Consider the following 72,089-nt stretch of genomic DNA (forward strand, 5'->3'; position numbering starts at 1 on the left):
TGTATTGACTCGTTCCATGACCATGGAGACTTCTCCTTAATTTGGTCCCACGGAACAATAAACAAATAAATAAATAAATAAATACACTGTTTGCTGTTGTGCCCCTTTCACCATAATGTTCCAGTACTGGACCTTTTGCGCCCCAAAAAACAGTAAGCATCAGTTTTCCTATGGACGGTTGGTTCTTGACCTTTTTCTTCCACGGTGAATTTGTATGTCTCCATTCCATACTCTGCCGTTTGCTCTCCGGCTCGTAATGATGGATCCATGTCTCGTCACCAGTAATGATCCTGTCTAAGAAGTTGTCCCCTTTGTTACCATAGCGATCCAAATGTTTTTTTACAGATGTCCAAGCACGTTTGTTTATGTAACTGTGTGAGTTTGTTATGGGACCCATCTTGCACAAACTTTATGAAACCCATATCTGTTGTGGATGATTTCCTAGGCAGAACCGCGACTGATTTGTAGACGATGTGCCACTTCGTCAATATTTAATCGTCTGTCTAAGAGAATCATTTCACGTGAACGCTCAATGGCTTCTTCGTTTGTGGCGGTAAACGGTCGTCCGGCTCCTTGATCGTGCGTAACACTTATGCGACCATTTCGAAATTTTTCTATCCATTCGTAGGCACTCCGCTATGGCGAAACACTGTTCCCGTACTGTACCGATAAATTTCGGCCCCTGATACGTCTTCCGACCACAAAAAAAAAAAAAACGGATTGCTGAAGGTCGCTCTTCTTTGGTGCAAATAGACAACGGAGCAGCCATGATTAACAGCACGGCAGCGATAACGAAACTAACCTAGCAGCTTGAAAATAGCAAAGATTTAACAACAAATAAACAAAGCATGCTTCATCAACGTAAAACGACAGTACTACCAAAATAAACAAAAATATAACTAAATTGCGGATTATAATTGACTTACCCTCGTACATATATAAGATGGCAGACTGTGTGGGCTGCAATATGTGATTGTTCCCCGATGATGCTGTGGTGTACAGGAAGGTGTCGGAGATAAATGACTGTAGTTTGATACAAGATGACTTAGACAAAATTTCTAGTTGGTGTGATGAATTTCAGCTGGCTCTTAATGTAGCAAAAATGTAAATAATGCGAATGAGTAGGAAAAACAAACCGTAATGTTCGGATACTGCACCAGTAGTGTCCTGCTTGAGAAAGTCACGGCGTTTAAATATCTGAGCATATCTTTGCGAAGCGATACGAAATAGGACGAGCATGTGAGGATCGTTGGAGAATTTTAGGAAAGTGCTGTTCATATGAAAAGGAGACCGCATGCAAGGCGCTAGTGCGACCCTGGTTTTGAGTACTGCTCGAGTGTCTGGGATCCGCACCAGGCCGGACTGAAAGAAGACATCGAAGCCAGTCAGTGATGAGGTGCTATATTTGTTAGCTGTAGGTTAGATCAGTAAGCAAGCGTTAAGGAGGCGCTTCGGGAACTCAAACTGGAATTCCTGGAGGGAAGGGGACGTTGCTCACGAGGAACATTATTTAGAAATTAATCTGCCAGGAAGTTTCATATCAGCGCACACTCCGCTGCAGAGTGAAAATCTCATTCTGGAAACATCCCCCAGGCTGTGGCTAAGCCATGTCTCCGCAGTATCCTATCTCTCAGGAGTGCTAGTTCTGCAAGTTTCGCAGGAGAGCTTCTGTAAAGTTTGGAAGGTAGGAGACGAGGCACTGGCAGAAGTAAAGCTGTGAGTACCGGGCGTGAGTTGTGCTTCGGTAGCTCAGATGGTAGAGAACTTGCCCGCGAAAGGCAAAGGTCCCGAGTTCGAGTCTCGGTCGGGCACACAGTTTTAATCTGTCAGGAAGTTTCATATCAGCGCACACTCCGCTGCAGAGTGAAAATCTCATTCTTGATTATTTAGAAAGATTAGAGAACCTGCATTTGAAGCTGACTGCAGAACGATTCTACTGCCGTCAACATACGTTTCACGTACAGACCACGAAGATAAGATAAGAGAGATTAGGGCTCTTACAGAGGCACGCAGACAGTCCTTTCTCCCTCTTTACATCAGCCAGTGGAACAGGGAAGGAAACTACTAGTTGTGGTACAGGATACCCTCCGCCACGCACCGAATGTTGGCTTGCGGAGTATGTATATTGACGTAGATGAATTGTATATTATTATTCATTTACGTTTTTAAATAGCGATATATAGAAACTATTGTTAGTTCATAGAGAAACAACCGCGCAGGTCCATGTGAAAAAGGGTTAACGAATGCCTTTTGAATATTTATTATCAAAGCTATTTTAGCAAGGTTTTTATTTACTAACTTCCAATGTTTCTCTCTGCTACTTTACAAAGATTAGCCAAAATTTTATTAACAAAGCCGGGACATTCTGTAACCTAAATTAAGTTTGTATAGATGATTCTGCACAACATTATGACGTAAACTGAGGTCAGCTGCGTCCTCAGTATGAACCGAAATACTGGCATGGATAATATAATACAGGCTGTTTGTATAGGCAAGTATTAATGATGGAGGTGATGATGCTAAATCGCTATGGGACCAAACTGCCGAGGTCTTCGATCACTACTCTTACGCACTACTTGATGTTGTTGTTGTTGTCTTCAGTCCTGAGACTGGTTGGATGCAGCTCTCCATGCTATTCTATCCTGCGCAAGCTTCTTCATCTCCCAGTACCAACTGCAACCTACATCCTTCTGAATCTGCTTAGTGTATTCATCTCTTGGTCTCCCTCTACGATTTTTACCATCCGCGCTGCCCTCCAATGCTAAATTTGTGATCCCTTGATGCCTCAGAACATGTCGTACCAACCGGTTCCTTCTTCTTGTCAAGTTGTGCGACAAACTCCTCTTCTCCCCAATTCCATTCAATACCTCCTCATTAGTTATGTGATCTACCCGTCTAATCTTCAGCTTTCTTCTGTTGGACCACATTTCGAAAGCTTCTATTCTCTTCTTGTCCAAATTATTTATCGTCCATGTTTCACTTCCATACATGGCTACACTCCGTACAAATACTTTCAGAAACGACTTCCTGACGCTTAAATCTATACTCGATGTTAACAAATTTCTCTTCTTCAGAAACGCTTTCCTTGCCATTGCCAGTCTACATTTTATATCCTCTCTACTTCGACCATCATCAGTTATTTTGCTCCCCAAGTAGCAAAACTCCTTCACTACTTTAAGTGTCTCATTTCCCAATCTAATTCCCTCAGCATCACCCGATATAATTCCACTACATTCCATTATCCTCGTTTTGCTTTTGTTGATGTTCATCTTATACCCGCCTTTCAAGATACTGTCCATTGCGTTCAACTGCTCTTCCAAGTCCTTTGCTGTCTCTGACAGAATTACAATGTCATCGGCGAACCTCAAAGTTTTTATTTCTTCTCCATGGATTTTAATACCAGCTCCGAAATTTTCTTTTGCTTCCTTTACTGCTTGCTCAATATACAGATTGAATAACATCGGGGACAGGCTACAACCCTGTCTCACTCCCTTCCCAACCACTGCTTCCCTTTCATGCCCCTCCACTCATAACTGCCATCTGGTTTCTGTACAAATTGTAAATAGCCTTTCGCTCCCTGTATTTTATCCCTGCCACCTTTTTGCAGTTTCTTCAGTATTAATCTACAGTTCATAAGCAATAGATTGTGGTCAGAGTCCACATCTGCCCCTGGAAATGTCTTACAACTTAAAACCTATTTCCTAAATCTCTCTCTTACCATTATATAACATATCTGATACCTTTCAGTATCTCCAGAATTCTTCCATGTATACAACCTTCTTTTATGATTCTTGAACCAAGTGTTAACTATGATTAAGTTATGCTCTGTCCAAAATTCCACCAGAGGCCTTTCTCTTTCATTTCTTACCCCCAATCCATATTCACCTACTATGTTTCCTTCTTTCCCTTTTCTTGCTCTTGAATTCCAGTCACCCATGACTATTAAAGTTTCGTCTCCCTTCACTACCTGAATAATTTCTTTTATCTCATCATACATTTCATCAATTTCTTCATCATCTGCAGAGGTAGTTGGCATATAAACTCATATTACTGTAGTAAGCGTGGGCTTCGTGTCTATCTTGACCACAATAATGCATTCACTATGCTGTTTGTAGTAGCTTTTTAGTCATTATTAAACCTACTCCTGCATTACCCCTATTTTATTTTATATTTATAATCCTGTATTCACCTGACCAAAAGTCTTATTCCTCCTGCCACCGAATTTCACTAATTCGCACTATATCTAACTTTACGCTATCCATTTCCCTTTTTGTATTTTCTGACCTACCTGCCCGATTAAGGGATAAGACATTCCACGCTCCGATCCGTAGAACGCATATTTTCTTTCTCCTGATAACGACGTCCTCTTGAGTAGTCCCCGCCCGGAGATCCGAATGGGGATCTACTTTACCTCCAGAATATTTTACCCAAGAGGACGCCATCATCATTTAATCATTCAGTAAAGCTGCATGCCCTCGGGAAAAATTACGGCTATAGTTTCCCCTTGCTTTCAGCCGTTCGCAGTACCAGCACAGCAAGGCCATTTGGTTAGTGGTACAAGGCCAGATCAGTCAATCATCCAGAATGTTGCCCGTGCAACTACTGAAAAGGTTGCTGCCCCTCTTCAGGAACCACACGTTTGTCTGGCCTCTCAACAGATACCCCTCCGTTGTGGTTGCACCTACGGTACGGCTATCTGTATCGCTGAGGCACGCAAGCCTCCTCACCAACTCCATGGTTAATCCAACTTAAACTAACTTGCGCTAAGGACAACACAGACACCCATGTTCGCGGGGGGACTCGAACCTCCAACGGGGGAGCCGAGCGAACCGTGGCAAGGCACCGGTTATGAGTGAATTGACCTTAATATTACAGGTGCCTCATTTAGTCATCTGCTCTTTTACAAAGCTTATACAACAATAACATGTTTTGACTTATGTTGTTTCTTATTATAAGGTGTTCTTAAATTTTTCAGCACTGATGATAGCCACACAGTGCTTGAAATTTAGATCTGCAATCTGCCGCTGCATAAACATCTGCATGTGTACTCTGCACTTCACACTTGTGTGCCTGGCAGAGAGTCATCGAAGCACCTTCACAATATTTACAGGGTGTTTCAAAAATGACCGGTATATTTGAAATGGCAATAAAAACTAAACAAGCAGCGATAGAAATACACCGTTTGTTGCAATATGCTTGGGACAACAGTACATTTTCAGGCGGACAAACTTTCGAAATTACAGTAGTTACCATTTTCAACAACAGATGGCGCTGCAAGTGATGTGAAAGATATAGAAGACGACGCAGTCTGTGGGTGCGCCATTCTGTACGTCGTCTTTCTGCTGTAAGCGTGTGCTGTTCACAACGCCAAGTGTGCTGTAGACAACATGGTTTATTCCTTAGAACAGAGGATTTTTCTGGTGTTGGAATTCCACCGCCTAGAACACAGTGTTGTTGCAACAAGACGAAGTTTACAACGGAGGTTTAATGTAACCAAAGGACCGAAAAGCGATACAATAAAGGTTCTGTTTGAAAAATTTCAACGGACTGGGAACGTGACGGATGAACGTGCTGGAAAGGTAGGGCGACCGCGTACGGCAACCACAGAGGGCAACGTGCAGCTAGTGCAGCAGGTGATCCAACAGCGGCCTCGGGTTTCCGTTCGCCGTGTTGCAGCTGCGGTCCAAATAACGCCAACGTCCACGTATCGTCTCATGCGCCAGAGTTTACACCTCTATCCATACAAAATTCAAACGCGGCAACCCCTCAGCGCCGCTACCATTGCTGCACGAGAGACATTCGCTAACGATATAGTGCACAGGATTGATGACGGCGATATGCATGTGGGCAGCATTTGGTTTACTGACGAAGCTTATTTTTACATGGACGGCTTCGTCAATAAACAGAACTGGCGCATATGGGGAACCGAAAAGCCCCATGTTGCAGTCCCATCGTCCCTGCATCCTCAAAAAGTACTGGTCTGGGCCGCCATTTCTTCCAAAGGAATCATTGGCCCATTTTTCAGATCCGAAACGATTACTGCATCACGCTATCTGGACATTCTTCGTGAATTTGTGGCGGTACAAACTGCCTTAGACGACACTGCGAACACCTCGTGGTTTATGCAAGATGGTGCCCGGCCACATCGCACGACCGACGTCTTTAATTTCCTGAATGAATATTTCGATGATCGTGTGATTGCTTTGGGCTATCCGAAACATACAGGAGGTGGCGTGGATTGGCCTCCCTATTCGCCAGACGTGAACCCCTGTGACTTCTTTCTGTGGGGACACTTGAAAGACCAGGTGTACCGCCAGAATCCAGAAACAATTGAACAGATGAAGCAGTACATCTCATCTGCATGTGAAGCCATTCCGCCAGACACGTTGTCAAAGGTTTCGGGTAATTTCATTCAGAGACTACGCCATATTGTTGCTACGCATGGTGGATATGTGGAAAATATCGTACTATAGAGTTTCCCAGACCGCAGCGCCATCTGTTGTTGAAAATTGTAACTACTGCAATTTCGAAAGTTTGTCTGCCTGAAAATGTACTGTTGTCCCAAGCATATTGCAACAAACGGTGTATTTCTATCGCTGCTCGTTTAGTCTTATTGCCGTTTCAAATATACCGTTCATTTTTGAAACACCCTGTATCAACCGTGCTATTCTCTAACACCGCCCGGGAAAAAACAACACAGAAATCTTTCAGTGCGAACTCTGGTTTCCTGTACTTTATTACAATGATCATTTCTCTCTATGTAGGTGGGCGTCTACAGAATACTTTCGCATTCAGAGGAAAAAGATGCTGATTGATTTTTCGTGAAAAGGTCTCGCAGCAACGACAAACGCCGTTGTTTTAACGACTGCTACCCCCACTCGCGTATCATATCAGTGGCACTCTCTCCCCTATTTCGCGATAATACAAATCAAGCTGCCCCTCTCCGAATATTTCCTATATTTTCCATCAATCCCTTTGGTAAGTGGCCCATAATGCACAGCATAGAATGTACAAGTGTAGTGTAGGCACTGTCTTTAGTAGACCTTTAGCATCTGCCAATAAAACGCAGCCTTTGGTTTGCCTTTCCCACAACATGAACTATGTGATCAATTTAGTTTAAGTTGTTCGTAATAGTAATTCCTAGTTATTTAACTACATTAACAGCTTTCATATTTGTGCGATTTATCATTTAACCGAATTTGAACGGATTCCGTTTGGTACTCTTGTGGATGGCCTCACACTTTCCATTGTTTAGGGTCAACTACACTTTTCGCAACATACAGACGTCTGAAGCACTTTGCATTCGGTTTTGATCTTCTGATGAGTTTACTAGACGGTAAATGACAACATTATCAACAAACAATGTAAGACGGCTTCTCAGATTGTCTTCTAATTCCTTTGTACAGATAAGGAACAGCAGAGGGCCTATAACACTTTCTTGGGGAACGCCAGATATCGATTTTTTTTATTCGTCAGTTATTGCGAACAATGACCTTTCTGACAGAAAATCATGAATACTCTCGCACAATTGAGACGCTACTCCATAGACACGCAACCTTATTATAAGCCGCCTGTGATGAACTGTATTAATAACCTATGGAAATCTAGAAATGTGGATCGATTTGAGATACGCTGTCCATAGCTCTCTTTACTTAATGAGAAGAAAGAGCTAGTTGTGTTTAACAAGAACGATACTTCCTGAAACCGTGCTGTCTGTGTGTCAACAGTTCGTTTTCCTCTCGTTAAATCGTTATGTTCGAAAATCCTGCTGCAAATCAACGTTAGTGATACGGCTCTGTAATTCATCGGGTTATTCCTACTTCCTTTCCTAACTATTCGCGACTTTTGCAATTTTTCCAGTCTTAGGTACGGATCTTTTGTCGAGAGAGCTGCTGTATATTGTTGTTAAATGCGGAGCTACTATATCAGAACACTTCAAACGAAATCTAATTGGTATACAGTCTGGACTGGAGGACTTGCACATATTAAGTGATTTAAGCTCCTTTCCTGCACTAGAATATCTACTTCTAAGTGACTCATGTTGGTAGCTGTTCTTGATAAGAATTCTGGAATATTTACTTCATCTTCTTTGGTAAAGAAATTTCGGTAGGCTGTGTTTAGTAACTCTGCTTTGGCAGTACTGTCGTCGATAGTATTTCCATTGTTATCGCGCAGAGAAGGCATTGATTGTGTCTTGCCACTAGCATACTTTACATACGACTAGAATCTCTTTGCATTTTATGCCAGATTTCGAGATAGAATTTCGTTGAGGAAACTATTAAAAGAATCTCGCACTGATGTTCGCGCTAAATTTCAAGCTTCTTTAAAACATCGCCAATCTTGGGGAGTTAGCTTTATTTTAAATTTGGCGTTCTTTTTGCGTTGCTTCTGCAGTAGTGTTCTGGCCTGTTTTGCGCACCAGTGGGGTCAGTTCCGTGTGTTCTTATTTGGTATAGATCTCTCCGCTGCTGTCGGTTCTATTTCTTTGAATGTAAGCCACATGTGGTCTACACTGTCATAGTTCGAAAGGAATGGAGGATGTCCGCTAGGAAGGCGTCGAGAGAAATTTTGACTGATTTTTCAGACGGAAATATTTTGCGTTTGGCGGGTTTGGGTGTTACGGTATTCAGTCAATAGAGAGATTATTAGTGATCGATTGCTGTATTTTTTTTCAATTTTAAATAAAATAATTTAATCTTATTTAAGTTAGTCATTGTTTCATTCTTGTAAAAATTTTCATTGTCGCCGTGTACCATAGGTATCGAAATAAAAATATCGATATATCCTCATATCAGTAGAATCGAAACGTCCCTTACGTGTGAGCGATTCCAAGGAAACGGTGCAAGACTTTCCCTGCACAAGTGACATTTGCACCTCCCTCTTTCTCTCCGGGCTTGCAGTGTGTGGGTGAAAAATCACAGGCAGCTACAAGCACGCGAAATTTCTCTTCCTGGACGACCCGAATTCCCGTCCGCCCCACAGCCGGTTCGGTACTCGTTTATTTGTTTCTCGGAAGCCGGTACGTACGTTCCTCTGGAGCAACTGCCTTTGTGTGCTGCGCCTGTACGGACCTCTCAAGTGTCGCGAATCCACTCCAGACGTCCGCTCTCTTTGCGCCTCACATTAGCTGGACAGCACCGTTCCCTCTTTCTGCAGCCATAAAAATATTTTCCCGCTTTCGCGTGCTGGAAACATCGCCCGGTTCTTTTTTCTTTTAATTAAAGGCCTTCACTTCTCGTAGGACCCCGCGCGGGAGATAAATACATCTTTTTTTCCCCTGCGCTGCCTGTGAACAGGTTTGTCTTTTGCGAGAGCCTGTAAGAGGTTGTCGTATGATTTATCTGTCTCGGTCAAGTAAATTTCATGTCCGGTCGGCAGAGGGGATTAATTTTTCGCTTAATGTCGCAGTAACAAGATTAATTTACGTAGAAGGTAGATCAAATTACCAGAAAGATAATTTTTACCTTGAATGGAGCCTTATAGTATCTATGGAAATCCTAAGGGCATTTGTGGTTACGAAAGTTATGTTAGACAACATACACTTACGGGAGTGGTCAATAAGTAATGCAACACTTTTTTTTCTCGGCCAGTTTTGGTTGAAACAGTGCAGAATTTGTTGTGGGACATCGGGGAATATTCCCGCTTCAGTCCCTTTTGTTTCATTAATTTCCGACAGGTGAAGGGGCTGGATTTCCAGAAGTCTTTTGACACTGTACAACACAAGCGGCTTATAGTGGAATTGCGTGCTTATGGAATATCGTCTAAGTTATGTGACTGGATTTGTGATATTCTGTCAGAGAGGTCACAGTTCATAGTAATTGACGGAAAGTCATCAAGTAAAGCAGGAGTGATTTCTGGCGTTCCCGAAGGTAGTGTTACAGACTGTTTGCTGTTCCTTATCTATATAAACGATTTGGGAGACAATGTGAGAAGCCGTCTTCAGTTGTGTGCAGATGATGCAGTCGTTTATCGACTAATAAAGTCATCACAAGATCAAAACAAACTACAAAACGATTTAGAAAAGATATCTGAATGGTGCGAAAAGTGGCAGTTGACCCTAAATAACGAAAAGTGTGAGGTCGTCCACATGACCGCTAAAAGGAACTCGTTAAACTTCTGTTACACGATAAATCAGTCTAATCTAAAAGACGTAGATTCAATTAAATACCTAGGTATTACAATTACGAACAACTTAAATTGGAAGGAACACACAGAAAATGTTGTGTGGAAGGCTAACAAAGACTGCGTTTTATTGGCAGGACACTTAGAAAATGTAACAGATCTACTAAGGAGACTGCCAATACTACGCTCGTCCGTCCTCTATTAGAATACTGCTGCGCGGTGTGGGATCCTTACCAGATAGGGCTAACAGAGTACATCTAAAAAGTTCAAAGAAGGGCAGCACGTTGTATATACCGCGAAATATGGGAGACGGTGTCACAGAAATGATACATTAAAAGAAAGGCGGTTTTCGTTGCAACGGAATCTTCTCACGAAATTCCAATCGCCAACTTTCACCTCCCAATGCGAAAATATTTTATCGACACCTACCTACATAGGGAGAAAAGATCACCACGATAAAATAAGGGAAATCAGAGCTGGTACGGAAAGATATAGGTGTTCGTTCTTGCCACGCGCAATACGAGATTGGAATAATAGAGAATTGTGAAAGTGGTTCGATGAACCCTCTGCCAGACACTTAAATGTGATTTGCAGAGTATGCATGTAGACGTAGATATAGATACGTAGCCTTCAAAACCGCGTCTGTAACGGGGATGAGTTCCAAGCACAGAACTGCCGTTAAGTCTCTTGCAGCGTATGACCCGAGAATCTCACAAATAAAGAAATGTGTGTTTCAGCATTTTTAGTAGTTTAAACCTAAGAGGATGAAATAGGGGGTGAAACCTGTTATTTATAATATATCATTATCAAAGAACTGCTTAAGTATTTTTAAAGCTACTTCTACGAACACTGCTATCTGACTTCTCGGTTACAAATAAAAAATACGTGTTTGAGTGTTTTTTGGAAATTGAACCGCTAAGGCGGAGAGACGTTTAATGAAAATATTTCATTTTGAAACAAGTTTTAAAGCTAAATCATTGAAAACTGGTGTTTGACTTCTCGTTTGAAGATGAAAAAATAAATGTTTCACGGTTTTTGGAAATTCAACTCCTAAAGCAGTGAATTATGGTCTGATGATTCACTGACTCGTTATCGCCCAGACCAAACGGCTCAGAATAGAAACTTGAAGATTGGGCAGGGAGTGGTTCTTATACTGTCGGCTTCGCATGAGAAAGGATTCTCCAAAATTCCACTCCTAAGGGAGTGAAATAGGGGATGAAAGGCTTTTTTGAAATTACGTCGCTATTAAGGTATTCTTGAAGCTAGAATTACGAAAACTGGTATTTGGTTTCTCAATCAGAAAATAAAAAATACGCTTCTCAACATTTTTGGAAATTCAGTCACTAAGGGTGTAAAATAATAAGTCAAAAGTTTTTTGAAAATAAGTAATTACTAATGAACTGCTAAAGGATTTTTAAGGCTACATCTGTGACAATTAGTATTTGACATCTCGGTTGGAAATTAAAGAAAAAGAAATACGTGTTTCAGTATTTCTGGAAATTCAGCCCCTAAGGGTGTGCAAAACGGGATGATAATTTTTAAGAATATACACCACTGGACATTGAAATTGCTACACCACGAAGATGACGTGCTACAGACGCGAAATTTAACAGACAGGAAGAAGATGCTGTGATATGCAAATGATTAGCTTTGCAGAGTATTCACACAAGGTTCGTGCTAGTGGCGACACCTACAACTTGCTGACATGAGGAAAGTTACCAACCGATTTCTCATACACAAACAGCAGTTGACCGGCGTTGCCTGGTGAAACGTTGTTGTGATGCCTCGTGTGAGGAGGAGAAATGCGTACCATCACGTTTCCGACTTTGATAAAGGTCGGATTGTAGCCTATCGCGATTGCGGTTTATCGTATCGCGACATTGCTGCTCGAGTTGGTCGAGGTCCGATGAATGTGGAATATGGAATCGGTGCGTTCAGGAGGGTAATACGGAGCGCCGTGCTTGATCCCAAAGGCCGCGTATCACTAGCAGTCGAGATGATAGGCATCTTATCCGCATGGCTGTAACGGATCGTGCAGCCACGTCTCGATCCCTGAGTCAACACATGGGGACGTTTGCAAGACAACAACCACCTGCACGAACAGTTCGACGACGTTTGCAGCACCATGGGCTATCAGCTCGCGGACCTTGACGCTGCATCACAGACAGGAGCGCCTGCGGTGGTGTACTCAACGACGAACCTGAGTGCAGGAATGGCAAAACGTCATTTTTTCGGATGAATCCAGGTTCTGTTTCCAGCATCAGGATGGTCGCATCTGTGTTTAGCGACATCGTGGTGAACGCACATTGGAAGCGTGTATTCGTCATCGGCGTGATGGTATGGGATCCCATGGGTTACACGTCTCGGTCACCTCTTGTTCGCATTGACGGCAGTTTGAACTGTGGACGTTACATTTCAGATGTGTTACGACCCGTGGCTCTACCCTTAATTCGATCCCTGGGAAACCCTACATTTCAGCAGGATAATGCACGACCGCATGTTGCAAGTCCTGTACGGGCCTTTCTGGATATAGAAAATGTTCGACTGCTGCCCTGGCCAGTACATTCTCCAGATCTCTCACCAATTGAAACCGTCTGGTCAATGGCGGCCGAGCAACTGGCTCGTCACAGTACGCCAGTCACTACTCTTGATGAACTGTGGTATCGTGTTGAAGCTGCATGGGCAGCTGTACCTGTACACTCCATCCAAGCTCTGTTTGACTCGATGCCCAGGTGTATTAAGGCCCTTATTACGGCCAGAGGTTGTTGTTCTGGGTACTGATTTCTCAGGATCTATGCACCCAAATTGTGTGAAAATGTAATCAGATGTCAGTTCTAGTATAATGTATTTTCCCAATGAACACCCGTTTATCATCTGCATTTCTTCTTGGTGTAGCAATTTTAATGGCCAGTAGTGTACTTTGTTACACTAAAAAATTTAAAACTAAATTTGTGAAAACTGATATTTCACTTCTCAATTAGATATAAAGAAATATTTGAAAGAGGATAAAGTTGCTATGGAAATATCTCCACAAGAATGCGAAAGGTATGACTAACAATAAATTTGGACTCCAGCTACCAGAATCGCTTTTTGGTCAGAAGTACATTCGGAAAAGACCATGCTTATGGTTCAAATGGCTCTGAGCACTATGGGACTGAACATCTTAGGTCGTAAGTCCCCTAGAACTTAGAACTACTTAAACCTAACTAATCTAAGGACATCACACACACCCATGCCCGAGGCAGGATTTGAACCTGCGACCGTAGCAGTCCCGCGGTTCTGGACTGCAGCGCCAGAACCGCACGGCCACCGCGGCCGGCACCATGCTTATGTCACCTTAATTAGCGTGAATAACTTAGAGGTGTTGCAATTTGTGAACAGCATAAAACTTCAGTTAAATAGTTAAATAAAAAAAAAATCTTTGCAGGCCATAGAGTCTACACGTGCATAGCATCGGGCGCTAGGGCAGTATAATGATACATCGCCCGCCCAGCTAGCCGTGCTGTCTAACGCGCTGTCTCCCGAGCGGGAAGGCGTGCCGGTCCCCGGCACGAATCCGCCCGGCGGATTAGTGTCGAGGTCCGGAGTGCCGCTCAGCCTGTGGGTGGTTTTTAAGGCGGTTTTCCATCTGTCTCAGCGAATGCGGTCTGGTTCCCCTTATTCCGCCTCAGTTACACTATCTCTGCGATTGCTGCGTGTCCGCAGCTCGTGGGCGTGCGGTAGCGATCTCGCTTCCCGCGCCTGGTTGCCGGGTTCGATCCCCGGCAGGGTCAGGGATTTTCTCTGCCTCGTGATGACTGGGTGTTGTGTGATGTCCTTAGGTTAGTTAGGTTTAAGTATTTCTAAGTTCTAGGGGACTGATGACCATTGATGTTAGGTCCCATAGTGCTCAGAGCCATTTGGACCATTTTTTGGATTGCTGCTTAAACACTGTCTCCACGTACGCGTACGCCATCATTACGCTACGACGCAAACATTTGAGGGGTTACACCCGTCAGGTATGAGACGTTCCGGGGGGGGAGGGAGGGGGCACTGGTGGCCAAACCACACAACAATTCTGGGTTAGATTTGGGGCGGCGGTGGGGTGGGTGCTGTGACCTGTTGCGGGGTTGTGAACCACTGAGGGCTACGGCGGTGACGAAGCCTCTCCGTCGTTTCGAGGTCCCCGGTCCAATACACAACAATGACGCATCACAAAATTAAACACGGAAAGTAACAGAAAAAAGCGCAATTGCAATCACAGAGCTCCACAGAGCGCCAACCGTCGCTCTAGAAAGAGGTCGCCGCTCACACAGCGGTGATAGTCTCCACTTAATGTCGACACGTCACTCGAACCACAGAGCTCTGCTTTCTGTCGGCCGCTAAACGACTTTCCTTCACCGTCATGCGCGTGCCTCTAAATACACTGCGCTAGGGCACTGACTGCCCTCTCACGGGGCTTAGGGACTTCGTCGATCCCGCAGGTATCAAAGAAAGCGCGGCAGCTCCGGATACTCTCGCGTCCGTCGGCCGTTGTAATTTAATATATTATTATTGTTATTATGTTCATTGTTGCCGACTTACGTGGTGGGCCTTAATAAAAACGATGTTTCATTCAATTTTGATTTACGATTAAATGCTTTTGTCAAGTTCTCCTTTTTAACGATATTAATCTTAAATTATTTGTTACGTTAATGAATGTTAGAGTCGCTGAATCTTAAGACATGAGCATACAAGTTGAACAATGGAATAAACTTTTCATATTAAATTCGTCGCCTAGTCAGTTCACTTTAAAGCAAAAAGTCTTTAGTTATTAATTACAATTGCGGCCCACACACGCGTGAGAGTAATTTTTCTGACCTCCGTTAACCATTGCATTGTAGTCGGAGTCCTGGCCCTGGCTCTCGGCTGTGGAACTGAAAATAAGAATCTTAAAGGTACGTATTTTCTGCAACGTCGGGCGGCTGTGGAGAATGATGTATATTATGTTAATAGCGGGCGAGTTTTTGCTTCCGCTAAATAAGTTAATATCGTCACGTAATGGCGTCGTTGGTTGCATCGGCCGCTGCGATTGTTGAACCGTAAATTACTCGAATGCAGGTTAATTCAAAGGAAGGCGGACATGGCATCGGGATCACCTCTTACATATTAAACGTGAACGATGATATTAAATCAATATATTATCTGCTTAATTAGTGGAAATACGCTTACATTTGCCAGCACTCGCAAGATGTCCGTCTACACGCAACCAAGACAAGAGAAGAAGTGGAGACGACTAAAAAATTAACAAAAGAGCGTATCTTATCGTCTCTTTAGATCATTTTGTTATATTTATTTGCACTCGAAACTTACACAGAGAAATTATTATTTTACGGGTACATGATAAAAATATATATTATTCAATTTTTAAGTGTCTCTTCTTTATAAATACTGTTTTTCAAGTCTTTTCGTATTATTTCACTGGGGACGCTATAATACGGACTGGCGACAAGAAAGTAGAACACGCACACTTCAGAAAATTTTTGTACAGAGGCTACATTACATGACATTTATGTCTCTGGATATAAATGAGAAACATGGTCGAGTCAAAAACTTAAGAAATATGTAACATGGGCATTCAGCATTGTATTAATCGCTCAGTCAACAACAGGAGCATACAGGTACGATACAAGAGGTTAGAAAGTTAAGTCAAAGACCATACAAAGAAAGACAATAAAAGCACAGAGTAAGATGCAACAATATGTCGTAACTTAAGGGGTAGGACATTTTGTAGCCTAATATTTTTGCTGGTTTAAAATGTTCCTTAGATACTGTATTTTCAAGATTCATTCATGTATTGATTTCATAAATGTTAAAATGTTTCCGCGATTTACTGGTTGGGGGTATGGTGCATACGAGCACTCGCACGCAACCGTTGTAATACTGTAACAGCTATCGAAGGAGTAGATATCCGGTTACTTTCGGGCAGTATCATATACGGCATTAGTATCAATTTAAAATACTACTCAAAACAAGATTTCAATTCGAAACATAATTCGTTTATGTTAGTCTGAGAGCAGTTATATGTTTCGCGTCTGCTTGTTTTTCCATGCGAAGTGAAACGTGAGTGCTTGAAAATGAAATTTTAATTTCGATTTCTGGCGCTCGTTTTGAAAACTACTCTTTTGTCGAAAACATTGGCTGTCATTGTTCGCTTGTCTCCGTTTTATTATAAACCATTTTTTAAAACATTTGTGCGTACTACATTAGACGAATATCAAGTTTCAGCGGAGGTTTGATATTTTGCTCTAGATTGAAAACTGCGACGTCCACACCTCGCGAAGACCTTTCGTCGATGTTGTTTAATATCCTCCGGGTGCAAGATTTTTAACTGAAAAATTCATAATACGATAAATGAAAAGCACCAATTTGCTTTTGTTCTAAAATACTAATTTTATTGTGCTAACCCGTTTTTCGGCTTAAAAGGTCATCTTCAGACGTAAATGCCAGACACGAATGTCTGGAGATGGCCTTGCAAGCCGAAAAACGGGTTAGCACAATAAAATTAGTATTGTAGAACAAAAGCAAACTAGTGCTTTTCATTTATTATAATGTTGTTCTACCAAGAACCTACGGAAGATGCTGTTAACATAATTCGATTTTAAAGGGGTACAATAAAAGTCTAACTCAGTTTCGTACTTTGTTTTTTTTTATTGAGAAAAATCGTGAATATCAGTTCCAAAATCGAGCGTCACCCTCGTCTACCCCCTAAAGAAATACAAAACAGTGAAAAGTTGCTATGGTAAAAACAAAGATTTTATATAAATTTAGACAACTTTTTCCCGTGAACAAGCACAATGGTCGAAAGGTCGAAATGTAGCCAAGTAACATGAAAACATTGCCTACTTGTAACTGAATTACGTTCCAAATGCGCCAGGAGCAGAATGAACGGAATCAAAATTCCATACCGCGCGATAAAGAAACTACATGTAGACACTTGAATTGAAAATATACGCATAAGTCCTTAAGGGGACACGGAATCGTTTATCCCTGCAGTGTTAAACGATGCCTAATATAGGGAACAATTTCTCACAAATTACTGGAGCTAGAGAAATAAAATTTTTAGTGTATGTGCATTGATACTTTGTTACAATACTGAAACAAAAGCTTTTCGTCAAAATAATTACTTACAGAGATATTATATATTTACCTTACAGCAAATTTTTTCCTTTAATTTTCACTACATTATCACTCTAAGTCTTTTGTAAATCAAGTAATTCAAATGTCATTGTCTTAGTGTGTACAAGAAACCCATTTGAATATGTGATAAAAATTTCAGACTTCTACATTCAATAGTAGTTGAGATAATGTTCCTAGAAGAGTTACAAAGTAAATTTACGGGAAACGGAAAAAGAAGATTAAAACACTCTTGATCCAGCTCCGTTCATTCTTGATAATCAAGTGACTTGCTTTTTTCATTAATGTCTTGATTATATTGTCTGTATGCCTTGGCCTGTGCTAATCTAAAGTCAACATAGCACGTACTGTGCTGGAACCGACAACTTTTCAAGGATCAATATTTCCAAGACTGTAGATTGCCTTAGCATCATACACTCGAAAATGCAGTGTATTAATCCCAACCAACACTGTTTTTGGATGCCATATCACACAATTCAAGCCCTCGTTGTTGTTCTGAATTCTTCCATGAAGACGCTTCATCAGAAGACTTGTCAGCCAGATCTCTGAAGATGAACTTTATTTTTTCCAAAATGACTACTGGTAGACTGTGGTGATGACTGTATTTTACTTCTTATTGTATTTATACCAGCACTTTTCACCGTTGGGGCATAAACCGTGTTGGGGATGCTCATACGTGGCTGTGGTGTGGAAATACAAAGACCATATAGCTCCCGATTTCTTCTAGATTGCCTGTATTTTGCCTAATTGCTAGGCCAGAGCAGTTCTGAATGTGGTCTCTCATGGAATCAGCCACTATTCCTTTCCCATCCAAGAATTTCCCTTCATATAATTTTTTCTTCCTTCACAACTGATTTGAGCCTTCTGAGCTTGCACCCAGTCTCTTCTGCAAGCGACTTATACATTCAAGATTGCTTATGTTTACACTGTTCCCATACGGGTCACTTTCTAAAACTTCTTTGAATTCCTTAGAGTCACCATTTCCTAGATACTGGACATAGCGAACATGTACCACTCACAAGGGAATCTCCCCATCGCACCCCTCTCAGGTTTAGATATATGTTGGCACAGTGGATATGCCTTGAAAAACTGAACACAATCGAGAAAACAGGCAGAAGTTGTGTGGAACTATGAAAAAAATAAGCAAAATATACAAACTGAGTAGTCGACGTGCAAGATAGGCAAACAGTCCCTCCTCAAACAATGTCCAATGCAGTTCCGTTTTCTCTTTGTTATCACTTTCAGCATGTTCCTTTCTTCTCCATCTCTTCTTAATGGCCGGCCGGCGTGGCCGTGCGGTTCTAAGCGCGTCAGTTTGGAAGAGAATCGTTCAAGGTGACAGAATTGCAGTCCTTCCGCAAATTGCTGCAGATTTCAGTGGTGGCCCTTCAACAAATGTCAGCGTGCCGAACCATTCAACGAAACATCATCGATATGGGCTTTCGGAGCCGAAGGCGCAGTCATTTACCTTTGATGACCACGCGCCATAAAAGCTTTACACCTTGCCTGGGCGCCGGCCGAAGTGGCCGTGCGGTTAAAGGCACTACAGTCTGGAACCGCGCGACCGCTACGGTCGCAGGTTCGAATCCTGCCTCGGGCATGGATGTGTGTGATGTCCTTAGGTTAGTTAGGTTTAAGTATTTCTAAGTTCTAGGGGACTGATGACCTCAGTAGTTAAGTCCCATAGTGCTCAGAGCCATTTGAACCATTTTTTCTTCTTAATGCTTCTTCATTCCTTACTCGGTCTTCTCATTTCACTTTTTCCATTCTCCTCCGTATCGACATCTCTAGTGCCTCCAATCTACTTTCATCTTTCTTCTTCAATATCCAGCTTTCCGCACCACGCAGGGCAACACTCCAGATGTAACAGCTGGCTAGTCTTTTCATCAGATTTTCGTTTAGTTCTCCATAAAGTAATTTCTCTTTCCTCTTGAATCCTTCTTTTGCCATTGCAATTCTGTCCCTGATTTCTTTTGAGCAATACATATCATCCATTATTACACTTCCCAAGTAACTGAAGTTATTCACTTGCTCTATCTCCTATTTCTATTTGAGATGCGAATACAGGAACTCGAAGAGAGAGTTCTCCTATCCTTTCTCACCTCAATTCTCCACAATCCTACCTACACGTGGTGCTCCCGTTAAGCTGAGCGACCCATTGGAAGTTTGGGTAGCCAACCTCAGCGGGATACTGGGTCAGCGAGGCGACAGGATGTGGAGGACTGTGGAAGGCAACGGGAAACCGCCACTGGAATTACTTCCCGAGATGTTCTTCGAATGGACCTCTTTGCTATTGGTAGGGAGGTAAAAAGAAAGTGGTACTGTGGCTTAGTAGCTCCTCGTAAGCCACACATTTCCGTAGTCAGCGGTAAGCGACACATGAGGAGGTGCAAAGAACGACGACACTGGACAGTGGACCATTGGACTTAGAGTGATGAATCACGCTGTACCATGCGGCAGTTCTATGGACGGGTTTGGGCTTGAGGAATGCTTGTCGTGCCAACAGTGAAGAACTGAGCAGGTGTTGGTTTTAAGCATGGAGGTGTTTTCCTCGGTTAGCTGTGGTCCTTTTACTGTGCTTAAGAAAACGCAAAATGCGGGGGGACATGAAGACAGTTACAGAAATGTGTACTGCGTAAAGCAGGCCGTGGCTGTTTGTAACAGCATGATACTGCACGCTCTCACAAAGCAGCATCTGTGAGGAATTCATTTGTGTAATAGAACATACCTGAAATGGACTGGTCTGCCCAGGCTACCGAATGTACTCAATGGAACACCTCTTGGACGAGATGGAACGCCCCAGATCCTAACATCGAACATCAGTACCTTCTCTGGGTTCGATTCTTGAGGAAAAATGGGTTACCATTCCTCACAGAAATTCAGACACTTCGTTGAAAGTGTCGCCAGCGGAGTTCAAGCCATAGTAAAGGCGAAGGTTGGACACAGTCTCCATTAATGTCCATTAATTTTTTTCTGAGGTATAAGTCTTCTGATTCGTTTGATGCGGTCGTCCATGATTTCCTCTTTGTGCCAACCTCTTCATCTCTAGCACTTTCAACCTACGTCATCAATCGTTTGCTGAATGTATGCCAAACTCTGTCTTCCTCTACAGTTTTGGCCTTCTACAGCTCCCTCTAGTACCACGGGAGTCATTCCCTGATTCTTAATAGATGTCCTACCAGCCTGTCACTCCTCCTTGTATATTTCTTTCCACTGCGATTCTGCGCAGAACCTCTTCATTCCTCACGTTATCTGTGCTCCTTTTGCTCAACATTCGTCTGTAGCACCACAACTCAAATGCTTCGATTTTCCCAAAGCTATCATACAATGCTGTGCTCCAAACGTACATTTTCAGATATTTCCGCCTCAAATTAAGGCCTCTGTTTGATGGAAGTAGACTTCTCTTGGCCAAGGAAAGCCCTATTTGACAGTGTTAGTCTGGTTTTGATGTCCTCCTTCCACCGTCCGTCATTGGTTATTTTGCTGCCGAAGTAGCAGAGTTCTTTAATTTCATCCATTTCACGACCATCAATCCTTACATTACGTTTCTGTTGTTCTCATTCCTGATACGTCTCATTACTCTCGTCCACTAATAGCCGTCCTAACGTATACACACTTAGGGCACACGCGTGCACGCAGAAGTGTCACAACATGACGTGGCATGGACTCCACTAATGTCTGAAGTAGTGCTGGAGGGAATTGAAACCATGAAACCTACAGGTCTGTCCATAAATCCGTAACAGTACGAGGAGGTGGAGATCTCTTCTGAACAGCACGTTGCAAGGTATCCCAGATATGCTCAATGATGTTGATGATTTCTGGGGAGTTTGGTGGCCACCGGAAGCGTTTAAACTCAGAAGCGTATTGCTGGAGTCACTCTCTAGCAATTCGGGATGAGTGGATGTCGCATTGTCCTGTTGAAGTTGCCCAAGTCCGTCGGAATGCACGATAGACATGAATGGATACAGGTGATCAGACAGAATGTTTACGTACATGTCATCTGTCAGAGACGTATCTAGACGTATCAAGGGTCCCATAACACTTCGACTGACGCGCCCCACACTATTACATAGCCTACACCAGCTTGAACAGCCCGTGCTGACATACAGGGTGCGTGGATTCATGAGGTTGTCTACATGCTAGTGCACATCCTTCCGGTCGATACAACCACATGTTTCCAGTCATCAACAGTCCAATGTCGGTGTTGATGGGCCCAGGCAAGGTTCAAAAATGGTTCAAATGGCTCTGAGCACTATGGGACTCAACTGCTGAGGTCATTAGTCCCCTATAACTTAGAACTACTTAAACCTAACTAACCTAAGGACATCACAAACATCCATGCCCGAGGTAGGATTCGAACCTGCGACCGTAGCGGTCTTGCGGTTCCAGACTGCAGTGCCTTTAACCGCACGGCCACTTCGGCCGGCGCCCAGGCAAGGTGTAAAGCTTTTATGGCGCGTGGTCATCAAAGGTAAATGACTGCGCCTTCGGCTCCGAAAGCACATATCGATGATGTTTCGTTGAATGGTTCGGCACGCTGACATTTGTTGAAGGGCCACCACTGAAATCTGCAGCAATTTGCGGAAGGACTGCAATTCTGTCACCTTGAACGATTCTCTTCAGTTGTAGTTGGCCCCGTTCTTGCAAATCTTTTTCTGGCCGTGTCAGAGATTGGATGTTTTACCGGATTTCTGATATTCACGGTGCACTCGTGAAATGATCGTACGGGGAAGTCCCCACTTCATTGCTATATCGGAGACGCTGTATACCCATCGCTCGTGCGCCGACTGCAGCACCACATTCAGAATCACTTAAATCTTGATACCTGCCATTGTAGCAGCAGTAACAGTTCTAACAACTGCGCCAGACTCTTGTCGTCTTGTATAGGCGTTGCCGACCGCAGAGCCGTATTCTGCGTGTTCACATATCTCTGCATTTGAATACGCATGTCTATACCAGTTTTTTTGGTGCTTTAGTGTAAAACCATGGACATAAAAAGCTGGATTACTTTTGGTACACCTCGATGTCGTCTGATTCTAAATTCGTATTACTCAGATCAAATGTTATCGTTAGATATGCACGACGAGAATATTTCGGTAAATTTTCTCATTCATAATATGTTAATTTTTTATATTTGTAATATTACCTTCTTGATGTTTAAGGCTACCATCTTGATATTTCTACACGTATCAAAAAAGTTTTGCATCATCCCCGTTCCCAGAACTTCTGAACATAGACGTTGACTGCCGATGTTGTGTCACAGACACAGTACCTTTGACTGTTCAGAGATGTGAATAAACCCGGCCAAAGATGTAAATAGCCATGCATGAGCACGCCTGTTAGACAGAGGTGGTCCGACAGCCCATCAGTTTCCCTCATTCCACCAGGAAGGAGGTACACGGTCCGGGTTGTCTGTAGTTCAACAATGCCTAGACGGTCGATACTGAGGTTCGATCGCGTCTGCATTGTTATTTTGTGCCAGGAAGGGCTCTCAACAAGGGAAGTGTCCAGGCGTCTCGGAGTGAACCAAAGCGATGTTGTTCGGACATGGAGGAGATACAGCAACTGTCGATGACATGCCTCGCCTAGGTCGCCCAAGGGCTACTGCTGCAGTGGATGACCGCTAGCTACGGATTACGGCTCGGAGGAACCCTGGCAGCAACGCCACCATGTTGTATAATGCTTTTCTTGCAGCCACGTGACGTCGTGTTACGACTCGAACTGTGCGGAATAGCCTGCATGATGCACAACTTCAACCCGATGTCCATGGCGAGGTCCATTTTTGCAACTACGAACCCTATGCAGTGCGGTACGGACGCGCCCAGCAACATGCCGAATGGACCGCTCAGGATTGGCATCACGTTCTCTTGACGATGAGTGTCGCATATGCCTTCAACCAGACAATCGTCGGAAACTTGTTTGGAGCCAACCCGTTCAGGATGAACGCTTTAGACACACTGTCCAGCGAATGCAGGAAGGTGGAGGTTCCCTGCTGTTTTAGGGTGGCTTTACGTAGGGCCGACGTATGCTGCTGGTGGTCATGGAAGGCGCCTTAAAGGCTGTACGATACGTGAATGCCATCCTCCGACCGATAGCGCAACCATATCGTCATTATATTTATGGACGACAATTCACGCCCCCATCGTGCACATCTTGTGAATAGCTTCCTCCAGGATAACGACATCGCTCAGCTATAGTAACGGGCATGTTCTCCAGACATGAACCTTATCGAACATGCCTGGGCCGGCCGGGGTGGCCGAGCTGTTCTAGGCGCTACAATCTGGAACCGCGCGACCGCTACGGACGCAGGTTCGAATCCTGCCTCGGGCATGGGTGTGTATGATGTCCTTAGGTTGGTTAGGTTTTAGTAGTTCTACGTTCTAGGGGACTCATGACCTCAGAAGTTAAGTCCCATAGTGCTCAGAGCCATTTGAACCATTTTTTTGAACATGCCTGGGATAGATTGAAAATGGCTGTTTATGGACGACGTGACCTACCAATCACACTGGGGGCCACGACGAATCTCCGTTGAGGAGTAGGACAATCTGTACCAACATGCTTTGATGAACTTGTGGATAGTATGACAGAACGAATACAGGCACGCATCGATACAAGAGGACGTGCTACTGGGAATTAGAGGTACCGGTGTTTTACAGCAATCTGGACCACCGCCTCTGGAGGTCTCGCTGTATTTTGTTACAACATGTATTGTGTGGTTTTCATAAGCAATAAAAAGGGTGAAAATGATGTTTATATTGATCTCTACTCCAATTTTATGTACAGGTTCCGGAACCCTCGGAACCGAGGTGATGTAAAACTTTTGATTGCTGTGTGTAGTTCTACGTTCCTGATATGTCGTAAGCTCGTAGATGACAGTGCAGAGCTTATATCGAGTGCCTTTCGAAACGATTGCCTTTCGTAGGTAGAGGAAGACAGGCGTCGTTGTGTGCTGAGTTTTTTGAGTTTCGCAAGTTGGTGTTTTTTTTGGAAATCATGTTCGTTACAGAGAAGATTCGGTCTCCAAAAACATCAAAATGCTTTATCGTAAGCAGTGTTAAATTATTCTACAAGAGACTGACAGTGAAAAATTATGTTTATTTCGTGCACCTTTGAGTCGTCTCATGTAGAAAACGGGAATGGTCTGCGCTCTCTTCCGATCACTTGGTACACTTCGTCTTTCCAGCGACCTATGATAAACTTTTGCCGGAAAGGAAGCAATTTTTTTCGCATCACACACGTACGATTTTACAGGTATCCATCACGTCTGGATGTTTTTCGCCTGTATAATCGATTTCTCTTGGTTTTCTATTCCTCAGTCACTTACGTCATCACTTACCATTTTGGCTTTCTTGCAATGATTGAAAAGAGGAACCGTATAACAATCCTCCACAGAACGAATTTAGGAACATGCAATTCTGTACATTGACCTTCAGTGTCATTTTCCCTGTCAGAGCCTAAGTGAAAACTGATAGAATGTGTAAATCGATCCTTTACCGACCTCACGGAAGACAAACACTGCTTAGGGTTTTTCAACAAATTCAACAGCTATCAGTTAGTATGTTTCGTAAGGTCCGCTGCAAAATTTGCACTTTTAAATATCAGTGAACGATTCTCGCATTGGTCTTCAGTCCTTTGATTCATTTAGATCCATAATTTAGATCAACAAGATGTTTACTTCGCCCTATGTGACTGAGCTTCCTGTCCTTTGGTAAGAACTTACTACCGCTAGTAAATCGTTGCAGATCTCTTCTAACGCTCACATCCTTTCTTAGCACATACGTACGTATTTGACATTTGAAGCATACTGTACAAAGTTTTGAATTTTAGGCTGTGACACACCAGGTCTTGTTTCTTAGGTAATCTGCAAGATGCAAAACTTAATGCTCAAAGCCCTTTCGTAAACAACACTTGACCCGACATCACAACTTGAAGGAGAAACTATTCAATCAGTCGCTACGTAATTCACGTAACTACTCACTATCATGTGCGCTAATGATAACTCAGATGTGGATCCCAAAACGCGACAGTCACTCACGCGTGGTCTTTTTATTTTCTCATTGAAATGCTCGTCCTCAAAACGACTGGAAACGAGCTATTGAGATATCTTCCTCACCTTTTTCCCACAACTGTTCATCACTAAACTTCATATTTCGCAATTTTAGATTCACTTGTGATTACTGTCATCCATGACAAACTGAAACACACAAATAAACTATTTAACTCTAAGAACATTTTACACTCCTGGAAATTGAAATAAGAACACCGTGAATTTATTGTCCCAGGAAGGGGAAACTTTATTGACACATTCCTGGGGTCAGATACATCACATGATCACACTGACAGAACCACAGGCACATAGACACAGGCAACAGAGCATGCACAATGTCGGCACTAGTACAGTGTATATCCACCTTTCGCAGCAATGCAGGCTGCTATTCCCCCATGGAGACGATCGTAGAGATGCTGGATGTAGTCCTGTGGAACGGCTTGCCATGCCATTTCCACCTGGCGCCTCAGTTGGACCAGCGTTCGTGCTGGACGTGCAGACCGCGTGAGACGACGCTTCATCCAGTCCCAAACATGCTCAATGGGGGACAGATCCGGAGATCTTGCTGGCCAGGGTAGTTGACTTACACCTTCTAGAGCACGTTGGGTGGCACGGGATACATGCGGACATGCATTGTCCTGTTCGAACAGCAAGTTCCCTTGCCGGTCTAGGAATGGTAGAACGATGGGTTCGATGACGGTTTGGATGTACCGTGCACTATTCAGTGTCCCCTCGATGATCACCAGTGGTGTACGGCCAGTGTAGGAGATCGCTCCCCACACCATGATGCCAGGTGTTGGCCCTGTGTGCCTCGGTCGTATGCAGTCCTGATTGTGGCGCTCACCTGCACGGCGCCAAACACGCATACGACCATCATTGGCACCAAGGCAGAAGCGACTCTCATCGCTGAAGACGACACGTCTCCATTCGTCCCTCCATTCACGCCTGTCGCGACACCACTGGAGGCGGGCTGCACGATGTTGGGGCGTGAGCGGAAGACGGCCTAACGGTGTGCGGGACCGTAGCCCAGCTTCATGGAGACGGTTGCGAATGGTCCTCGCCGATACCCCAGGAGCAACAGTGTCCCTAATTTGCTGGGAAGTGGCGGTGCGGTCCCCTACGGCACTGCGTAGGATCCTACGGTCTTGGCGTGCATCCGTGCGTCGCTGCGGTCCGGTCCCAGGTCGACGGGCACGTGCACCTTCCGCCGACCACTGGCGACAACATCGATGTACTGTGGAGACCTCACGCCCCACGTGTTGAGCAATTCGGCGGTACGTCCACCCGGCCTCCCGCATGCCCACTATACGCCCTCGCTCAAAGTCCGTCAACTGCACATACGGTTAACGTCCACGCTGTCGCGGCATGCTACCAGTGTTAAAGACTGCGATGGAGCTCCGTATGCCACGGCAAACTGGCTGACACTGGCGGCGGCGGTGCACAAATGCTGCGCAGCTAGCGTCATTCGACGGCCAACACCGCGGTTCCTGGTGTGTCCCCTGTGCCGTGCGTGTGATCATTGCTTGTACAGCCCTCTCGCAGTGTCCGGAGCAAGTATGGTGGGTCTGATACACCGGTGTCAATGTGTTCTTTTTTCCATTTCCAGGAGTGTATATGCGTCTGACGGACGCGCGGGATTAGCCGAGCGGTTAAAGGCGGACGTTCGAGTCCTCCCTCGGACATGAGTTTGTGTGTTTGTCCTTAGGATAATTTAGGTTAAGTAGCGTGTAAGCTTAGAGACTGATAACCTCAGCAGTTAAGTCCCATGAGATTTTACACACATTTTTTTGATATTTGTAAATACTGCTCATTCACTGTTTTTGGTGCTTTAGACATTCTTTCTGCGAAGCAGCGTTTGTACTGATTTGTGGAATGCTGCAAGCTGTCCGATGACATGTAACACTCGAAACTGCGCTGCCAATATATAAAAAATAAAATTATGTTTAAAGCTGTAAGTTGAAAGGATCATGTTTAGCAATAGGTAATAGATTTTCTCCCACCGAAAAAAGGTGAAAGATGTAAAAAAATGTAAGTATTTCAATGAAATACGAAATGCTTTCCTTTTTTGTATACAAAACTGCTTTATTTAAGAAAGTGAAAGACTTTTCTCTTGTACAAAATATCACAAAACGACAATGGAGAAATGTGAATTAAGGCTCGAAGAATATGGTTGATGTTGAAATAACATGATAGTGAATGAAGTGAATATAAATTTATGAACAATATGACTTGGTGAGCAGCATCGATTCCTTGGGAATATCGTACTAGGTGGAAAGCTGCTTCCATCTCGGCGAGAGATCTGAAGCCCATTCCACACCAGCCAAAATTGGACATTGGAGAGATAGCTCAACACTTTCATCCAGAGGCATCCCCATACTGCAGCGTAGAGAACGTCTTCCTGTGTTTTGATTGGCATCGTGCTTTCTTCACTTCTTCCCTAGGGAGCGTTGTATGCTTTGGACTGGTGTCATTTGTGCCAGGTTCTAGTGCTTGTAGTAGCTCTTGTAGCCACCGCCATAACCACCTCCGTAGCTGGAGGAGAGGCTACCAGAGTACAAGCTGCCACCGCTGAGGCCTCCGGCGATGCTGGGGACGTAGGTTCCCTTCAGGACTCCTCCCGAGAGCCCCGAAGAGATCAGTCCACCAGACGAGCCACCATATCCGTAGGATCCGCCGTATCCGTACGAACCGCCGTATCCTCCGCCATACCCGCCACCGATCAGACCACCGCCCAGGGAGCCAGAGGAGATGATGCTGCCGCCTCCCAGTCCTCCTCTGAGACCTCCTCCGAGCCCTCCTCCGAGACCACCTCCAGAGATGATGCTGCCAGAGGAGATTCCACTACCGATTCCGATGCTGGAGATTCCGGTTGAGACCGGTACGGGAACGGGGTGGGGGACAGGCACACGGACCGGGTAGGGCTGGGGGACTCCGACGGGGACGGGGTGCGGGACGCGGACCGGGTAAGGCTGGGGCACGGGGACGGGGACGGGCCTGTTAACGGGCACGGGCACGGGGCGGGGGACTTCCACGGGGTAGGGTCGGGGCACGGAGACTGGGACGGGGTGGGGAACTCGCACAGGGTACGGCTGGGGCACGGGCACCGGGCGGTTTACCGGGACAGGTACCGGCTGGGGCACAGGGTACGGGCGGTTGACGGTCACCGGGACGGGGACTGGCTGCGGTACCCTCACAGTCTGCACGACGGTCTGCGTAGGGGCGACAGCGACAGAGGCAATACCGCCAGATCCCAGTCCGATTCCCCCGGCTCCACCTCCGAGACCACCGGCGCCGAGACCAATTCCGGAACCAAGACCAATTCCGGATCCGAGTCCAATTCCGGAGCCGAGGCCAATTCCGCCAGAGCTCAAGCCAATTCCTCCGGAGCCGAGACCGATGGATCCAGATGACAGTCCGATTCCTCCTCCGTAGCCGCCACCGTAGCCGCCGCCGTAGCCGCCGCCGTAGCCATAACCTCCTCCGTAGCCACCGCCGTAGCCATAGGACCCGCCGTAGCTGGACAAACCGCCGCCGATGCCGCCGGACAGACCCCCAGACAGTCCTCCGTAGCTGCTGCCCAGACCGATGCCTCCTCCGCCGATGTAGCTGTGTTCGCCGGTGAAGATCCCCCGCTTGTCCTTCTTGGCTGGCGCCTCACCAGCGCTCGTGTCGCCTGCCCATGCCGACGACAGGAGCACTGCGGCCAGGTATACCTGAGAGAAACAGTTCAACTGAGTGACTACCTGGTAAGCTTAGAGTCCTTGGAAAACAGTGAAATTTTGTCGCGAGACAGTGGTTGGGTATGCCGGCCAGGGTGGCCGAGCGGTTCTAGGCGCTACAGTCTGGAGCCGCGCGACCGCTTCTGTCGCAGCTTCGAATCCTGCTTCAGGCATGGATGTGTGTGATGTCCTTAGGTTAGTTAGGTGTAAGTAGTTCTAAGTTCTAGGAGACTGATGACCTCATATGTTAAGTCCTATAGTGCTCAGAGCCAACCCAGTGGTTGGGTTTATCATTTTATATACAATCACAGAAAATCTTTTATGCTGTTAATCGGTGTGAACCACCATTAGAACGAATGAAAGCAGCATCATAAGGACACTATTCTGAAAAAGCGTTACAATGTGACTGTCTGAAGCTAACTGCAATTGTTGAGAAAATATTAGTTAACTGTATAGGGTATAAGCGGTTAGCTACCTAAAGGAATCTGTCTCCCTCTAGTGGACCGTGTGCTCTTCTAACAGTTCCTGGCTGATTAAGACTTCTGTCCTGCTCTGGGCCTCGGACCCGTAGTTTTGCCTTACACAGTTCAGTGTTGAAACTGCGATGGAGGGCCCTGAGTCCCGACTGTGTAACTCGTCCTGTAAGAGCATTTCGACGGACGCCAAGTGTAAGGGTTGGGTTGTCTGGGGAAGGAGACCAGACAGCGGCCGGCCGAGGTACCTGAGCGGTTCTAGGCGCTACAGTTTGTAACAGCGCGACCGCTACGGTCGCAGGTTCGAATCCTGCTTCGGGCACGGTGTGCGTGACGTCCTTAGGTTAGTTAGGTTTAATAAGTTCTAAGTTCCAGGGTACTGATGACCTCAGAAGTTAAGTCCCAGAGTGCTCAGAGCCATTCGAACCAGACAGCGAGGTCATCAGTCTCAGCGGAGTAGGGAAGGATGGGGAAGGAAGTTTTTAGACGAACCATCCAGGCATCTGCCTGGAGTGATTTAGGGAAATCACGGAAAACCTAAATCTGGATGGCAGGACGCGGGATTGAACCGTCGTCCTCCCGAATGCCAGTCCAGTGCCAAACCAATGCGCCACCTTGCTCAGTCAAGCAAAATGGTGTAAAGACCAAGGGACTTGCTGGGATTCCGGGGAATGATATAGCTGGCTAAACTGGTAAAGACTGGAAGGAAATGGAATACAAGAGTGATGCACTCCAGTGGATGATTAAACTGCAAAATTCAGACACATGGCCTACACCGAATGGAACAATGCGTGGGAAAGCCAAAATCTAATGGAATCCGTTCCGTTTGAGTGTGTGTGTGAGTGTGTGTGTGGGTGTGTGGTGTGCCTGTTTGGTATTATTAGAAACCTGTTGGTTAACGTAAGAGGCCACAGTATTTAGTTATTTGTTATTAATTAAGGGTGTTGTGTGTAGTTGTTACGTGGTGAAGAAGGCATTAGAATAATATAGAAGAAGGCAGACCACAGCTCAACTCAGTCGAAAGACAGATGACTTAAAAACGTTAGAAAGTCGCGAAAGAGTGAGACCACCGACCATCAAAGGCAACATTCGATATTTCGGAAAGAAAATATGTTGTGTGCTACACTGACCGTGAGTTGCTTAGTAGTGCAATGGCTTAACGTCAGTGTCAAGAGAACAGACCAAGAGGGCTAAAAATTTTATTCAATGCTTCCTGTAGTTGCAAAACCGGTCGCGATGGCGTAATATGCATTTAACCACAGTAGCGATAGAAACAACGGTAATTCCTGAGAAAGAGTAGTAGCTAAGTGCTGGTAACGGTTAAACCTTCACGTACTGCTTGACAGCATCGGAACACTGGAGTGCTGAAATCCCTAACAGCTGCCTGCAATCCATAAACTCGTTGTGAAATGTATGAAAGAACGCGGCGCGTACAAACTGGTGCAATTAGAACTTCACAAAAAACTTGATCAGACTAGAAGGCCGTTTCCTGTGCTGATATAGAAATATTGCGTGCGGAAGAAAAAGAAGTAATACAAATGGCCAAGTAGCGTTACTCTGCAAGGTACAACATGAAAAGATCGCTTTTGCTTGCACTGTATCTTGTGCATTTACGGATTACAAGCTCTTCGTATGCTAGAGAAAGAAACAGGGAAGTATTAATAATATCGTAATATTCAATAAGAAAATGTAACAGGCAGTGGCCCTATTGCTTAGGGAACTACAGTTTGCAAGTTTACTAATGCGAAAACGTCGAGTAACCACCGTCGTCGTTCATAAATGGTTACAAAAGAGGTAGTCTATTTTATATGAACTATACGTCCTTCTCCACTTATGGTTTTTGCAACTTGAATGGATGCCATTAGAACATAGCATTGAATGTATTTGCTCCATGTATACTTCGGATAGTTATGGATGAACACGGAGCAAAAAAAAAGAAAAAGAAAAAAAATCCCATTTACAATGTTCAGCTAACTGTGCTGGAGTGAAGGCGAGGAAATTGTGTTTATTGTGTTCCATGCCTAAAATGAAATCTTCAGAAACGACAGTTATCCCAATGTTGTGAGCTGCCTGTGTTTTGAAATACAGTCGAACAGAAAAACTACAGAAAATCGTAGCGTAGAGTAGACTAGAAAGAACAGAAGCTAGATACAACAAATATTGTAGCTGAATAAGTAAAAGGAGTGAAACCTGTGATATGAACACTAACGAAAGGAATGTGAAAAAGGGAAAGACTATTTGAAACTTGTATTCTCGACTAACTCAGGTCGGTTTGTGATCTCAGCAACAGGACTGATGGGTTGAAGCAAAATAACATATTAAACAGAGAGGTTTATTAGGTTTCTCTGGAAAAAAGTAATTTAAAAAACATCGTTCAATGGTTCTAAGAATTGGACTGAAGGTAGCGCCTCAAAGTACTACAATATGAAAGAACTCCTACCTTTTTCCTTTCAGGCACGACTACTAGGACAAGGTTTGTGACCGGTTGAGAGTTAAGAGTTCTGTAATCCTCTAAACAGCTTTGCATGACTACCGAAATGTTTTCTGTTCTAGATGTATTAAACAGGTAACTAATAATTCCTTCGCCTTACTTATCCCACTGTCCTACTGTCTTTATAATGCTAAACCTACTCCTTTAATTGAAAAGAAGAGGTTGGAGAAAAACCGAATGAACATCATCTTGGAATTTCTCTGCAGATATGCAATAACTATGTGGTTCTTCTGAAAAACCGCTTCACACAACAAGCGACCGATGTCCTCGAGGAGTTAGCTGGGATCGACTACGATTCTATCCATCGGCTTCGGACGTGAAGCTACAGAGAAATGACATCGTCCTATGACTGTTTATTGTTCCAACAGAACCTATGCTTCGGCACGTGTAGAAGGCATTAAGCAGGTATCTCAAGGACGATCAACTTAAGTGGGGGATGTGCAATAACTAGAGGATGAACTTGAGTGTTCCTATGGTGCTGAGGAAGATCATCCCATTTGCTGCTTCGCTATTATTGTGATTCCTCAATCACTGACGACGAACCCTTTCGTAGACATACAAAATGCAAGAAAATTCACAAAGAACCTTATGTTTGTCCCTCAGAGGATGCTTAGGGTTAGCGGTTATAAGCATAGAAAACAAATAAAATCATATTTGCAGTGAATAAAGTGGATTAAAGTGTTTAGTTAGATGAATGACGTCTCCTGCCAGTAGCCCATTGTTTGTCTGAAAACAGTTTATTGCTTCGACGAAACGTGTGCCTTCCTCCAGTAACAAATCAATAAACAGAGTGCATTTCGGTTAGTACTTTAAGCGTGTGATTTTCTTTGATGTTCCTGATGGAATGAGGGCCTATGTTTTTAAAGGACATCATGTTCGCGTTTGACTGTAAAAATTATTTACTCATAAAATCTACTATTGCTATTTCTGTAAATATCCGACTTTTACCACATGTTCAAACACAACCTTCCCCGTACTCTAGTTCATAAAGGCCACACAGTCGAAACTGCAATAGTGGGTTTAATGAAAAATAACTTTTAGACTCAAAGGCGACGATGATGTCCTTTAGAAAAGTGACTGTGAATCCCAGCTAGGAGAAGTTAAAGGTTCCACTTGCTGCCTTACTCTTTCATTTTCGTGTCACCCCAAACATCTTTCCTTGTCATCCCAAACGGACAGACACCTCGGGTACTTCCTTAAAGAGAGTAGATTCAGTCGCAAAGAAATGTTCGACAATCAGTGGGAAGCAGTACACAAAATGAAATGTGTCGTTTTTACAATTACAGAAGTGAACAGAAAGTTTGACACTTCCGTTTCAGCCATTAGATGGCTGAAATTCCACCTGTGAAGACACATATTAGGCAATGCTGCAGCGAATTTCCTTATCATCCAAAAGGGATGAAGGGGACCAAAATAATACGATTTGAGATTAAGGTTCAACACCGTGCCAAGTGCAAAGCACGAACTCAAGAACATCCTCCTTTCGAAGACACCATCCGAGTATTCGCTTTAAGTATTCGTAAGAGATTCATAAAATAAAACTAAAATCTGGCTGGCCAGATGAGTATTTGAAATGCAGTCGTCTCTGATCCACCTCCCCTGATGCCTGGAGACGAGGGAGCCCTAAAAAACCGAGTGCCCAGTAACAGTGTTGTGGAGGACAAGAAGCTGGTGAGCCCTCAAGTGCCAGAGGTAGAACTCACCAGAGCAGTTGTCCTCATGCTGCCTGGATGCTGCTGCTGCTGAGAGAGGAACCCAACTGATGACTCTGGACGGCAAGCCCACCAGTATATATACCCCCACTCGTCATCTGCCTCTCCAGAGGCTAGAGAGAGGTGAAAGAGCAGCGGATCGCCCTCCACCGGACGTCGTAACACACCTCTCTCCCTCTCTCTCTAATCCCCCCTCCCTCCCTCTCCTCCCGGTAGTTACCACACGAGAGGAACGTCGCGTCCAAAGCACGCCGTGTGGCTGTGGCGAAAACGCGGTCGGCGACGGAGTGGGCTGGTGGGGGAGTCACTTAGAGGTGCGTCGCCGAACCAGTCCAGCCTCGTCGCCCAATTAAGAACGGTTTGGCGGGGCTGCAGGCACATTGGACAGAAATTACCGGATGATCAAAAAGTCTGTATAAATTTGAAAACTTAATAAACCACAGAATAATGCAGATAGAGAGGTAAAAAGTAACACACATGCTTGGAATGACGTGGGGTTTTATTAGCACCAAAACAAAAAACAAAACAAAAAAAATGTATTGCTAGACGAATGAAAGATCTCTTCCACGCGTCGTTTGGTGATGATCGTGTGCTCAGCCGCCAATTTCGTCATGCTTGGCCTCGCAGGTCCCCAGACCTCAGTCCGTGCGATTATTGGCTTTGGGGTTCCCTGAAGTCGCAAGTGCTGTTCACAACATTATTCCTCGACTACAGCTAATGTTGAGAAATGATGGTGGACATATTGAGCATTTCCTGTAAAGAACATCATCTTTGCTTTGTCTTACTTTGTTGTGTTACTTAAAATCCGTCTTGATTGCAATTTTTTTTTTAAATTCATATGACCGGTTTCGGTTCATTCAGAAACATCTTCAGATCTGATATTTCAGTTACAGGAGTAACCCATCCAAATCCAGCAACTTTCACATGCTACGTCACAAGGTGTTACTCCTGTAACTGATATATCAGATCTGAAGATGGTTCAGAATGAACCGAAACCGGTCATATGAATTAAAAAAATAATTTTTTTTGCAATCAAGACGGATTTTAAGTAACATTGTAAAATCACTGATTGCTGTTATCCCATAAGACTTTATGTCTGTTTTTGCAAAGTTACTTTGTTGTGCTAATTATTGCTATTCTGATCAGATGAAGCGCCATCTGTCGGAAATTTTTTGAAATTTTGTATATTTTTGGTTCTAATAAAACCCCATGTCATTCCAAGCATGTGTGTCAATTTGTACCTCTCTATCTACATTATTCCGTGATTTATTCAGTTTTCACTGGCCGGTGTTTTGATGTGTGTGATGTTCTTAGGTTAATTAGGTTTACGTAATTCTAAGTTCTAGGGGACTGATGACCTCAGAAATTGAGTCCCATAGTGCTCAGAGCCATTTGAACCAGTTTTTTTAAATTCAGTTTTCAAATTTGTACTGACTTTTTGATCACCCGGTATATTGAAAAATAGGATTTTTTTAGCCAAACCAACCTGCTTTCTGAAACCAACCTGCTTTCTGAAAAGAAGCCTGGCATTACTAAACACCTCTCAAGCCAAAAATTTGTAACCATTGCCCACCACGAAATCGAATGCTACCTGGTGGCATTGTGGACACGTGGAGCGGTAAAAAAAAAAGTATCTAAACGAAGCAGAGACGAATAAGTAATGATTCTAGCAACGAAACGGGCTGCAAATTGGGAAATCCTCTTACATAAGCAACTTCATGAATGGTAGAGACGCTGCTCGCGTGCTAGTGTGGTGAGCACCATTGTAATAATGCTGAGGGACGGTGAAAACACAAGAATGTGTAGGTTAGAGGCACTGTAAAGCCAAGCAAGATCGTAAGAGATGGAAAAGAAGCACCGTGGTACAACAACCGAGTTAGAAAACTGCTGCGAAAGCGAAGGGAACTTCACAGCAAACATAAATATAGCCAAATCCTTGCATCCAAACCAAAATTACGCGAAGCGCAATGTAGTGTGAGGAGGACTATGCGAGAGGCGTTCAGTGAATTCGAAAGTAAAGTTCTTTTTACTGACTTGGCAGAAAATCCTAAGAAATTTTGGTCCTATGTCAAAGCGGTAGGTGGATCAAAACAAAATATCTAGACACTCTGTGACCAAAGTGCTACTGAAACAGAGGATGACAGACTTAAGGCCGAAATACTAAATGTCTTTTTCCAAAGTTGTTTCACAGAGGAAGACTGCATTGTAGTTCCTTCTCTAGATTGTCGGACGGATGACAAAATGGTAGATATCGAAATAGACGACAGAGGGATAGAGAAACAATTAAAATCGCTCAAAAGAGAAAAGGCCGCTGGACCCGATGGGATACCAGTTCGATTTTACACAGAATCCGGGAAGGAACTTGCCACCCTTCTTGCAGCGGTGTACCGTAGGTCTCTAGAAGAGCGTAGCGTTCCAAAGGATTGGAAAAGGGCACAGGTCATCCCCATTTTCAAGAAGGGACGTCGAACAGATGTGCAGAACTATATACCTATATCTCTAACGTCGATCAGTTGTAGAATTTTGGAACACGTATTATGTTCTACTATAATGACTTTCCGGGAGACTAGAAATCTACTCTGTAGGAATCAGCATGAGTTTAGAAAAAGACGATCGTGTGAAACCGAGTTCGCGCTATTCGTCCACGAGACTCAGAGGGCCATAGACACGAGTTCCCAGGTAGATGCCGTGTTTCTTGACTTCCGCAAGGCGTTCGGCACAGTTCCCCACAGTCGTTTAATGAACAAAGTAAGAACATATGGACTATCAGACCACTTGTGTGATTGGATTGAAGAGTTCCTAGATAACAGGACACAGCATGCCATTCTCAGTGGAGAGAACTCTTCCGAAGTAAGAGTGATTTCAGGCGTGCCGCAGGGGAGTGTCGTAGGACCGTTGCTATTCACAACATACATAAATGACCTTGTGGATAACATCGGAAGTTCACTGAGGCTTTTTGCGGATGATGCTGTAGTATATCGAGAGGTTATAACAATGGAAAATTGTACTGAAATGCAGAAGGATCTGCAACGAATTGATGCATAGTGCAGGTAATGACAATTGAATCTCAATGTACACAAGTATAATGTGCTGCGAATACATAGAAAGAAAGATGCCTAATCGTTTAGCTACAATATAGCAGGTCAGCAACTGAAAGCAGTTAATTCCATAAATTATCTGGGAATACGCATTAGAAGTGATTTAAAATGAAATGATCATATAAAGTTGACCGTCGGTAAAGCAGATGCCAGACTGAGATTCATTGGAAGAATCCTAAGGAAATGCTATCCGAAAACAAAGGAAGTAGGAGGTTACAGTACGCTTGTTCGGCCACTGCTTGAATACTGCTCACCAGTGTGGGATTCGTACCAGATAGGGTTGATAGAAGAGAGAGAGAAGATACAACGGAGAGCAGCGCGCTTCGTTACAGGATCATTTAGTAATCGCGAAAGTGTTACGGAGATGATAGATAAACTCCAGTGGAAGACTGTGCAGGAGAGACGCTCAGTAGCTCGGTACGGGCTTTTGTTGAAGTTTCGAGAACGTACCTTCACTGAGGAATCAAGCAGTATATTGCTCCCTCCTACGTATATCTCGTGAAGAGACCATGAGGATAAAATCAGAGAGATTAGAGCCCACACAGAGGCGTACCGACAATCTTTCTTTCCACGAGCAATACGAGACTGGAATAGAACGGAGAACCGATAGAGGTACTCGAGGTACCCTCCCCCACACACCGTGAGGTGGCTTGCGGAGTATGGTTGTAGATGCAGATGTAGATGTAGAAGGGGGACTGGCGATCTGTGGCAGATCTGACAGCTGTGTACAGTGCTGGTAGAGACGCAGGAGTTTCGGACCACAGCGCACATTACTGAACGCGGGGATCAGTAAGAGATGACCCTGCGTGATCCCTTCTAGAACCATGTCAGTTACGACAGAATTTGGCACGGGATCACCGAGATCTACTGTCACAGGTTCGAATCCTGCCTCGGGCATGGATGTGTGTGATGTCCTTAGGTTAGTTAGGTTTAAGTAGTTCTAAGTTCTAGGGGACTGATGACCTCAGATGTTAAGTCCCATAGTGCTCAGAGCCATTTGAACCATCACCGAGACCGGGCGATTCGTTTTGTATTATTGCGGAATAGGGGACATAGTGCCACAGAAATGATACGTGAATTGGATTGACAATCATGAAAACAAAGGCGTTGTTCGTTGCGACGGGATCTTCACATGAGTTTTCAATCATCGGTTTTCTCCCCCGATTGCGAAAACATTCTCTTGGCACCCAGAATAGGAAGAAATGATCATCACGATAAAATAATCGAAATAAGGGCTCGCACATAAAAAAATAAATAAAGTGCTCGTTTTTCCCGCGCTCGGTTCGAGAGTGGACGGGTTGAGGTGGTTCACTAAATCCGCTGCCAGGCACTTAATTGCGAACAGCAGAGTGATCACGAAGATGTAGACGTAGATGTAGATGTAGAGAGAGAGAGAGAGAGAGAGTCGAGTTAGAAATATGCTACGTAAACCAACAGAGCTTCATCACACGTTCAAGAGTACTCAAAACCTAACAGGCAAACTAAAATTGAACGAAGCGAGAATGAGCGTAAGGAAAGAAAGTGAAACCTTGCCAACGCATTTGACGAACACTGCTAAGAGATTTTGGTCGTGTATAAAATCATGAAGCGGGTCTCGCGCAGGAGAATTTCTCCCATGGCATAATATGGTGTGTTCAAAAAGTCTCGCCGCAGTGCCGTATGATTGTTAACCGCGCGTGACGTATGCCGCAGTGAATATACGGAAATGAATCTCTGTGAAATACAAGTTATAAATTTATTGAATATTATTTTACTTACGAATTTTCACATTGAATGTTAAAAGTGTCCCCCTTGTTGTTGAATTCACAATTCAGTTCGTCTAATCATGTTTGCAAACACAAATTGTAACATTTCTTCTGTAACAGAAGCAATGAAAGTGGATATTGCAGTTTTCAATTCATCGATGGATTTTGGGCGGTTTTTTGCTTTCGCTGCACCCCAGAAGAAAAAGTCAGGTGGTGTTAGGTCAGGCGATCGCGGAGTCCAAAGTCCCTGTGAAATTATGCGATCACCAAAAACATTAGCAAGCAGTGACATTGAAACGCGAGCTGTATGCGCGGTTGCACCATCTTGTTCAAAATAACCGTTCAGTATTTCACTTAACGCAAGTTCTCCTATGAATGGGTACAGAATATCACTGCAGTATCGTTGCGCGTTTATTGATTCGTTGAAAAATATGGGACCTACAATCCGACGTCTAGAAATTGCAATGCAAACTCCTATTTTCACAGAATGAAGTGGCTCCTCATGTATACACAATGGATTTGCAGTACTCCACATACGAGAATTTTGGTCGTTCATGTACCCAGATAAATGAAACCACGCCTCATCAGTGAAAAACGTTTCGTTAAGAATATTCCTTCCATTTTGTTGAATGAAATTTTTGAACCATTGACAATAATGCATTCTCTTGCCATGATCAGTATTTTTCAGTTCTCGCAAGACTTCACTTTGTATGGGAAAAGTTCTAATTTTTTCCTTACAGCTGTGTGGGCCGTTTGGACACTAACATCGATTTCCTGGGCGAGTATTCTTATTGACGTGTTCGGACTCATGCGCATTTTAACGGAAATATAGAGCAGTTTATCCTCAGACCAAACACTAGGACGACCACTTCTCGGTGCATGTGTCACTGAATCCGTGCTGCCGGCAGCGTTGGTCTCGCGGTTCTAGGCGCTCGGTCCGGAACCGCGCGACTGCTACGGTCGCAGGCTCGAATCCTGCCTCGGGCATGGATGTGTGTGATGTTCTTAGGTTGGTTAGGCTTAAGTAGTTCTAAGTTCTAGGGGACTGATGACCACAGATGTTAAGTCCCATAGCGCTCAGAGCAATTTGAACCATTTTTGAATCCGTGCTTAGAAATTTGTTAATCAAATCACGCACAGTATCGCGATGTGGGAGTGTTGTCTCCGGGAAAACTAAATTAAATATTTGACGAACTGAAACTGCGTATTTACCGCCAGCTTTGAATACTTGTTCGACTAAAAACACCCGTTCTTCAGTGGTTTGCGTTGTAACAGTGACAAAAACGAAATAAACGAACAAAAGAACTAAACTTAAAAGTTCACGTCAACACGTAGCGACACACACCAACGACACTATTGACGCTGGCTGAGATAAACGAAACAGTGGAATGTTGGGAGAGTCCACTTGAAGGTTCAAAAATGGTTCAAATGGCTCTGAGCACTATGGGACTTAACATCTGTGGTCATCAGTCCCCTAGAACTTAGAACTACTTAAACCTAACTAATCTAAGGACATCACACACATCCATGCCCGAGGCAGGATTCGAACCTGCGATCGTTGCAGTCGCGCGGTTCCGGACTGAGCGCCTTAACCGCGAGACCACTGCGGCCGGCCCACTTGTAGGGAAGTAACCCAGGGAGGCGAACAATCATACGGCACGCGCAGCTAACAATCATATGGCAATTCGGAGAGGCTTTTTGAACACCCCTTACTACTTCCATCAGCCTGCTTTGGTGGCGCGCTGCACGTTTCGAGCAGCCGTTCTCCTCGATGACGACGTTTGTGGAGACCAGCATCGACCTGTGTGATTCACCCGAAGGGCCGACACGTTTCTATTGGTCGACGGTGGAATTCCGATAGTCCCGAGTCCACTTCAATCGTAATTGACGATGTCGTTGGGTCAAGATGTGAACACGTAGAGTGGTCTGCAGCGGAACTTCATGTTCAACAATGTGTGATCAACCGTATTCTCCGAAACATTTGTGTGTGCACCATAATAGCGGTCTTTCGGCAGGCATGCCACAGATCAGCATCTATCCTACTTTACTGAGCAGACATGCCTCCGAACCCCACTTTCGGTGAAGAGTCGTGGACGTCCAACCATTCTGGCGTAGTAGTACCGTGTGATCAAAAAGTCAGTATAAATTTGAAAACTGAATAAATCACGGAATAATGTAGATAGAGAGGTACAAATTGACACACATGCTTGGAATGACATTGGGTTTCATTAGAACCAAAAAATGTCCGACAGATGGCGCTTCATCTGATCAGAATAGCAATAATTAGCATAACAAAGTAAGACAAAGCGAAGATGATGTTCTTTACAGGAAATGCTCAATATGTCCACCATCATTCCTCAAAAATAGCTGTAGTCGAGGAATAATGTTGTGAACAGGACTGTAAAGCATGTCCGGAGTTATGGGGAGGCATTGGCGTCGGATGTTGTCTTTCAGCGTCCATAGAGATATCGGTCAACACGATACACTTACGACTTCAGGTAACCCCAAAGCCAATAATCGCAGGGACTAAGGTCTGGGGACCTGGGAGGCCAAGCATGACGAAAGTGGCGGCTGAGCGCACGATCATCACCAAACGATGCGATGTTTTACGCGCCATCTGTCGGACATTTTGTAAACTTTGTTTTTTTTTTTGTTCTAATAAAACCCATGTCATTCCAAACATTTGTGTCAATTTTTACCTCTCTATCTACATTATTCCGCGGTTTATTAAGTTTTCAAATTTATATTGACTTTTTGATCACCCTGTAGTTTCACTGTCCTTCTACCTCTTTCCGTAGATGCTCACGACAGCAGCATGTGAAAAGTCGACCAGCTTCGCCATTTAGTTCACAGGCTATGCGTAATGATAACCGGCCCTTTGTCAAAGTAGCTTATCTCAATGGATTTCTCCATTTGCAGCCCATATCTTCGCTACGGTGATGTTTTGGCAAAGATGTCACGTGCTGAAAATGCCACCAGGCGGTATCCAACGTTGCAATGGGCAGTGGTAATAATGTTTTGGCTTGTCTGTGTATGTGATGTTGCCACAACTTTCTGGGGATCTAGTCCCGTTATGACGCGTAATTTTGACATGTACGTTTCTGCGTTTGTAGCTATTGCTGTTACACTGTCTTCAGGTTATATGTACGTCTGGAGAAGACGGGCTTACATCCATCGAAGTCGTGGTCAAAAGTTGGATAAACCCCCCTTTTCTTGCAACTGTTTGGCTGTTTCGATTTCATTCACTAACACTATGGGGAAATTCACTGAAATGTACAGGGAAGGACACTGGTCGACGTATGCTACCCTAAATAACTCTATCTTGCTAAAAATTTCGCTGCGTGCCTCGTGGAGAATACTTTAGCGTCGATGTTTGTAGTGTTTGGTGGTCGCTGCCACCAGCTAACATTTGTTTGTAAGTATTCATCATTCCTAGAAGCTTCTCAGAATTTATTGTATTTGTAACATATGAATGTGCCCGCCCAGTTGGCCGTGTGGTCTAACGCACGGCTTTCCGGGTGGGAAGGAGCGCCTGGTCCCCGGCACGAATCCGCCCGCCGCATTTATGTCGAGGTCCGGTGAACCGGCCAGTCTGTGGATGGTTTTTAGGCGGTTTTGCATCTGCCTCAGCGAATGCGGGCTGGCTCCCCTTATTCCGCCTCGGTTACACTATGTCGGCGATTGCTGCTCAGGTTCGAACCCTGCCTCGGGTATGGATGTGTGTGATGTCCTTAGGTTGGTTAGGTTTAAGTAGTTCTAAGTTCTATGGGACTGATGACCACAGATGTTAAGTCCCATAGTACTCAGAGCCATTTGAACCATTTTTTTGTGGATTGCTGGGCAAACAAGTTCTCCACGTACGCGTACACCACCATTACTCTACCACGCAAACATAGGGGTTACACTCGTCTGGTGTGAGACGTTCCCTGGGGGTCCACCGGGGGCCGAACCGCACAATAACTCTGGGTTCGGCGTGGGGCGGCGGAGGGGTGAATTGGACTTGCAATAGCAATCACAGAGCTCCACTGGGTGCGCCAATCATCCAAGACACTGCAGAATGCGGTCGCCGCTCACACAGCGGTGATAGTCTCCACTTAATGTCGACACGTCACTCGAACCACAGAGCTCTGCTTTCTGTCGGCAGCTAAACGACTTGCCGGCCGGAGTGGCCGAGCGGTTCTAGGCGCTACAGTCTGCAACCGCGCGACCGCTACGGTCGCAGGTTCGAATCTTGCCTCGGGCATGGATGTGTGTGATGTCCTTAGGTTAGTTAGGTTTTAGTAGTTCTAAGTTCTAGGGGACTGATGACCTCAGAAGTCAAGTTCCATAGTGCTCAGAGCCATTTCTAACTAAACGACTTTCCTTCACCCTCATGCGCGTGCCTCTAAATACACTGCGCTAGGGCACTGACTGCCCTCTCACGGGGCTTAGGGACTTCGTCGATCCCGCAGTCATCAAAGAAAGCGCGGCAGCTCCTGATACTCTCGCGTCCGTTGGCCGTCGTAATTTAATATATTATTATTGTTATTATGTTCATTGTTGCCGACGTACGTGGTGGGCCTTAATAAAAACGATGTTTCATTCAATTTTGATTTACGATTAAATCCTTTTGTGAAGTTCTCCTTTTTAACGATATTAATCTTAAATTATTTGTTACGTTAATGAATGTTAGTCGCTGAATCTTAACACATGAGCATATAAGTTGAACAATGGAATAAACTTTTCATATTAAATTCGTCGCCTAGTCAGTTCACTTTAAAGCAAAAAATCTTTAGTTATTAATTACAATTGCGGCCCACACACGCGCGAGAGTAATTTTTCTTACCTCCGTTAACCATTGCATTGTAGTCGGAGTCCTGGCCCTGGCTCTCGGCTGTGGAACTGAAAATAAGAACCGTAAAGCTACGTATTTTCTGCAACGTCGGGCGGCTGTGGAGAATGATGTATATTATGTTAACAGCGGGGGAGTTTTTGCTTCTGCTAAATAAGTTAATATCGCCACGTAATGGCGTCGTTGGCTGCATCGGCCGCTGCGATTGTTGAACTGTAAATTACTCGAATGCAGGTTAATTCAAAGGAAGGCGGACATGGCATCGGGATCACCTCTTACATATTAAACGTGAACAATGATATTAAATCAATATATTATCTGCTTAATTAGTGCAAATATGCTTACATTTGCCAGCACTCGCAAGATGTCCGTCTACACGCAACCGAGACAAGAGAAGAAGTGGAGACGACTAAAAAATTAACAAAAGAGCGTATCTTATCGTCTCTTTAGATCATTTTGTTATATTTCTTTGCACTCGAAACTTACACAGAGAAATTATTATTTTACGGGTACATGATAAAAATATATATTATTCAATTTTTAAATGTCTCTTCTTTATAAATACTGTTTTTTAAGTCTTTTCGTATTATTTCACTGGGGACGCTATAATACGGACTGGCGCCAAGAAAGTAGAACACGCACACTTCAGAAAATTTTTGTACAGAGGCTACAGTACATGACATTTATGTCTCTGGATATAAATGAGAAACATGGTCGAGTCAAAAACTTAAGAAATATGTAACATGGGCATTCAGCATTGTATTAATCGCTCAGTCAACAACAGGAGCATACAGGTACGATACAAGAGGTTAGAAAGTTAAGTCAAAGACCATACAAAGAAAGACAATAAAAGCTCAGAGTAAGATGCAACAATATGTCGGAACTTAAGGGGTAGGACATTTTGTAGTCTAATATTTTTGCTGGCTTAAAACGTTCCTTAGATACTGTATTTTCAAGATTCATTCATGTAATGATTTCATAAATGTTAAAATGTTTCCGCGATTTACTGGTTGGGGGTATGGTGCATTCGAGCCAAAGACCTTGTAAAAAATAACTAGACTCACTGATGGCGCTGCAGTCGCGGGATAGTTTGAACCTTCGGCTGGACGCCATTATAGTGGTTGTAGTCTGAGTGTTGTGTAGTATTGTTGTTTATGAAGACCCTGATTCAACGTTGTATATTTGTTGGGGCGTACATACAGTATTTGTTACTCGTAATTCTACTGTCTGTACATTCCAATCAAAAGAAGTACAATGGTGAAGAGTTGTGCAGCGATTAATTGTACAAATAAATTCGAGAAAGGAACGAATATTACATTTCACAGGTATGTGAATATTTTAAGTTGTTTTGTATGTCAGTGCGCTTGCTTAATAAATGTTTTTGTAACACGGTATTAGCATAATGTCTGTGCATCTATTTGCAGGTTTCCTTTCTCAAAACCACAGCTGTTACAAAAATGGTTACACGCTGTCAGGAAGCAAGATTTCCGACTGACAGAATACCATTTTACATGTTCTGATCATTTTGAAGAAAGTTGGCGTATCGGTAGTGTTTTCATGGTCTAGGTTAGGTTGAAACTTGATAATTTGGTCGTGAGTTGCCAAAGCACTATGCCGTATATAACGCACTTCTCGTCATAAAATCTAAAGCAAGGTAGTGTCAGAAAATATCTATTAATATAGTGGGCCAATCTTCGAGTACTTTGATGCATTTTGCGTACATCTATCGTAAACGAACTACGAAAAATGCTAGGGGTCCAGTACATAACTTTTAGCTACGGCAGATTCCATGTAGTACGTAAGATAATTTCATAAACAGTGACTAGTTGCTGTTTGTTCATAAATTAAAAAGTATATTGTAGTAACGTATTTAAATGAGGCATTATGATTGCGAGCGAACTCAAGGGAAGGCATTTTGTAACCAAAAGCGATGTATAAACATTCGAACTCCGCGCGTCAGTTTACCACTCTAATGGCCGCCGCCCAGCTATTCAATTTGTCCGCTCTTCACAGTCGACCACTCGTGCGGTTGTGGGGGCTTGATTCGAGCACTCGGACGCAACCGTTGTAATACTGTAACAGCTATCGAAGGAGCACACATCCTGTTACTTTCGGGCAATATCATATACGGCATTAGTATCAATTTAAAATACTACTCAAAGCAAGATTTCAATTCGAAACATAATTCGCTTATGTTAGACAGTCTGAGAGCAATTATTTGTTTCGCATCTGCTTAACTTGTTATTTCGCTTGTTTTTCCATACGAAGTGAAACGTGAATGCTTGAAAATGAAATTTTAATTTCGATTTCTGGCGCTCGTGTTGAAAACTACTCTTTTGTCGAAAACATTGGCTGTCATTGTCCGGTGTCTCCATTTTGTTGAAAACAATTTTTTTAAAAATATTTGTCCTTACTACATTGTACAAATAACAGTTTCGCAGCATGATTGATATTTTGCTATAGACTGAAAATTGTGACGTCCACATCTCCCACTCCACGAAGACCTTTCGTCGATGTCGTTTAATACCCTCCGGGAGCAAGATTTTTAATTAAAAATTACATTATACGATCTAAAAGGGGTACAATGAAGGTCTAAACTCAGTTTCGTATTTTGTTGTTTTTGTCAAGGTAAATCATGAATATCAGTTCCAAAGGGCGGCCGCTGTTGTCGACCGTTTCTAGCCACTTCAGTCCGGAACCACGCGTCTGCTACGGTCGCAGGTTCGAATCCTGCTTCGGACATGGATGTGTGTGATGTCCTTAGGTTAGTTAGGTTTAAGTAGTTCTAAGTTCTAGGGGACTGATGACCTCAGCAGTTAAGTCCCATAGTGCTTAGAGCCATTTGAACCATCATTCCAATATCGAGAATCACCCTCGTCTATCCCCTAAAGCAGTATAAAACTGTGAAAATTTCTATGGTAAACGCAAAAATTTTATATAAATGTATACAACTTTTTTTCCGTGAACAAGCACAACCACCGAAAGGTCCAAATGCAGCCATGTAACATAAAACCTTGGCCTACTTGAAACAGAAATTTCATTCCCAATGGTTCAGGACTATAATGAACAGAACCAGAATTCCACATCATGATGCAAAGTAACTACATGTAGACACTTGAATTGAAAATATCTGCGTAAGTCCTTAAGGGGACACGGAATAGTCTATCCCCGCAAAGTTAATCGATGTCTGATACAGGGAACATTTACTCACAAACTACTGGAGCTACAGACAGATAATTTTTACTGTATGTGCACTGATACTTTGTTACAATATTGAAACAAAGGCTTTTCGTCAAAATAATTACTTACAGATATATGATATATTTACCTTATAGCAAATTTTTTCCTTTAATTTCACTACATTATCACTTCTAAATCTTTTGCAAATCAAGTAATTCAGATGTTACTGTTTTAGTTTGTACAAGAAACCCATTTGAATATATCATGAAAATTTCATACTTCTACGTTCAATAGTAGCCGAGATAATGTTCCTAGAAGAATTACAAAGTAAATTTACGGTAAACGGAAAAAGAAGATTGAAACACTCGTGATCCAGCTCCCTTCATTCTTCATTATCAACTTCAAGTCTTCTTTTGGAATGCCTTTGCACCTGAGTTGCTGTTTTCATTAATGTCTTGGTTATATTGTCTGTGTGCCTTAGTCTGTGCTGTTCTGAAGTCAACATAACACGTACTTTGTTTGAACCGACAACTTTCCAAGGATCAATATTTCCAAGACTGAAGGTTGCAGTGTATTAATCCCAACCAACCTGTTTTTGGGAGGCGATGCCATATCACACAATTTAAGCCCTCGTTGATGTTCTGCGTTCTTCCATGAAGACGCTTCATCAGAAGACTTGTGTCAGCCAGATCTCTGAAGATGATCTTTATTTCTTCCATAATGTCCGCTGGTAGATTGTGGTGATGACTTTATTTTTCTCCTTATTGTATTTATACCAGCACTTTTCACCTTTTGGGCAAAACCGTGTTGTGGATGCTCATCTGTGGCTGTGGTGTGGAAATACAAAGCCCAGAACATGATGCACTACATACGAAAAAAGTTGACGCAACAACTTTCGTGTAGTACATTGTTTACAAACAACCCAAAGTCAAAAAAATAAAGGAGTAACATCGTGAAACCAAAAAAATCTCGAACAAACGGTGTATAACAAGGTTTTGGGAAGGGGGGCATTTGAATTCGTGTCATGTCCATACTGCCAATACGTTGACGCTCAGCCATGACAGGAGTGTATCACAAAAGCGCTATACCCGATCTCACAAGTCTATGAGAAGTAGTCATAATTCTAGTGGAACCATGTATGACATGAGGAGGGCTTCTGTTAAGTTTGGAGGGCAGGAGACGAGGTACTGGCAGAAGTAAAGCTGTGAGGACGGGGCGTGAGTCGTGCTTGGGTAGCTCAGATGGTAGATCACTTACCCGCGAAAGGCAAAGGTCCCGAGTTCGAGTCTCGGTCCGGCACACAGTCTTAATCTGCCAGGAAGTTTCATGTATGACATGTCATTTTAAAGAGGAAACTTGGAGGACTCTAATAAGCCAATAAAACGAAAATAGATTTTTTCTCCCAGAATCTGACCCCGTAACCTTTCAGTTTCTTGTAACGAAATATAACAAGTCAAAACCATTCAAAAACATAAATAAGGTCTGCATATTAGGCCTCCTCTATGCCGATACTATGTACAATACGTCTTAGCCAAGTATACGTCCAAAAGAATATATCAGTGAGGCGTGGATATAAGCATTGAAACTGGCTTTGTATTCGTCGCTTTCATTCGACATTGGTTCATGTCTTGTATGTATTGTGCCGTCTCCTTACATCCATGATGGCAGTTGGTCATACGGGTGATGGTGTGTGTGTACTGAACATGTGGCTGCCATAGCGCTTATATGGTAAGCTACCTTTTGCAGTTCGACAATTGGCATTTTGTTTGAAACGTCCTCGAAATTCTAACTCAGGACGTTTGCCTGCGAAAGGCAATGGTCACGAGTTCGACTCTCGGTTCGTCACGCAGTTTTAATCTGTGAGGAAGTTTCAGATTAACGCCCACACATCTCATTCTGGCATTTTGGTTGTTTATAGCGGCATTTATGCTCTTATCTTTTCTTTCTCAAGTCTGTCCCGTTCGAAGTGCCTATGAGTGCATTTTTAAAGAGTGTAACTTTTTCTGTCAGACCATGTTTACCCTCGAGGTTAACAGGTCGACCTCACACTGTTCACGCCTCATCCACACAGGTTCTCTCATAGTACTGGATAATTTGGTTAATTTGTCCACCTAACTTGTACAGTTTAATTTTACTCAATTAATACGTATTCTGCTGAGCCGTTAAATCCGTAATGGCTGTCCTAATGTTAATATATTTTGTTTAGTGTCCTACTTGAGCTTCACCAATTATTACAGGAGCACATGTTGATAAGTGTCCTGAAACCCAGGTAAGGCACATGTATTCACCCATACAAAAAAACTGTGAAATTACAACTGCAGCGGGTTTGATTCAAAATGAACAATAAAAGTATGCAACACTTCATCTTTTTGTTAGTAGTATAAAGGTCTATCACGCATCCACCTCCTACAACGTAAACACAACACCCTTTCGACTGCAAGATAAAATTTCTAGAACTTCCCTGTTCCTTTTCAAACAATTATTTTTGTATGCAGTTAGTCAGTTTGTGTAGTCGTCCGAAGATCGCAGCGCCACACCGAAGATGATAAAGCACATCGATATCTTAGACGTTAGCGATGTCTCGCTGGAACCCCCAACAACGAATGGGGGAGGCTGAAGAAGATACACCCTCTCTTTCAGCACAGCAGCGCCCTCGCACGGAGGTCAATATAGAGCCAAGCAAGGAAACGCTCTACCACAGTTAGTTCCCTCAGCTCAAGCAATCAACGATATCGAGCAGGACTGAAGAGTTTCAAGTCTCAGATGGAAATGTACTTTTGTGAATGTTGAACATTGGACTTCAAGGAAACAGATTGTTACTAAGTGTATCAAGTGATGTATTAGTAAGCACTGACACCTCATGTGGCAAGGAATTACATCAACCTAAGTAAATCTTTTTATTCATTCATGTGACAAATTTGCTAATATTCCGTATGTTGTAGTTCAAATGAACCATTTCCCAGAGAAATCACAGAACTCACAGCTTCGTCTGGTCACAACAACTTTGTAGCATAGGATACAAGTTTCTGCTCATGATTTCCTTCTCCAGAAATCATATCTACTGTTGCAGATATATTTTGTCACGATGATCTTGTACTGACTGTGAGATAAGAGGTTTTGCGAAAGGCACCTTCCATGAGCTAATCTCATCATACTAGGAAAAGAAAGCACTGCACAACTTGTCAATAGTTACATTTGTAAACCTCTGCAAAATTTACACTTTTAGACATCAGCGAACGCTTCTCGCATTGCTCTTCATTCCCTTGTTTCATTTTGATCCATAATTTCGCGGTCAGCAAAATGTTTACTTCGTCTTACGTGATTGAGCTTCCTGTCCTTTGGTAACAGCTTAATAACGCTAGTAAATATCGCAGATCTCTTCTAACGCTACATCCTTTATTGGCACATACGTACGTATTTGACATTTGAAGCATACTGTACAAACTTTTGAATTTTAGCCTGTGACACATCACGTCTTGTTTCTAAAGTAATTTGCAAGATGCAAACTTAACACTCAGAACCCTTTCGTAAACATGACCCGACATCACAACTTGAAGGAGAAATTATTCAATCAAAAATGGCTCAAATGGCTCTGAGCACTATGGGACTCAACATCTGAGGTTATCAGTCCCCTAGAACTTAGAACTACTTAAACCTAACTAACCTAACGACATCACACACATCGATGCCCGAGGCAGGATTGGAACCTGCGACCGTTGCAGTCGCGCGGTTCCAGACTGAAGCGCCTACAACCGCTCGGCCACACTGACCGGCGAAATTATTCAGTCAGTCGCTATGTAATTCATTTAACTGTTCTACTCACTATCATGGGCCCTAATGATAACTCGGATGTGGATCCCAAAACGCGACAGTCGCCACTCACACACGTGTGAGCTTTTTATTTTCTCATTGAAGTGCTCGTCCTCAAAACGACTCCAAACGAGCTATTGAGCTATGTTCCTCACCGTTTTCCTACAACTTCCTCACCTTTTTCTTACAACTGTTCGTCACTAAACTTCATATTTCGCCATTTTAGACTCACTGGAGACTACTGTCATCCAAGACAAACTGAAACACGCAACTAAACTATTTAACTCGAAGAATATTGTATATCCGTCAGAGGGCCGCGCGGGATTAGCCGAGCGGTCTTGGGGGCTGCAGTCATGGACTGTGCGGCTGGTCCCGGCGGAGGTACGAGTCCTCTCTCGGGGATGGATGTGTGTTTGTCCTTAGGATAATTTGTGTTAAGTAATGTGTAAGCTTAGGGACTGATGAACTTAGCAGTTGAGTCCCATGAAATTCACACACATTTTTTTGATATTTGTAAATACTGCTCATTCACTGTTTTTGGTGGTTTATATAGAACATTCTTTCTGCGAAGCAGTGTTTGTACTGATTTGTAGAATGCTTTCAGCTGTCCGATGACATGTAACCCTTGAAACTGCGCTGGCAATAAATAAAAAGTAAAATAATTTTTAAAGCTGTAAGTTGAAAGGATCATGTTTAGCAATAGGTAATAGATTCTCTCCCACCAAAAAAAGGTTGAAAGATGTAAAACAAAATGTAGGTATTTCAATGATACACGAAATGCATTCCTTTTTTGTATACAAAACTGCTTTATTTAAGAAAGTGAAAGACTTTTCTCTTGTACAAAATATCACAAACGATAATGGAGAAAGGTGAATTAAGGCTCGAAGAATATGGTTGATGTTGAAATAACATGATAGTGAATGAAGTGAATATAAATTTATGAACAATATGACTTGGTGAGCAGCATCGATTCCTTGGGAATATCGTACTAGGTGGAAAGCTGCTTCCATCTCGGCGCGAGATCTGAAGCCCATTCCACACCAGCCAAAATTGGACATTGGGGAGATAGCTCCACACTCCCATCTGGAGGCATCCCCATACTTCGGCATAGAGGACGTCTTCCTGTGTTTTGATTGGCATCGTGCTTTCTTCACTTCTTCCCTAGGGAGCCTTGTATGCTTTGGACTGGTGTCATTTGTGCGAGGTTCTAGTGCTTGTAGTAGCTCTTGTAGCCACCGCCGTAACCACCTCCGTAGCTGGAGGAGAGGCTACCAGAGTACAAGCTGCCACCGCTGAGGCCTCCGGCGATGCTGGGGACGTAGGTTCCCTTCAGGACTCCTCCTGAGAGCCCCGAAGAGATCAGTCCACCAGACGAGCCACCATATCCGTAGGATCCGCCGTATCCGTACGAACCGCCGTATCCTCCGCCGTACCCTCCACCGATCAGACCACCGCCCAGGGAGCCAGAGGAGATGATGCTGCCGCCTCCCAGTCCTCCTCCGAGACCTCCTCCGAGCCCTCCTCCGAGACCACCTCCTGAGATGATGCCGCCAGAGGAGATTCCACTACCGATTCCGATGCTGGAGATTCCGGTTGAGACCGGTACCGGAACGGGGTGGGGGACGGGCACACGGACCGGGTAGGGCTGGGGGACTCCGACGGGGACGGGGTGCGGGACGCGGACTGGGTAAGGCTGGGGCACGGGGACGGGGACGGGCCTGTTAACGGGCACGGGCACGGGGCGGGGGACTTCCACGGGATAGGGTCGGGGCACGGAGACCGGGACGGGGTGGGGAACTCGCACAGGGTACGGCTGGGGTACGGGCACCGGGCGGTTTACCGGGACAGGTACCGGCTGGGGCACCGGGTACGGGCGGTTGACGGTCACCGGGACGGGGACTGGCTGCGGTACCCTCACAGTCTGCACGACGGTCTGCGTAGGGGCGACAGCGACAGAGGCAATACCGCCAGATCCCAGTCCGATTCCCCCGGCTCCACCTCCGAGACCACCAGCGCCGAGACCAATTCCGGAACCAAGACCAATTCCGGATCCGAGTCCAATTCCGGAGCCGAGGCCAATTCCGCCAGAGCTCAAGCCAATTCCTCCGGAGCCGAGACCGATGGATCCAGATGACAGTCCGATTCCTCCACCGTAGCCGCCGCCGTAGCCGCCGCCGTAGCCGCCGCCGTAGCCGCCGCCGTAGCCGTAACCTCCTCCGTAGCCACCGCCGTAGCCGTAGGACCCGCCGTAGCTGGAGAGGCCTCCGCCGATGCCACCGGACAGTCCTCCGTAGCTGCTGCCCAGACCGATGCCTCCTCCGCCGATGTAGCTGTGTTCGCCGGTGAAGATCCCCCGTTTGTCCTTCTTGGCTGGCGCCTCACCAGCGCTCGTGTCGCCTGCCCATGCCGACGACAGAAGCACTGCGGCCAAGTATACCTGAGAGATACAGTTCAACTTAGTGACTACCTGGTAAGCTTAGAGTCCTTGCAAAACAGTGAAATTTTGTCACGAGATAGTGATTGGGTTTGCCGGCGAGGGTGACCGAGAGATTCAAGGCGCTACAGTCTGGAAGCACGCGACTGCTACGGTCGCAGGTTCGAATCCTGCTTCGGGCATGGACGTGTGTGATGTCCTTAGGTTAGTTAGGTTTAAGTAGTTCTAAGTTCTTGGGGACTGATGACCTCAGACGTTAAGTCCCATAGTGCTCAGAGTCAAGGCAGTGGTTAGATTTATCATTTCATACACAATCAAAAAAGATCTTTTATGCTGTTAATCAGTATTAACCACCATCAGAATGACTGAAAGTAGCATCAGAAGGACACCAAGTCTGAGAAAGCGTTACACTGTGACTGTCTGATGCTAATTGCAATCGTTGAGACAATATTAGTTAACAGTATAGGGTATAAGGGTTTAGCTACCTAAAGGAATCTGTCTCCCTCTAGTGGACCGTGTGCTCTTCTAACAGTTCCTGGTCGATTAAGACTTCTGTCCTGCACTGGGCCTCGGACCTGTAATTTTGCCTTCCACAGTTCAGTGATGAAACTGCGATGGAGTGCCTTGAGTGGCGACTGTGTAACTCAGCCTGTAAGAGCATTTCCACGGACGCCAAGGGTAAGGGTTCGGTTGTTTGGGGAAGGAGACCAGACAGCGAGGTCATCGGTCTCATGGGAGTAGGGAAGGACGCGGGATTGAACCGTCGTCCCCCCTAATGCGAGTCCAGTGTCTAACCACTGCGCCACCTCGCTCGGTCAAGGGTAAGCAAAACGGTGTAAAGACCAAGGGACTTGCTAGTATTCCGGGGAATGATATAACTGGCTGAACTGGTAAAGACTGCAAGGAAATGGAATACAAGAGTGGTGCATTCCAGCGGATGATTAAACTGCTAAATTCAGTCACATGGCCGAAACCGAATGGAACAATGCGTGGGAAACCCAAAATCTAATCACATCCGTTCCGTTTGAGTGTGTGTGTGGTGTAACTGTTTGGTATTATTAGAAACCTGTTGGTTAACGTAAGAGGCCACAGTGTTTAATTATGTGTTATTAATCAAGGGTGTTGTGTGTACTTGTTACGTGCTGAAGAAGGCATTAGAATAATATAGAAGACGCTAGAGTACAGCTCAAGTCAGTCGAAAGACAGATGACTTAAAAACGTTAGAAAGTCGTCAAAGAGAGAGACCACCGACCATGAATACGCAAAATTTGATATTTCGGAAAGAAAATATGTTGTCGTATGTATCACACTGTCCACGAGTTGCTTAGTAGTGCAATGGCTTAACGTCAGTGTCAAGAGAACAGGCCAAGAGGGCTAAAAATTTTATTCAGTGCTTCCTGTAGTTGCAAAACCGGTCGCGATGACATAATATGCATTTAACCACAGTAGCGATAGACACAACGGTAATTCCTGAGACAGAGTGGCAGCTGAGTGCTAGTAACGGTTAAACCTTCACGTTCTGCTTGACAGCATCGGGACACTGGAGAACTGAAATTCCTAACAGGTGCCTGCAATCCATAAACTCGTTGGGAAATGTATGAAAGAACGCGGTGCGTACAAACTGGTGCAATTAGAACTTTACAAAAAAATTTGATCAGACTAGAAGGCCGTTTCCTGCGCTGTTACAGAAATATTGCGTGCGGAAGAAAAAGAAATAATACAAATGGCCAACTAGCATTACTCTGCAAGGTACAACATAAAATGATCGCTATTGCTTGCACAGTGTCTTGTGCATTTACGGATTGCAAGCTCTTCGTATGCTAGAGAAAGAAACGGGGAAGTATTAATATTAACTTAATATTCAATAAGAAAATGTAGCTGGCAGTGGCCCTATTGCTTAGGGAACTACAGTTTGAAAGTTTAATAATGCGAAAACGTCGAGTAATCGACTTGCCCGTTCATAAATGGTGATAAAAGAGGTTGTCTATTTAATATGAACTGCAAGTCCACCTCCACTTATGGTCTTTGCAACTTGAATGGATGTCATTGTAACATAGCACTGAGTGTATTTGCTCCATGTATACTTAGGACAGTTTATAGTTAAACAAGGTGCAAACAAAAAATCCCACGAACAATATTCAGCTAATTGGGGCGGAGTGAAGCCGAGGAAATTGTGCTTATTGTGTTCCAAGCCTAAAATGAAATCTTCAGAAACGACAGCTATCCTGATTTTGTGAGTTGCCTGTATTTTGAGATGCAGCCGAGAAAATCGTAGCGTACATTAGATTGTTAAGAACAGAAACTGGATACAACAAATATTGTAGCTGAATAAGTAAAATAGAGTGAAAACTGTGTTTTGAATACCAACGAAAGGAATGTGTAAAAAGGAAAGACTACTTGAAACTTGTATTCTCGAATAACTCAGATCGTTTTGTGATCTCAGCAACAGGATTGGCGGCTTGAAGCAAAATAACATATTGAGCAGAGAGGTTTATTAGGTTTCTCTGGGAAAAAAGCAACTTGAGTTCTAAGAATTTGGACTGAAGGTAGCACCTCAAAGTACTATAATATGAGAGACCTTCTTCCTCTTCCCTTTCAGGCACGACTACTATGACAAGGTTGGTGACCGGTTGAGAGTTAAGAGTTCTGTAATCCTCTAAACAGCCTTGCATGACTGGCGAAATGATTTCGGTTCTAGATGTTTTAAACAGGTAACTAATAATTCCTTCGCCTTACTGATCCCACTCTCCTACTGTCTTTATAATGCTAAACCTACTCCTTCATTTGAAAAGAAGAGGTTGGAGAAAGACCGAATGAACAACGTCTTGGAATTCCTCTGTAGATATGCAATAACTATGTGGTTCTTCTGACAAACCGCTACTTACAATAAGCGACCGATGTCCTCATGGAGTTACCTGGGATCGACTACGATTCTATCCAGCGGCTTCGGACGTGGAGCTACTGAGAAATAACATCGTCCTATGACAGTTTATTGTTCCAACAGAATCTCTGCTTCGGCACGTGTAGAAGGCATTAAGCAGGTATCTCAAGGACTGTTTACTTAGATGAATGATGTCTCCTGCCAGTAGCCCATTATTTGAAAACAGTTTATCGCATCGACGAAACGTGTGCCTTCCTGCTGTTACAAATCAATAAACAGAGTGCATTTAGGTCTGTACTTTAAGCGTGTGATTTTCTTTGATGTTCCTGATGGAATGAGGAACTGTTTTTAAAGGACATCATGCTCGCGTTTGACTGTAAAAATTATTTATTCATAAAATCCACTATTGCTATTTCGGTGTTGCTGACATTGATGTTGATCGCATGTCAAAACTCTATAAATACCTGACTTTTAGCACATGCTCCAACACAACCTTCCCTGTACTCTACATCATAATAGCCACACAGTCGAAACTGCAATAGTGGGTTTAATGAAAAAATAACTTTTACATTCAAAGGCAACGATGATGTCATTTGGAAAAGTGACTGTGAATCCCAGCTAGGAGAAGTTAAAGGTTCCATTTGCTGCCTTGTTCTTTCATTTTCGCGTCACCCCAAACATCTTTACTTGTCATCCAAAATGGACAGACACCTCGGGTACTTCCTTAGAGAGAGTGGATTCAGTCACAAAGAAATGTTCGACAATCAGTGGGAAGTAGTGCACAAAATGAAATGTGTCGTTTTTACGATTACAGAAATCAACAGAAAGTTTGACAATTCCGTTTCAGCCATTCGATGGCTGAAATTCCACATGTGAAGACACATATTAGGCAATGCTGCAACGAATTTCCTTATCATCCGAAAGGGATGAAGGGGACCAAAATAATAGGATCCGAGATTAAGTTTCAACACCATGCCAAGTGTGAAGCACGAACTCAAGAACATCCCCTTTCGAAGATACCATCCGAGTATTCGCTTTAAGTATTCGTAAGAGATTCATAAAAAGCTCAAATCTGGGTATTTGAAACGCAGTCGTCCCTGATCCACCTCGCCTGATGCCTGGAGACGAGGGAGCCCCAAGAAACTGAGTGCCCGGTAACAGTCCAGTGGAGTGGAGGACAAGAAGCGGGCGAGCCCTCAAGTGCCGGAGGTAGAACTCACCAGAGCAGTTGTCCTCATGCTGCCTGGATGCTGCTGCTGCTGAGAGAGGAACCCAACTGATGACTCTGGACGGCAAGCCCACCAGTATATATACCCCTGGTCGTCATCTGCCTCTCTGGAGGCTAGAGAGAGGTAAAGGAGCAGCGGATCGCCCTCCACCGGACGTCGTAACACACCTCTCTCCCTCTCTCTCTCCTCCCCCCTCCCTCCCTCTCCTCCCGGTAGTTACCACACGAGATGAACGTCGCGTCCAGAGCACGCCGTGTGGCTGTGGCGAAAACGCGGTCGGCGACGGAGTAGGCTGGTGGGGGAGACACTCCGAGGTGCGTCGCCAAACCAGTCCAGTCTCGTCGCCCAATTAAGAGCGGTTTGGCGGGGCTGCAGCTCCTCCGCCCACACCCCTCCGAGGGGATCTCGACGCGAGGACCCCCCCGCCGTCGACATCCTCCGTTCCTCCGTCTATTCGGCCCAGCTAAGCGTGTGTGTGAGCCTGGCCGGTGCGAACTACTTTCTCCCTGAATCGGCGACCGCGCCCCAGAGGCGGCCGGCACAGTAGTTCACTTTCTCCCCTGTGTGCGGCGCGCCGCTCGCGTGACCTTTCACAGCGATACTGGACGGACGCGCAGCTGGTGGACTGGTGGTCGCTTTTCCGGTGGGCGCGGGTGCTGGCTTCGGCACCGGACTGCGGGCGGCGTAACGGCGAACACGATCGCCCAGCGTCGCTGCTGACCATACGGAACACAGCTCGCTTCCGTGGCGCACACTCTGCGAACGGCGGCCACGTTCGGCCGTAGCGAACGGAAGTTCTGCCACTCGACTTATAAAACTACTGTCCGTCTTCAGTAGCCGGCTGGGGTGGCCGAGCGGTTCTAGGCGCTAAAGTCTGGAACCGCGCGACGGCTACAGTCGCAGGTTCCAATCCTGCCTCGGGCATGGGTGTGTGTGGTGATCTTAGGTTAGTTAGGTTTAAGTAGTTTCAAGTTCTAGGGGACTGATGACCTCGGAACTTAAGTCCCATAGTGCTCAGAGCCATTTTTTTTCCGTCTTCAGTAGGAAAATACAGTCTAGATTGCAATGACAGCGGTAGTTTTATTGACGCGTTTCGCCCATTTTGAGGCATCTTCATAATTTCCACGTGGGAAAATATATAAAATCAGATTATTGGCATTTTCCTATCTAGCATCAGAAGGCGTTAAAAACTTCTTTAAAATCCTAAAGCAACACTATGGTGAAGGAAGACTGACGTAACCCTTCAGTCTCGTGTTTTTGTAGTATTTTAAAGTAGTTTTAACACCTTCTCATGCCAGACAGGACGATTCCCTTAATCTGTCTTACGTATTTTTCCGATGTAGAAATACTGAAGATGCCTCAAAATGGGCGAAACGCGTCAATAAAGCTTCTGCTGTCATTGTAACCTAGACTGTTTTTCATAAATTCAGACAACATTGTCCTTGGAGCGCAGCAATGTGGTACTGTGCTTTGGCTAGAACAGCAGTCGAGACCGCAATAACATTTGTTTGTTATGAGCGGTTTCGGCTGATGTTGCAGCCACCCTCACATTTCTTTGGGCCCCCTATGGCGGGTGCTGGCTGCTACACGGTTTTTCACGTGATACCACGATTGCACACTGTGCACCGCTGCGGTATCACGCGAGAAACCGTGTAGCAGCCATACGGGGCCCAAAACAATCTGAGGGTGGCTGTAACATCAGCCGAAACCCTCATAAATAAAACTACTGTCTGTCCTCAGTAGAAAAACACACTCATGACTGCAATGACAGCAGAATCTTTATTGATGCGTTTCGCCCATTTTGAGGCATCTTCATATTTTCTACGTGGAAAAAATGCATAAAACAGGTTAGCGTACTCGTCCTGTCTAGCTTGAGAAGGTGTTAAAAGCTTCTTTAAAATTCTACAAAAACACCAGGGTGAAGGAAGACTCACGTAAATCTTCCGTCAGTATTTTCTCCCATGTAGAAAATCTTAAGATGCCTCAAAATAGGCGAAACGCATCAATAAAGGTGATGTGTTGACAGAAGAGCCAACACCGTGTTGCTAGAGGAGGCCGAAATGCACGCGTTTAAGCTCAAGCAGACTGGCGTGAGGTCTGGAACAAGTTGAAGTAATTATCCTATCAAGAAAAGAACGTAGTTGCCTGAATACTTAACTTTAATCCATACTTGGAGAACATCGCTCTTGTTTAGACATTAATATAATCTCTATATAACTGGTAATGGCGCCTTGCTAGGTCGTAGCAAATGACGTAGCTGAAGGCTATGCTAACTATCGTCTCGGCAAATGAGAGCGTAATTTGTCAGTGTCCCATCGCTAGCAAAGTCGTCTGTACAACTGGGGCGAGTGCTAGGAAGTCTCTCTAGACCTGCCGTGTGGCGGCGCTCGGTCTGCAATCGCTGACAGTGGCGACACGCGGGTCCGACGTATACTAACGGACCGCGGCCGATTTAAAGGCTACCACCTAGAAAGTGTGGTGTCTGGCGGTGTCACCACAAAAAGTTCTGATGTTTTTCATAAATTTAGACAACATTGTCCTTGGAGCGCAGCAATGTGGTGCTCTACTTTGGTTAGAAGAGCACTCGAGACCGCAATAACATTTGTTCATTACGAGCGGTTTCGGCTGATGTTACAGCCACCCTCACATCTTTTTTTGGGCTCCCCTACGGCTGGTGCTGGCTGCTACACGTGTTTTCACGTGACACCACGATTGCACACTGTGCACGGCTGTGTTATCATGCGAGAAACCGTGTAGCAGCCAGCACCAGCCATAGCGGTTCCAAAAAAATCTGAGGGTGGCTGTAACATCAGCCGAAGCCGCTCATAATGAACAAATGTAATTGCGGTCTCGACTGCTGTTCTAACCAAAACTAGACTGTTTTTTCCTACTGGAAATATATCAGAGTTGCTGCACCACGGCCACAGAATGAGAGGATTTATAGGACTGTTTCTGCATTTCCTACACATGCAGCCATATCACATCTACGTTACTGTTTTTATTTTTTTATTTTATTATTTAGTTTCTGTTCTGGCATTATCCCACACTTGAAGGGCTTGCTATGTTAATCGGAATTTTATTTATTTACTTAAGACCACGCCTTATTTTACATTGGACGAGCGTATCACACATACAGCACTTTTTTCACAGTCGTACTTATCTGAGAAATAACAATTTTAATATGACAAGCAGTGTTCAAGTAATCTGAATGTCTGAAGTGGTGATGTGAGTAAATAATACTGATTATAGAACAATGAAGTTAAAAAATGGTCGAAATGGCTGAACACTATGGGACTTAACTTCTGAGGTCATCAGTCCCCTAGAACTTAGAACTACTTAAACGTAACTAACCTAAGGACATCACACACATCCATGCCCGAGGCAGAATTCGAACCTGCGACTGTAGCGGTCGCGCGGTTCCAAACTGAAGCGCTTAGAACTGAAGCGCTTAGACTGTAGCTGGCAATGAAGTTAATATTGGCAGTAATTGTACTACTGCTGCTGCTGCCAATAATAGTGACAATAGTAATAATAATAATAATAAACCCCGTGAAGGCTCGGGAAGAAAATAGGCCTTCGGTATGTTCTGCCAGTCGTAAAAGGCGACGAAAAGAACAAACCACTAATAGGGCTAACCCCCCTTTTAGTGTGATTAGTTGGTTCAGGATAGAACTAACGAAGCCTCGGACAAGCCCTGTCATGGTCGGGGACGACGCTTGATCCCTATGCCCGTCAACAATGGTAACGACACTGCTAGCCACACGGAAAATGATTTAAATCGAAATAGAGGTGTTTTGCAGGACATGCTTCCTGCAACCACTCTACAAGGAAAACAAAGACAGAGGATGAGATGGTCAGATGAAGTTAACCGACACCTCATGTTCTGTTATTACCAAGCAACAAACTTAGGAGCCAACACAACTGGACACAGATCACAAGTATACACAACATTTATTACCAGATACCCAGAATTAAAATTTTTAACAGAACAACGACTAGCTGATCAGATTCGTATAATAATCAAAAATAACAGGATACCCCAGTCAGAATTAGAAAACATCAAACAACAAATGCAACAAATACTGGTACAAAATAATGTGCAATCAGAAGAAGAAGAAAATACAGTAATGGACTCAAACATCCCAGAGCAAACAAACAAAGAACAACACGCATCAATTAAACAATCAGAGGAAAACGAAATCTTAAGACAGCCACCAGAACAAGCACAAATAGAACATGAAGTGACATACATGTTAGATATAGAAGAAAAATTTCAGCTGACACATATAGAATACAAAGACACAAATACTGACATTAGACCATTCTCGCATAGATCACCAAATAACCCACAAGTCGAAACAACAATAACAACTATCAACACAATCATACACAACAAAATAAATGAAACTACAACTATGGAAGAGTTACAACTACTGGTTTATATAGGAGCACTCACTACACTAAATATACACACTAGGCAGAGATCAGAACCAACCGACACACAGAAGAAACCCACAAAACCAACATGGCAACACAGGCTACAGATCAGAATAGAAAAACTGAGAAAAGACATCTGACAGCTAAGAAAATTTATAAGAAATGAAATATCAGACAAAAAACGAAAAAGGTTAGGTAAAATCTCACAACAATAAGCGATAGTGCAATTAGATGAAAAGAAGCAGAAATTACAAGCAGTGGCCAAACGACTTAGAAGGTACAAAAAAAGTGATAATAGAAGGAAACAAAACCAAACATTCAACACAAACCAAAAGAAATTTTACCAGACAACATAACAGGCATGCACGGTGGATACAAGCAGCAACAGACACATACAAGATGATACCACAAATGCCTGAAGTGATAATTTTGCAACATGAAGTCACCCAAGCAAAGGAGCACGAGCAGGTAAAGAGCAACTGATAGTAGATGCAGAGGTGACATATCAAAACTAAACAAAGGGCGCTACACTATGCATACATTGATTACCAAAAAGATTTTGATAGTGTACCCCACTCATGATTAGTACAAATATTGGAAATATACAAAGTAGATCCTAAATTGATACAGTTCCTAAACATAGTAGTGAAAAATTGGAAAACCACACTTAATATCCAAACAAATTCAAATAATATCACATCACAGCCAATACAGCGTTGAATATACCAAGGAGACTCATTAAGTCCTTTCTAGTTCTGCCTTGCTCTGAAACCACTATCCAACATGCTAAATAATACAAATTATGGATACAATATTACTGGAACATACCAACACAAAATCACACATTTGCTATACATGGATTATCTAAAACTACTGGCAGCAACAAATAAACAACTCAACCAAGATAACAGAAGTATTCAGCAAAGATATAAATATGGCTTTTGAAACAGACAAATGTAAGAAAATTAGCATAGTCAACGGAAAACACACTAAACAAGAAGACTACATATTGGATAACCACATCGACTGCATAGAACAGATGGAAAAAACAGATGCCTATAAATATCTAGGATACAGACAAAAAAAGGAATAGATAATACAAATATTAAAGAAGAACTAAAATAAAAATATAGACAAAGACTAACAAAAATACTGAAAACAGAACTGACAACAAGAAACAAGACAAAAGCTATAAATACTTATGCTATACCAATATTGACCTACTTATTTGGAGTAGTCAAATGGAGTAACACAGACCTAGAAGCACTCAATGCACTTACACGATCACAATGTCCCAAATATAGAGTACATCACATACATTCAGCAACAGAAAGATTCACATTAAGCAGAAAGAAAGGAGGAAGGTGATTTATCGACATAAAAAACCTACATTATCGACAGGTAGACAATTTAAGAAAATTCTTTATAGAACGAGCAGAAACTAACAAAATACACAAAGCAATCACTCATATAAATACATCGGCTACACCACTGCAATTTTATAACCACTTCTACAACCCTTTAGATCACATAACATCAACAGATACGACGAAAGTAAATTGTAAAAAGAAAACAGTACATGGCAAGCACCCGTATCATCTAACACAGACACACATCGATCAAGACGCATCCAACACATGGCTAAGAAAAGGCAATATATACAGTGAGACGGAAAGATTCATGATTGCAATACAGGATCAAACAATAAACACCAGATATTACAGTAAGCATATTATTAAAGGTCCCAATACCACAACAGATAAATGCAGACTTTGCAAACAACAAATAGAAACAGTAGATCACATCACAAGCGTATGTACAATACTAGAAAATACAGAATACCCCAGAAGACATGACAATGTAGCAAAAATAACACATCAACAACTTGCCATACAACATAAACTAATAAAACAACACGTTCCTACATACAAGTATGAACCACAAAATGTACTGAAGAATGATGAATACAAATTATACTGGAACAGAACCATTATAACAGATAAAACAACACCACATAACAAACCTGACATCATACTCACCAATAGAAAGAAGAAATTAACACAACTAATCGAAATATCCATACCCAATACAACAAATATACAGTAGAAAACAGGAGAGAAAATTGAAAAATACATCCAACTGGCTGAGGAAGTCAAGGACATGTGGCATCAGGATAAAGTAGACATTATACCAATTATACTATCAACTACAGGAGTCGTACCACACAATATCCACCAGTACATCACCGCAATACAGCTACATCCAAACTTGTGTATACAACTACAGAAGTCTGTAATTATTGATACATGTTCAATTACCCTAAAGTTCCTAAATGCAATGTAACATATACCGTACAGTTAAAAGGAAGTCACGCTTGATCAAGGTCCGCGTCAATTTCCAATTTTGACCAGACATAACGTCTGAGAAAAGAAAGAATAATAATAATAATAATAATAATTGTGGCATATACGAATAGATTTTCTTCCTTTCCTTTCCTTTCCTCTCTTTCCCTCTCCACCTTCAATTTACATATAAGATTTTCTTTGTGTTTGTCAGCTCCCTGACCCTGTTTATTGTATTAGGCAACTCTGCCGCATTTGTTCTTCCTCTTTCTATATCATTTCTATTTAACTGCACAGCTTTCGCATAACTTAACCGCATGCTCTAATATTGGACTCAATTATGTAATAATATTCGAACAATTTCTTTCGTATTTAACGTTTGTGCGAATTTCTTTTGATTTTCTTTTCATTCATGAGTTTGTACCTGCATTTGGCACCAGCTATTGACGGTTATCTGTACTAGCGTCATTAGCTGCTTCTGTTTCTATCAATACTGTCTACGCATTGTGTGAGGACGGATCAGCCACCGTCACTTTGTTCTTCAGCCGTGTTTATACTGTATGAGAACGGCCTTACTCTACCGTGCTATAACCATATCGCAATCACATCGCTCGAGGTAACCCAGTGGTTAAAATTTTTATGTACTCTTCTGTAGATTTATTTATTTTTGGCTTTTATTCTATCTCTTACGGTGTTTTTCACGCTCGTTTAGCGGGAACTTCGGGCGTATTTGACGAATGCTTTTTGACAGTAATTATAACATTTTTAACTGCTTTCCCATCGTTTACCGCTTGCATATTTACGTTTTTGGTTTTCACTTTTTAGTATAGCAGCTCAGGATATTTTATTGCGTCCTATTTCATTGTACTTTGAGAGAGACAAGGCGAAACGCGTCGTTTTTGATCCAATAAAGATTGTTCTGCAACCTAAAAAAAAAAAAAAACTTCAAGTTCTGCCTTACGGCAGGCTTTGTCGTGGGGGAAGCCTCGTCATAGAGGTCCACCGCATGAGCGTCTAGGGAAGTGACTCCAGTGGTGGTTTCCAGTTGCCTTCCACTGGTGATGATGAAATGATAATGAGGACATCATAACACCCAGTCCCTGGGCGGAGAAAATCTCCGACCCAGCCGGGAATCGAACCCGGGCCACTTGGCGTGACAGACCACCGCGCTGACCACTCACCTATTTTTTTTTTTTACCATAAATATATCAACTTATCATCAATCCCATTTTTTTTCCCCCGACACAGGAAACACACCGAAACATACACTCAAATAGCAGTTTTTTCCTTCAAAAAACGAAAATATTCTCTTTTTTTCCAAAACACTTATTGAAGGTAATTGCTTAAAACAAAACAAAATAAGTCATTTCGACGAAAGCAAAAGGGTGAAAACAGAAAAACGTATAGGAAGGAATGGGGCGTCAATTTTAACATGCCCACACGTTCTTTCTTCCGTCACTTCTACATCGTGGAACATCTTCATCCATAGAAGTGTCCACAAAATAAATAAATAAATGAAAAAGGGGGCATCGCAAATCGTCCAACGCCTTGTCGATGAAGAACAAGATATAACATAATAGAAAAAAATTCGCGATAACGGGACATCCTAAGCCACATCCAATGTGCGGTGGCCATACATTGGGAAAAGGCACACGGATCTGCTTCATATCCACTCATCACGTAGTGGACTTCATGACCAACAAGCCACATGACTGTATTGTTTTTTGATCGAGGAAATCGGGGCGGACTCTGGAACCTAGGGCTGTCTTTTAATATTACGTTCAGCCACCTCCAGCGGCAGACGCTGCAACAGAGACTTTCTGCTTCACGGTGTGTTTAACTACTGAATTTCCGTCATCCTACGTTCCTAGAGGAGGCGGATTCTGGAACCTAGGGCTGTCTTTTAATATTACGTTCAGCCATCTCCAGCGGCAGACGCTGCAACAGAGACTTTCTGCTTCACGGTGTGTTTAACTACTGAATTTCCGTCATCCTACGATCCTAGAGGAGGCGGACTCTGGAACCTAGGGCTGTCTTTTAATATTACGTTCAGCCACCTCCAGCGGCAGACGCTGCATCAGAGACTTTCTGCTTCACGGTGTGTTTAACTACTGAATTTCCGTCATCCTACGTTCCTAGAGGAGGCGGACTCTGGAACCTAGGGCTGTCTTTTAATATTACGTTCAGCCACCTCCAGCGGCAGACGCTGCATCAGAGACTTTCTGCTTCACGGTGTGTTTAACTACTGAATTTCCGTCATCCTACGTTCCTAGAGGAGGCGGTCTCTGGAACCTAGGGCTGTCTTTTAATATTACGTTCAGCCACCTCCAGCGGCAGACGCTGCATCAGAGACTTTCTGCTTCACGGTGTGTTTAACTACTGAATTTCCGTCATCCTACGTTCCTAGAGGAGGCGGACTCTGGAACCTAGGGCTGTCTTAATATTACGTTCAGCCACCTCCAGCGGCAGACGCTGCAACAGAGACTTTCTGCTTCATGGTGTGTTTAACTACTGAATTTCCGTCATCCTACGTTCCTAGAGGAGGCGGACTCTGGAACCTAGGGCTGTCTTTTAATATTACGTTCCTAGAGGAGTCAGCCAATTCACTACAGGATTCGCATTTGGGAGGACGACGGTTCAAGACCCCGTACGGCCATCCTGATTTCCCTAAATTGCCGGGATGGTTCATTTGAAAGGGCACGGCCGACTTCCTTTCCCATCCTTCCCTAATCAGATGGAACCAATGACCTGGCTGTTTGGTCCTCTCTCCGAAATCAAATAAGCAACCAATCTACCACTACACTACACTACTGGCCATTAAAATTGCTACACCACGAAGATGATTTGCTACAGACGCGAAATTTAACCGGCAGGAAGAAGATGGCGTGATATGCAAGTGATTAGCTTTTCAGAGCATTCACACAAGGTTGGCGCCGGTGGCGACACCTACAATGTGCTGACACGAGGAAAGTTTCCAACCGATTTCTCATACACAAACAGCAGTTGACCGGCGTTGCCTGCTGAAACGTTGTTGTGATGCCTCGTGTAAGGAGGAGAAGTACGTACCATCACATTTCCGACTATGATAAAGGTCGGATTGTAACCTATCACGATTTCAGTTTATCGTATCGCGATATTGCTGCTCGCGTTCGTCGAGATCCAATGACTGTTCGCAGAATATGAAATCGGTGAGTTCAGGAGGATAATACGGAACGCAGTGCTGGATCCCAATGGCCTCGTATCACTAGCAGTCGAGATGACAGGCATCTTATCCGCATGGCCGTAACGGATCGTGCAGCCACGTCTCGATCCCTGAGTCAACAGATGGGGACGTGTGCAAGACAACAACCATCTGCACGAACAGTTCGACGACGTTTGCAGCAGCATGGACTGTCAACTCGGAGACTATGGCTCCGGTTACCCTTGACGCTGCATCACAGACAGGAGCGCCTGCGATGGTGTACTCAACGACGAACCTGGGTGCACGAATGAATCCAGGATTCTGTTTACAGCATCATGATGGTCGCATCCGTGTTTGGCGACATCGCGGTGAACGAACATCGGAAGCGTGTATTCGTCATCGCCATACTGGTGTACCACGTGGCGTGATGGTAAGGGGTGGCATTGGTTACACGTCTCGGTCACCCCTTGTTCGCACTGACGCTGCTTTGAACAGTAGACGTTACATTTCAGATGTGTTACGACCCGAGGTTCTACCCTTAATTCGATCTCTGCGAAACCCAACATTTCAGTAGGATAATGCACGACCGCATGTTGTAGGTCCTGTACGGGCCTTTCTGGATACAGAAAATGTTCGACTGCTGCCCTGGCCAGCACATTCTCCAGATCTCTCACCAATTGAAAACGTCTGGTCAATGGTGGCCAGCAACTGCCTCCTCACAATACGCCAGTCACTACTCTTGATGGAGTGTGGTATCGTGTTGAAGCTGCATGGGCAGCTGTACCTGTACACAGCAGTCAAGCTCTGTTTGACTCAATGCCCAGGCGTATCAAGGCCGTTATTACGTCCAGGGACGATTGTTCTCGGTACTGATTTCTTAGTATCTACGCACCCAAATTGCGCGAAAATGTAATCACATGTCAGTTCTTTATAATATATTTGTCCAATGTATACCCGTTTATCATCTGTATTTCTTCTTGGTGTTGCAATTGTAATGGCCAGTAGTGCATTTCCTCCTATTTTTATGTCACGAAAAGCACACGTAGGTAAAACTGGTGAGACTGGAGTTCACACGGAGGGTTACCGCCAATCGTTCTTCTCGTAAACCTTTCGTGACTAACGGGAAAAAGGGGCAGTGACACACGGTTCACATAGTACCCTCCGTCGCACACCACAGGTGACTTGCGGAAAGTAGATGAAGATGTAGATGTATATATTCCATGGACGACTTCTGTAGAACCGCAGGGCCACGAAGTCAAAAATCAGTGGCCTGTGGCAGCACCCTTCACGTAGTACGGATGTATGGATGTGCTTAGAAGTGTGGCCACTAGACACATACTGCTCTGCAAAGAGGCTGCAACACCTACTGCCTGTATTCGAAGGCAATGTACGAAGGGTGTTCAAAAAGTAATCCAACGCATAAGATTTCTTAAATTTTTCTTGGTTTGTCGTAGTTTGCCGGGCCAGCAGACACTGTAGCTATACTTGGCATCGTATTCCCGGTCTCAGGTTCCGCAACGCTTTTGCACATCCCATGACGATAGGACGAGGGTTCCTTACAAATTTTATCTGTTGTGTCTAGACAAGACAGTCTAGACACAATGAGAGGAAGCCGAAAGGCACGCGCTAAGCTAAAGCAGGGTGCGTGAGGTCCGAAACAGGATACGTAATTAATGCTATAAAGAAAAGTACGTAGCTTCTGGAATACTTAACTTTAATCCATCCTTTTGGTACATCTGGAGATTGTGGCGATACAAGTGAGACTCTTTAGATGCATGCAATGTTACTAATGGCGCCTTGCTAGGTCTTAGCCATTGACTTAGCTGAAGGCTATTCTAACTATTGGCTCGGCTAATGAGCAATGCTTCGTCCATGTAGTCGCTATCAAAGTCGTCCGTACAACTGGGGCGAGTGCTAGTCCGTATCTCGAGACCTGCCTTGTGGTGGCGCTCGGTCTGCGATCACACAGTGGCGACACGCGGGTCCGACATGTACTAATGGACCGCGGCCGATTTAAAACTACCACCTAGCAAGTGTGGTGTCTGGCGGTGACACCACATTATGTTAATGACATATGTGGGAATTAATGGATGTCTGTTGGTTTTCCACATTAATCTTTACGTTCACAGTTATGGTAAAGTGTAGAGACGGCTGTACATCCTGCAACTGCGGCTCTTTCGTCTACAACTACATATATACTCCGCTAACCACTAAGCAGTGTGTGGCGGAAGGCACTGTTCGCGCCAAAGTCATATCCCCCCCCCCCCCCCCCCTCGGTTCCACTCGAGGATCGCGGGAGGGAAAAACCACTGTCTCAACGCCTCAGTGCGAGCTGTAATTTCCCTTGTCTGTGAATGGTGATCATTACGCGATTTGAAAGTTGGTGGTAATAATATATGCTCTACATCCTCGGGGAAGATCGTATTTCGGAATTTAGTGAGCAGCCCCTTCCGCATAGCGCGCCGTCCATCTGCAATTGTGTCCCACTTCAAACTTTCTATCAGATTTGTAACGCTCTCGCGATGGCTAAATGTACCAGTCACAAATCTTGCCGCTCTTCTTTGGACCTTCTCAATCTCTTGAAGCAGAACCAACTGGTAAGGGTCCCATACAGACTAACAATAAGACTAGACGAACTAACGTATTCTAAGCTACTTCCTTTGCATCGCTTCAGGATTCTACCAATAAACCACAATCTAGGATTCGCCTTGCCCGTTCGGGTTCCTTAAGTTAATTCAATTTCCCCATTTTAATCAGCATATGCCTCACTATTGTCATTTTTCTCAATCTGACGATGCCCCAAAAGAGCGAAACGCGTCAGTTCCTCTAAATAAAAAAGATTTTGCAACCGAAATTGTCTTATTTCAAGAAGTAACGTAACACATTTTTTTCTCAGCCAATTTCGCTGGAAAACTGCGGAATTAGTTGTGGAACATCGAGGACTATTCCCGCTTGAGCCCCTCCCCATCGCTTTGAGTCATCAGCCTTGTGACTGATTGGATGCGGCCAATGACGAATTCCTGTCTTGTGCCAATCTCTTCATCTCAGAGTACAGTTGCAACCTACGCCCTCAATTATTTGCTACTTGCATTCCAGACTCTGATATCCTCTACAGTTTTTACTTCTACTGCTCCCTCCAGTGTCACAAAGGGCCTTCCTTGATGACATAGCAGCTATCTACATCTACATCTACATCTACATCCATACTCCGCAAGCCACCTCACGGTGTGTGGCGGAGGGTACCCTGAGTACCTCTATCGGTTCTCCCTTCTATTCCACTCTCGTATCGTTCGTGGAAAGAAGGATTGTCGGTATGCTTCTGTGTGGGCTCTAATCTCTCTGATTTTATCCTCATGGTCTCTTCGCGAGATATACGTAGGAGGGAGCAATATACTGCTTGACTCTTCGGTGAAGGTATGTTCTCGAAACTTTAACAAAAGCCCGTACCGAGCTACTGAGCGTCTCTCCCGCAGAGTCTTCCACTGGAGTTTATCTATCATCTCCGTAACGCTTTCGCGATTACTAAATCATCCTGTAACGAAGCGCGCTGCTCTCCGTTGGATCTTCTATATCTCTTCTATCAACCCTATCTGGTACGGATCCCACACTGCTGAGCAGTATTCAAGCAGTGGGCGAACAAGCGTACTGTAACCTACTTCCTTTGTTTTCGGATTGCATTTCCTTAGGATTCTTCCAATGAATATCAGTCTGGCATCTGCTTTACCGACGATCAACTTTATATGATCATTCCATTTTATATCACTCCTAATGCGTACTCCCAGATAATTTATGGAATTAACTGCTTCCAGTTGCTGACCTGCTATTTTATAGCTAAATGATAAGGGATCTATCTTTCTATGTATTCTCAGCACATTACACTTGTCTACATTGAGATTCAATTGCCGTTCCCTGCACCATGCGTCAATTCGCTGCAGATCCTCCTGCATTTCAGTACAATTTTCCATTGTTACAACCTCTCGATTCACCACAGCATCATCTGCAAAAAGCCTCAGTGAACTTCCGATGCCATCCACAAGGTCATTTATGTATATTGTGAATAGCAACGGTCCTATGACACTACCCTGCGGCACACCTGAAATCACTCTTACTTCGGAAGACTTCTCTCCATTGAGAACGACATGCTGCGTTCTGTTATCTAGGAACTCTTCAATCCAATAACACAATTGGTCTGATAGTCCATATGCTCTTACTTTGTTCATTAAACGACTGTGGGGAACTGTATCGAATGTCTTGCGGAAGTCAAGAAACACAGCACCTACCTGTGAATCCGTGTCAATGGCCCTCAGAGTCTCGTGGACGAATAGCGCGAGCTGGGTTTCGCACGACCGTCTTTTTCGAAACCCATGCTGATTCCTACAGAGCAGATTTCTAGTCTCCAGAAAAGTCATTATACTCGAACATAATACGTGTTCCAAAATTCTGCAACTGATCGACATTAGGGATATAGGTCTACAGTTCTGCACATCTGTTCGACGTCCCTTCTTGAAAACGGGGATGACCTGTGCCCTTTTCCAATCCTTTGGAACGCTACGCTCTTCTAGAGACCTACGGTACACCGCTGCAAGAAGGGTGGCAAGTTCCTTCCAGGATTCTGTGTAAAATCGAATTGGTATCCCATCAGGTCCAGCGGCCTTTCCTCTTTTGAGCGATTTTAATTGTTTCTCTATCCCTCTGTCGTCTATTTCGATATCTACCATTTTGTCATCTGTGCGACAATCTAGAGAAGGAACTACAGTGCACTCTTCCTCTGTGAAACAGCTTTGGAAAAAGACATTTAGTATTTCGGCCATTAGTCTGCCATCCTCTGTTTCAGTACCATTTTGGTCACAGAGTGTCTGGACATTTTGTTTTGATCCACCTACCGCTTTGACATAAGACCAAAATTTCTTAGGATTTTCTGCCAAGTCAGTACATAGAACTTTACTTTCGAATTCATTGAACGCCTCTCGCATAGTCCTCACACTACATTTCGCTTCTCATAATTTTTGTTTGTCTGCAAGGCTTTGGCTATGTTTATGTTTGCTGTGAAGTTCCCTTTGCTTCCGCAGCAGTTTTCTAACTCAGTTGTTGTACCACGGTGGCTCTTTTCCATCTCTTACGATCTTGCTTGGCACATACTCATCTAACGCATATTGTACGATGGTTTTGAACTTTGTCCTCTGATCCTCAACACTATCTATA

General features: G+C 44.0%; 1 protein-coding gene across 1 annotated transcript; it reads right to left on the bottom strand.

Annotated features, from left to right (window-relative positions):
* Positions 1-27,410: 27,410 nt before the first annotated feature.
* LOC124550792 (elastin-like) lies at positions 27,411-56,964 on the bottom strand. Its single transcript, XM_047125516.1, has 4 exons — positions 56,919-56,964; positions 51,598-52,820; positions 35,224-35,230; positions 27,411-29,037 (listed from the first exon to the last, which is right to left on the bottom strand). The coding sequence occupies exons 1-4, from the start codon at positions 56,934-56,936 to the stop codon at positions 27,808-27,810; spliced, it is 2,478 nt and encodes an 825-aa protein (XP_046981472.1). The 5' UTR covers positions 56,937-56,964; the 3' UTR covers positions 27,411-27,807.
* Positions 56,965-72,089: the final 15,125 nt, after the last annotated feature.

Source organism: Schistocerca americana, chromosome 9 (assembly GCF_021461395.2).
Source record: "Schistocerca americana isolate TAMUIC-IGC-003095 chromosome 9, iqSchAmer2.1, whole genome shotgun sequence".
Classification (NCBI taxonomy): Eukaryota; Metazoa; Arthropoda; class Insecta; order Orthoptera; family Acrididae; genus Schistocerca; species Schistocerca americana.